The 72089-nt window shown below is 40.7% G+C and overlaps 1 protein-coding gene, 1 long non-coding RNA gene, 3 other non-coding genes and 1 pseudogene across 6 annotated transcripts; 3 read left to right on the top strand and 3 right to left on the bottom strand.

Annotated features, from left to right (window-relative positions):
* Positions 1-1840: 1840 nt before the first annotated feature.
* LOC112089965 lies at positions 1841-2885 on the bottom strand. 2 transcript variants are annotated; one of them, XR_002901329.1, is made up of 3 exons: positions 2785-2885; positions 2284-2408; positions 1841-2071 (listed from the first exon to the last, which is right to left on the bottom strand). It is a non-coding gene; the product is annotated as an uncharacterized LOC112089965 (long non-coding RNA). The 2 variants fall into 2 exon arrangements; XR_002901330.1 differs by having other exon boundaries at positions 2284-2402; positions 2785-2861.
* A 13506-nt stretch (positions 2886-16391) lies between these two features.
* On the top strand, positions 16392-18743 carry LOC112089856 (uncharacterized protein At3g60930, chloroplastic-like). The gene is made up of 4 exons (XM_024160610.1): positions 16392-17035; positions 17109-17284; positions 17376-18127; positions 18198-18743. Exons 1-4 carry the CDS (start codon positions 16392-16394, stop codon positions 18741-18743), a joined length of 2118 nt encoding a protein of 705 aa, XP_024016378.1.
* A 13082-nt stretch (positions 18744-31825) lies between these two features.
* LOC112090130 lies at positions 31826-31933 on the top strand. Its single transcript, XR_002901480.1, has one exon. It is a non-coding gene; the product is annotated as a small nucleolar RNA R71 (small nucleolar RNA).
* Positions 31934-50361: 18428 nt separating this feature from the next.
* Positions 50362-50462, bottom strand: LOC112090126 (annotated as a pseudogene).
* Positions 50463-56881: 6419 nt separating this feature from the next.
* On the bottom strand, positions 56882-56989 carry LOC112090119. Its single transcript, XR_002901471.1, has one exon. It is a non-coding gene; the product is annotated as a small nucleolar RNA R71 (small nucleolar RNA).
* A 13815-nt stretch (positions 56990-70804) lies between these two features.
* LOC112090093 lies at positions 70805-70911 on the top strand. Its single transcript, XR_002901451.1, has one exon. It is a non-coding gene; the product is annotated as a small nucleolar RNA R71 (small nucleolar RNA).
* Positions 70912-72089: the final 1178 nt, after the last annotated feature.

The raw sequence follows: 72089 nt of genomic DNA on the forward strand, positions 1-72089 counted from the left end.
AAAACAGTAAAGAAAAGAGATAAAGAAAGCTTCTCTATTGAAGAACTCGGACTTGAACAATCTTCTACGAAAATCTCATAAAAACAGCTAAAGGAAAAGGGTTTCTGTAAATTATGAATAATCTCTCCTAAAAACGACCTAAATGACATGTATTTATAGTCTCCAATACTCCATGGTCTCTAGGGTTCCGGAATTGAGGCTGAGAATGACTTTGGGCTTCAGATAAGTGGGCTCTAACTCGGAGCTTGAATGCCGCGGTCGGGAGTGTTGTGACCGTGGCAATTGGCTTGTTGGCCGCGGTCAGGAAGCTTCTGACCGCGGCAAATAGCTTGTTGGCCGCGGTCGCGTGAGTTGCTGGCTGACTCCGCGTGGCTCCGGGGCTAATGAAATATCTTGAGATCCAACCGTTGGAATGTCTCGAAACCAAGTGCATTTGAAAGCTGGTTGATTCTTCTATAAGTTGTCCAATTTTGAGGGTGATCAGACGGTGAGAAGGTCTTCATCTCTCCATGAGAGTTCTGACGGTCTGCATTTATCCAAAAGAGTCTTTTTGTTCTATTTTGTGCTTCTTTATCCCAAATTATCTGAAAAGTCTTTTAAAATCCGGAAACATAGAAATCCTTTGAAAACCTTTGAAAACGGAGTAAAAACACCTGTAAAAGATATTAAAATGATTCATAAAAATGGTCAAAATCCGGTGTTATCAACGTTACCCCAAGTAGAAGACGTGAATTTTGTTGGCTTCATCCACTCCTTTCATTATCGTTGATAGCTCCTCAAACTCATTCACATAATCCACTATTGAACCTGTCTGTTCCATACTAAACAAGCTCTTTGTTGGATTCTCTTCCAACTACAGACTGAATCTGGCAATTAACCTCTCTCTTTGAACTGATTCCAGCTCTGAAACTATTGAATCTCAATCTCTCTATTGTACTAATTCAACACTGATCCTTGTAAACTGATCGACATCAAATCCAATTTTTCTGCGTCGCTGTATTTCCCTAGTCGGAAAAATCTTTCTGCTAACACAATACATCTGTATATCGTTCACACACAGAAAATTCAATCTTCTTCAACATACCGTTCCTATTCTCTAGAACATTATGAATTTCCTGATAACCTACTGCGATTCATCCGGATTATCATATGATTCCAGAGATCGTACCTGGATTGGATTTTTGGAAAACGTCGCGACTTGTTTGCCACGAGATTTATCCGAGAATTCATTTGCCTCGATTTGTGCCAGCGTCAATGTAATTGTGCTGAGCGTTTTGTCTACCGATTCGATCTTCTTTTCAATCATTGTTACTTATGTCACTACTAGAATCAGACGTATACCCAGAAAAATAATTGTAGCTATTGCTCCAAATCCGTGGCTATATAGCAATTAGCCACAGATTGCCACGAAAGAAGTTTCTGGCTATAGCATCGTGGCTAATTGATATTCGTGGCTAACCGTAGCTACGCTGCCACATATAGACACGATGGCAATCCTGGCTAATTTGCCACAATTTAGCCACTGTTTTTTCCTGACTCTTATAGCCACAAAGAGCCACAACGATCACATGGCTATTAGCCAGACGTAGCAACGCAAGATTCATGGCTAAGAGTCATGTTTTGCCACATTACCACCATGGCTTTTGCTACCAATAGCCACAATCTTCCGTAGCTATATAGTTATTGTTTATATCTATTAATTTTTTGTATCTATTACTTCCATTATTAATTTATTTTATATTCTAAAACTGTAAAAAGAATAAAAGAAAAATAAAAGCAGAAAGTGAAATAGCAAAATAAAATATATAAAAATATTTTACAAACATAAACTAACATCAGGATTAACAAACACTTAGTCATGTAAACAGACTAGAAACAAATGAAAAACAAACACTTAGTCATGTAAAAAAACTAGAAACAAATGGAAAACAAACACTTAGTCAAGCTTGCCACCCGCATCTCCATATCTACATTTCGGGAGACAAGCATGGATTGTATTGTTTGGTTCCTTATCTTGAGCCTGAGTCATGCCGAGTCCATAGATACAACCTTTGTGTGGCTGGACATGCTGCTGCAAAGTAAGAATGAATTTGCCATGTTAAGATATATAATAACACTATTGTAAATTAGATATACAATATCACAATCATAATCATCATCAATTGCAAAAAATGTATTACTCCAATCTTATCCAAAGGCAAATAACTTGATCATATTATTAGTAAAGCTGCAATCCTAACAAACAAATATATCAAACACTCGTAATGAAATAAAATTTATTACCACTAAATAGGCTTCATTGAGCTGATGGCGAGAAGGAATGGTGGCTGAAGATGCAGTGTTGTTGGTCTAAACCCTGATCTTTTCCTCTTGCTTACAAGGTTATCAACCGGTTCCTTCACCTACTCCTTCCAATTATAATAAACAGAATCATGATGTGGTGCCTCTCAAAAATAATATTGCTGAACAAATGAAATTATACTATTTATTAGATTATACACTAGTAAAAAAAGAAAATTGACAAATTGATGATGTACTATTTTTGTAAAACTCACCACGAAATCACTCCACCATTTCTAAAACTATAAGGTTTCTTAAGTTTACAGTAAACTCTAATTATCTTTCCCTAAACTATCGTTTGCTGAAAAAGTAACCCATTACACAAAAGTTTGAGATAAGATCTGAAATTAGTTCACAATACATGTTATCCTAAATTATTTGATGAGAACAAACAACAAACAGCAAGCAAGGGTATCAAAGGAAATCGAAACGTAGGAGGATTACCGGCAAGGCGAGATGTCTCTGGAAGGATGGAGCGGCGGAGTAAGGCTTTGGCGTGGAGGAAATGAAATAAATGCGGGAATTGAAATTTTCGTGGATGTGTGTCTAAAATGAGGGTGGGAAATGAAAATAACTGGAACTCGACATTAAAAAAAAAAATCTGGAAAGTAAATTTTCCCAAAAGAAAGAAAAAAATCATATGATGATAATTTTATATAAAATGGTTTTATAACAGATACATAACATGAATCGTCCAATGGTAAAGGTGTGTTTGGAATATAACTTTGCAATATGTCATTACTTATACTTAATTTTATTCTATTTAATTTTCACTTATAGATGTCTAAATAGAATTGGTGGTTATAGGCATAATTATATTGGAATACAATTGTATTAAGTAAAACTTAAAATTTAAAAAAACAATCGAGTTAAAAAATATTAAGTAAATTACAGTTATAAGATAAAGAAAATGTAAATTTTTAGAATCACTGACTTTCACGATTTCGTGTCAATCTATTTAAAGAAAAGTGCAAAGTTTAATGATTGGTTAATCTGTTTAAAACATGATTATTATGATTTGTGTGTAAATTTCCATAACTAAAAGAGCTTACATTTCTAAAATGTAAGTCCAGAGCCGTGCTTAATGAACAAAAAAAATAAGGCATTTGCCTTAGACCCTCTTAATATTAAGCAAGTTTTAGGGCCCCTAATTTTTGTATTTTTATTTAGTATATTGGTTGGTGTCCCAAAAAAAAGAAAATTAGTATATTGGTTAATATATATTTTTGTGTTATTTTTTGTGGTTGAAAATTTATTATAAATTAATAAAAAGCATAAGTACTTTATAATATCTTATAAAATAATATTTAAATCTGATTTACAATTTATATTTTTTTTAGAAATAATTAGAGCAAAATGAAATTTTTTCTTGTTATTTGCCTTAGGCCCCTAATACTCTAAGTACGGCACTGTGTAAGACAAAGATCACATTACTTTGTCCAAATACATCAAGAGTTTTGTTAGACAGCTCGAGAAGATTTGGAAGACTTCAAGTTTGTGATTACTATTAAAGTATGAACTGAAAATTATATATAAAAGGGTTGCTATAAATATTAAGCGAAACTCTTTTCAGTGACTTTAGTTTTTATGTTTTTGCTATTATATATCGAGTTTGATGTTCCGAGAAAGAAAAAAAAAAGAGATTATTAATAAAATTCTATTTTGCTTACTATTATTGAATTTTATAAGATTATTACTTGTTTATGTGATTTAAACTACTGAATGCTTTTGGCCATTATTTTTCTAGAATCGAATAGATAAATGATCTCAGGTAGTGGTATTATATAATACAATACTGATCCATTCAAACCATAACAAAAAACAAAAAACAAAAAAAAATCAGTGATAACATTTGAATTAATATATTCAACTGATATCTGAATTAAACTTCTACTAGATTTTACCCTGTGCATCCGCACGGGAATTTTGTTTTAATCAAAATTTTTATTTTTTTTATAAATATAATTTTTTAATAAGTGGTATAGAAAGAATTTGTGTTTAGATATATATATTTTTCAGTATTATTATGACCATCATGATCATAAAAATATAATTTAAACCCGATTATTTTATTAATTAAAAAGTGACTGTTATTATAAAAATATATTTCTAACTCGCTCATTTTATTAATACGAAAAACCATGTTTATGATCCCATAATTCTAATCCACCGTTTATATTACTTTATAATATAATTATTTACTAATTTTGAAATAATTTTCTCTTAATATCATCCATGCTTTCATAACCTAACAAAAAAATTTAACTTGTCCCATCAAATTATTATATAATATTAATATTTATCTATTTTTAATATGTGAAATTTTAATCTGATAGAATATGATTAAAAAATATAATAAGATATTTTTTAATCATATGTGTTATTCTGAAAATTTTATTTAAATTTCAAATATTAAAAACCTCTATTTAAGGAAATCTATTTAAATTAATATCTATAGAATATAGATATAACCTATATTTAAGAAAATTTTTAGTTATCTAAATTAATATCTAATTTTCGGAATTAAATTTATATATATATAAAAAATATTTTTAAAAAAATTTTAGGAGTGTTTGGAAACAAACACTAAATGTGCTTCTGTTTTATATAATAGATTCTTGCATTTGATATATCATATAGCCACGGTTCTTTCCTAGCTTACTGTGGCTAAGTAGCAGGAATAGCCACTGTTTTTGGATCGCGACAATTAGCTACGAAAGAACGGTGGCTATATATGTGGCAAGATAGCCAGGACTATTTCCTGACATTTATGTGGCTATATAGCCATTGTTAGCCACTATCTCTTTGCCCTCGCTAAATAGCCATGAAATAGCCACTATAATGCCACGATTTTTATGTCTTTGTATATAGTGGCTTTTACGTGGCTATTACGTGGCTATTACGTGGCTAATATAGCTAGCCACGGAAATATATATGGCTCTACCGTGGCTATACGTGTGATTTCTAGTAGTGTGTCATCCGCTCGGCATTCGTCTTCGTTAACAAACCCCAACCACCGCGAATGACTCCGACCTCGTCAGAAAGCTCTGCCATCAAGCCTTGTAGCTCCTCCGTCACTCTAACAATTTCCATCATCTTCGTCGCCGTGAACTCACCGCACCAATTGTTAAGAGAAATGTATTGTTTTATTTCACTTAACAAGCGGAATATAAGATTGATCCAAGTCTAAGACTCTCAAATGTTGAATCGACCAAAGAACTCGATTAACAAGAACAAGCTCTTGTAATTGATCGTGAGCAAAAGCGGGGTTGTTGTTTTCGTTTTACTAAGCTTCACGTTTTAAATTTATAACCCCTAAATATCTGCAAGTGCACAGATATGCGCTGTAGTACTTAGGGTATCCATCTACAGAGACTTAGTTGTTTCAGTACGAATTCACGACAATGCTTAAATCAGACTAGAACTAAGTAGGTTTTGGTTTTGGTTTTGGGTTTTTGGTTGTCACTAAATCTAAACTATAAAACTAAACAAGTAAAAGCAATTAAAAACAAAAGCAGGTAAAGCAAATAAAAAGCGATTAACAAAGGAGAATGGAAGCAAGTAAATAGCGATTGAAAAGCAAACTAAATCGAAGGTTGTAAGCAATTAAAGACAAACGTTGGGCATCAAGGGTTTCACAGGGATTCATGGTCTAAGCTATGTCGATTTTAAATAAGTTATAAAGGTAATCAACTACGTATGTTCTAGAACTCGAGGCACGGAAGTATGAATAGCCTACTTTCGCAGCACTAAATAACTATCTCTCGCAACCCTGATCAGTAGGTTTCCATCCTGATCCTGGAAGGGAGAAAATGCAATAGCCGAACAAGACTCATCAACATTCACAACTCAACTACAGGTAGGTTTCCACTCCTATAGAAGTATTGCTTGTTTCACCCTAGTTCAGACAATCAATGAAAACTTTCGCAACATATCATATCAGATCGGCTTCTAAGTGGCCAGCAGAGAATCACGCAGTAAGATTAAAGGCAAACGAAGAACATCTAGAAGATTAATAATCCTAAATCTATCGATTCATAAGCAAAGACACATGAAATTCCCTTTGGAAAATCCCTTTAAACCCAACAGAGTAACTACTCAAACATATTGTAACAAAGCATCATAAACAAAATTGAAAGTGCAGGAAATTAAAGAAAAGAGGGAAGAAAAACGAAGAACAGAGTCGCAGATGGAGGCGCGATGATGCTCTCCTCGACGGCTTCTCCTTCAAAGGCGGTGGCTCCTAGGGCTTCTCACACAAACTCTCTCTCTTTCTATCTTATGTCGTCTCCCCCTCCTTTAGGAATGACTTAAAGGGGGTATTTATAGCTTCTGGGGTGGTTCTGGACACTTAGGGCTTCAAAAATAACTAAAGGAATTGATTTGGGCTTTAATTAAGTCGTCAGGGAAGTGAACGACCAAGTTCCGCGGTTGCGGTGGCTCTACCCGCGGGAAAACAGGTGTTGGCCGCGGTCCCGGCACATGGCTCTCTTCCGGAACTGCATTTTCTATCATTCTTGCATCGGGAGTATCTGAAGATCTAACCGTTGGATTGTCTCCAAACCAAGTGCATTAGAAAGCTGGTTGGATCCTCTATGTTTTCTCAAATTTTGGGGGTGATCAGACGGTGAGAAGATCTTCACCGCTTGTCATACCTCTGACGGTCTGCATTTATCCAAAATTGCTCATTTGTTCCAAATTGCATATATTTTGCCCAAGTTTCCTGTAAAGTCTTTTGAAATTCTAAAACATTGAAAACACTTTAAAAACCATTGAAAACAGAGTTAAAACACATGTATAAGACATAATTATGATCCATAAAAGTGGTCAAAATATGGTGTTATCAAACAAACTCAAGTCAGGAAAGAAATTTTAAAAATCGCAGGAACTAAACAATATCTCAGTGACCGTCCTTCTAAACCATAACTTATCGTGAAACATCTATTTGGATATGGTCTAGAAAATTCTCACTAAAATACAAGCAAACTAGTCCGTTAATCCGTTATACGAAAATCTACACACTTAGATCTAACTTCCAGTCAACTAGCTCTCTAAATTCATTAAGTATATTGTGAGTTCTCATCAAAAACATCATTCAGGGTAGACGGCGTTTGGCATTGAAGGCTATTTAAGTGTGGAGCTTAGGTGTTTAGGGGTTACCTGAAGAATATGGAGGATGCAAGATATTATGCAAAACCGCAAGAGAGAGAAGGACCTGTTGATGATCGCAGATTTTCAGTCACTTCTTCTTTGCCATTTGTTGTTGCATAATCTTCCTCCTTTGTTGTAAATAGATGTTCCCCAGACTTAGATCTTTTCCGGGAATCATAAAGATAATCTCCAAAACTCCATAAAATCGAACTCTAGCTTGCCTTGGGACTTAAAACTCGACCTCTCTAGACTCTCTAAGTTTTTAAATTTCCTCCTATTCATTTTTTTTTTGAAAGGAGAAAACAACCTTTTATAGAGAGAGAGTCTAAAGGACGAAATTGTACCAAGATTTTGAAGTTTTTTTCCAAGGCAGACTGAGTTTTCTCCTTTTGTTGAATCTTTCCAATGAAATCGCAGTTTTTCGTCTTCAGTGACTGAAAACCGCGTTGATCCTCTTTCTCTCCGACGTTTTTGCACATATCTGCATAGAGAATAATAAAAAACAAGAATGCATGTGGTTTGAAAGAGATTAGGTTCGGTGGGGAACTAGCTAAAGATGAACTAGCCATTCAGGATCAACAAAGAGTGGTAAAAGGGTAAAGGAGTCCTTAGTGTATGATTCGTTTCCCTGATCTAACGCTTCAATGAGAAAATTAAGTCAAAATTAAGTCCAGATAAAATGAGCTAGTATATCCTGTCAGAAAGAATCTCCATGAATAGAAGTTCTTTGGTGGGATTTCGTAATGCAAGTACTTAGCTACCGCCTAGTCTAGGCCTAAGTCACAAAAAGAGCAAAAAACGAGGAAATAGCGTAGAAGTACATTGGTCTAATTCATCATAGTAATGTTTATTGTATTCCTGGTTTGAAAATTTTTTTGAAAAACATTTTGAAAACGATTTTTGAAAAATTTTATGTAAAACATTTTGAAAAAATTTAAGAAAAATTTTATGTGTCCAAAACAAACTCAAAACAAATCAATTTCATTAGTAACGGATGAACATCCTCCCCAGACTTATTTCACACTGTCCTCAATGTGATAAATCTTGGAAAGAATGGTAAAGAAAATAGAAAAGTTGAAATGTTTAAGTGAACTTATCGTGCTGGAGAGTGCTGCTCGTCTTTTGTATTTGTTCTTCTTTATTGAAAACCTGAAATTAAATGAAACAGAAATAAAGCAATGGAAATAGAAACTAAAGGTCAAAGGGAAATAAATAAAATACCAAGTGGGTTGCCTCCCACTAAACGCTTGTTTCAAGTCATTAGCTTGACATTGTTGCTTGATTAGACTTAACCGGGGTCGTGACACTCCTTGATCTCATCATTGGCCGATGTTGGATCAATCAAAAACATCACTTCTCTCTTGTCTTCTCTTTCTTCAGCCAGATATGGCTTTACACGCTGTCCATTCACTGTAAATGAGTTTCCGGTTTTGTCCCATAGGACAATGGCTCCGTATGGCTTGACTTCCTTTATCGTGAAGGGTCCCGACCATCTTGAACGTAATTTCCCTGGAAAAAGCTTAAGACGGGAATTTAAAAGAAGAACTTTATCGTTAGGAGCAAAAGTTCTATGAATAATCTTCTTATCATGATATGCTTTAGTCTTCTCCTTGTAGATCTTCGAGTTTTCGTAGGCATTGTGTCGGAGTTCTTCTAACTCGTGAAGTTGAAGTAGTGTTCTTTCTCCAGCTGTTTTCAAGTTCATATTCATCTCCTTGATAGCCCATTGCGCCTTATACCCGAGTTCTACTGGAAGGTGACATGCTTTTCGATAAACTAGGTTGAATGGTGTTTCGCCTAATGGTGTCTTGAATGTTGTTCGATATGCCCATAATGCGTCGTCAAGCTTGGTAGACCAATCCTTGCGATGAACTGCAGTAGTTTTCTGCAAAATCGACTTGATTTCTCTGTTTGAGATTTCTACTTGACCGCTGGTTTGGGGATGGTATGGAGAAGCAACTTTATGTGTAACTCCATTCTTTCTAAGAAGATTCTCGAAAACTCTGTTGATGAAATGCGATCCTCCGTCGCTTATCACAATTCTAGGAACTCCAAAACGCGGGAATATAACAGATTTAAACAGCTTCATGACAACTTTCGCATTGTTTGTGGGACTAGCGACTGCTTCTACCCACTTAGAGACGTAGTCTACTGCTATTAAGATGTATTGGTTTCCAAAAGAAGTAGGAAATGGTCCCATAAAATCTATTCCCCAGACATCGAAAATTTCGACTTCGAGAATAAAATTTTGAGGCATCTCATTCCTTTTGCTTATGTTACCCTACCTTTGGCATTTATCGCATCGCGATATATAAGCTTGAGTATCTTTGAACAGAGTAGCCACCAGAAACCTGCTTGTAAGATCTTTGAAGCGGTTTTGAAAGTTGCAAAGTGTCCTGCGTAAGACGAGCTATGGCATCCGAATAAAATTCCTTCCATCTCTTCTTCAGCCACGCATCTTCGGAATAACCCATCAGCACATCTCTTATAGAGATAGGGTTCATCCCAAAAATAATGTCTAACGTCTTTCAGAAACTTTTTCTTCGTATACCCAAAGAATTGTGGTGGTTCTACATCAGCTGCTAGGTAATTTGCTATGTGCCTAAACCATGGGGTGTTAAAAGCATCTGATCTTCGCATGAGTGGACGTGCTGGTGCAGTATTGGCACTGGTGGGGATAGTATCTATTGCATAGATGTTTTCTTCAGGCAAACTGTCATTTAAAGGCAATCTTTCTTCATCTCGAATTCGTGAAAGATGGTCTGCAACTCCATTATCTGCTCCTTTCCGATCTCGAATTTTGATATCGAATTCTTGCAGTAGGAGGATCCATCTTATCAACCGAGGTTTAGCGTCTTTCTTAGACATTAAATACTTGATTGCAACATGATCAATATGAACTATAACCTTAGATCCTACGAGATAAGAACGGAATTTCTCAAATGCAAATACGACAGCTAGAAGTTCTTTCTCTGTTGTAGCATAATTGCATTGAGCTTCGTCTAGAGTTCTGCTTGCGTAGTAGATTATGTGCAGTTTCTTATCTTTTCGTTGGCCAAGCAGTGCTCCGACTGCATAGCCACTTGCATCGCACATGATTTCGAATGGGAGTTCCCAATCAGGTGCTTGCACGACTGGAGTGGAAACAAGGGCTTCCTTGATCTTATGAAACGCGGCTAAGCACTCATCATCGAACTCGAAGTTTGTTTCCTCGCAAAGCAAACGCGTAAGAGGTCTAGCTATTTGAGAAAAAATATTTTATGAAACGCCTGTAGAATCCTGCGTGTCCTAAGAGACTATGAATTCCTTTTACGTTTGTGGGAGGTGGTAGGCTGGTCATGACTTCAATTTTGGCTTTGTCAACTTCGATTCCTTTTTCCGAAATTATGTGCCCAAGCACGATTCCGTCTCATACCATGAAGTGACATTTTCCCCAATTTAATACTAAATGCTTATCTTCACATCTTTGCAGAACTTTACCAAGATTGGCTAAGCATTTTTCAAAAGAAGATCCATAGACAGAGAAATCGTCCATGAACACTTCCATGAAATCCTCAATAAAATCTGTGAAGATCGACATCATGCATCGCTGGAAGGTAGCAGGTGCATTACACAATCCAAAAGGCATACGTCAGTAAGCGAACGTGCCATATGGACAAGTGAATGTCGTTATTTCTTGATCCTCCGGGCGAATAGGAATTTGGAAAAATCTGGAGTATCCATCAAGGAAGCAATAGTAAGGGTGATTAGCACCTTTCTAGCATTTGATCTATGAAGGGAAGTGGAAAATGATCTTTCCTAGTTGCTGCGTTCAGTTTCCGGTAATCGATGCACATACGATGTCCAGTTACTGTTCTTGTAGCGATCATTTCATCTTTATCATTTTTAATGACAGTGACTCCTCCTTTCTTTAGAACAACATGAACTGGGCTAACCCAAGTGATATCTGAGATAGGAAAGATTATTCCAGCTTCTAAAAGCTTCATAATCTCCTTCTTGACAACATCCATGAGATTAGGGTTCAGTTTCCTTTGACTTTCGATTGAGTTTTTAGCATTATCCTCTAGATTTATCTTGTGCATACAAAGATCTGGAGAGATTCCAGGTATGTCATCAAGTGAATATCCTAAGGTTTTTCTATGCTTTCTCAGCTCAGTCAACAGCATTGTGGTTTCTTCCTCCGTCAAACCAGAGTTTATTTTGACAGGATAAGTAGAATTTGGTCCAAGGAAGGCGTACTTAAGTCCGACGGGAAGAGGTTTAAGCTCGACTTTAGCGGCTTTAATCTCGCTCCAAGGATCATTAATTACTGAAGCAGTGTCTTTAGGAGGTGTAGGAATGTTTGTTTGGTCCTTAAGATCTAGATAGTGTAGAGGTTTCCTATAAGTTTCGGATTTATCAAGCATACGTGCGCACTCACTTGAAATTTCTTCAAGGAAATTGCATTCATCTTTTGCGGGTGAAAGCGTGACACTTAAAGGGTCGTCTAAAAGCAGATCTTCATCAATAATTCCGTCTAACTCATCAACCCAACAAATTTTGCCATCCAGAGTCAGTTTATCGAAACTTTTTTGTTTAGCCCAACAAAAACATGATTGCGAACAAAAGCGGGGTTTGTTGTTTTTGTTTTACTAAGCTTCGGATTTTAAATTTATAACCCTTAAATGTCTGCAAGTGCACAGATGTGTGCTGTAGTACTTAGGGTATCGATCCACAGAGACTTAGTTGTTTCAGTACGAATTCACGGCTATACTTTCGCAGCACTAAACAACTATCTCTCACAACCCTGATCAGTAGGTTTCCACTCTGAGCCTGGAAGGGAGAAGATGCAATAGCAGAACAAGACTCATCAACATTCACAACTCAACTACAGGTAGGTTTCCACTCCTATAAAATCATTGCTCGTTTCACCCTAGTTCAGACAATCAATGAAAGCTTTCGCAACATATCATATCAGATCGGCTTCTAAGTGGCCAGCAAAGAATCATGCAGTAGAATCAAAGGCAAACGAAGAACATCTAGAAGATTTTAGATCCTGAATCTATCGATTCATAACCCGACTTCTCAGAGGTCTACAAAGAAACTACAAGGGCCGCATTTGGAGTATTTTACCAACAAGATGGATTTCTATTTAAGGAAAAGCGGCTATGCATCCCACAAGGGTCCATGAGGGAGTTGATCACTACAGAGGCTCATGGAGGCGGGTTAATGGGACACTTTGGCCGAGACAAGACATTGAGTGTGCTGATGGAGCACTTTTACTGGCCACACATGCGAAGAGACGTGGAGAAGCTATGCACCAAATGTATCATTTTCCTCTGAGCTAAGTCCAGGTTACACCCTAATGGTTTACATATGCCTTTGCCTATTCCTAATGCACCCTGGGTGGACATTTCTATGGACTTTGTTCTAGGCTTGCCTAAGATACACTACAAAGACTCCATTTTTGTAGTAGTAGACAGGTTCTCAAAGATGGCGCACTTTATACCATGTAACAAGACCAATGATGCAGCTCAAACAGCTGATCTCTTCTTTAAAGAGGTCGTGCGTCTTCATGGAGTGCCCAGGACCATTGTTTCGGACCGAGACACGAAATTCCTCAGCCATTTTTGGAAGACATTGTGGAAAAAGCTTGGAACCAAACTCTTATTCTCCACCACTTGTCATCCCCAAACGGATGGACAAACAGAGGTAGTAAACCGTACACCCTCAACCTTATTGAGAGCCACGGTTGGTAAGAATCTCAGGAATTGGTTATCTTGTCTACCTTTCATTGAATTTGCTTATAATCGTTCCAAACACTCCGCTACTAACCAATCTCCTTTTGAAGTTGTCTATGGGTTCAACCCTAACACGCCTTTAGACCTTATTACTTTGCCACCAGCCATCTATTCAAGCGCAGAAGGAGAAGCTAAGGCCGATTTTATGAAGAAGCTGCACCAAAAGGTTAAAGAGAAACTGGAGAAAAAGAACAAAAAGGACAAAGCAAGAATTGATAAAGGGCGCAAGGAGGTTACCTTTGAACCAGGGGAGTGGGTGTAGTTGCACATGAGGCAAGAAAGGTTCCCACAACAAAGAAAATCCAAGCTTGCACCAAGGGGAGATGGGCCATTCCGAGTCTTGGAGAAAATCAACGACAATGCATACAAACTAGAGCTGCCAGGTGAGTTTAATACCTCTCTTACTTTTAATGTTACTGACTTGTCTCCCTATGATGCAGATGAATCTGTTCTGAGGTCAGAACCTTCTCAAGAGGGAGGGGATGATGAGGGCATAGAACCACAAGCTCCACCTATCCCAGCCGTGACACAAGGACCAAGAACAAGATCCGGAACTAGAGTCTTGAGAGAGGAGTTTAATCAAGCTATTGAAGCCTTACCTAGCATCCACGAGCAAGAAGACTCTTTGTACCCAAGCTTTAAGGCCACGGTCCAAGAAAGAAGCCTGGAAGAGCCTAGTAAAGAAGAAGCCTATCTCATACAAGACGGCCCAACAACTGAATTACCACTTCTCCGACCCAACAAAGAAGTGTCCTTGTTCAGCATCAGCATCACGCCAACTTAAGACCATCCTAGCCGTCCAATGCACCAAGGTAAGAGAATGAATACGTTTACTTACTTGCCTAATATGGTTTTCTGTCTTTGGTTGTTTTACAGGCTCTATTCATAGTTTTAAGTCTTAGAATATTTATTTAGTTATTGCACGAGTCTGTTCCTTTAGAGTCCCAGAAAGTTGTATCCTTTTTATGTAATTTGCTTCAAGTCCCCAAGAAGGGCAAAGCTGCTTTGGACTCTCTTATAAAGTCCCTTATAAGCAGCCGTGTATCTTTCACCCTACTATCAATAAAATAACGCAGTTCTTCAAGCTTTTGTCTTGTCTTTGAATTCTCTGAATTCACTTAAGAGTTCGTGTTTGATCTTACTCTTGAGAGCTGGTGTTTGATCCATCTCTCGTTGGTCTTATCAAGGTTCAGTCCATAGAGCTTTGTGGCGACCCTCGTTCCACCGTGTGCATCACCATCGTTCCACCCCTTGACTCAATCAGAGAGAGTTACACAACCAGCTGATCGAGTTCCATCCTCTTTTCATATCAAAACCCATTCTTTATTCTTGTTGAGAGAGTTACACAACCAGCAACAAGGATCCATCCCCATCTATAGGCCCGTGCATATATCATCCTTGGCCAAGGATGGATCAATTAAAAACATCACTTCTCTCTCGTCTTCTCTTTCTTCAGCCATATATGGTTTTATACGCTGTCCATTCACTGTAAATGAATTGCCGGTTTTATCCCACAGGACGATGGCTCCGTATGGCTTGACTTCTGTGTGAGCCGAAACTCGCACAACCAAAAACTTGTAAAGAAAAACTAAGGGATCCGAAACTTCTAGGGTAATCGCAAGAACAGTAAGATCAAAAGAGGATTTTTATTGCTGTGAAAGTGTTTAGGTCTTTATTGCTTAGGGTTGCTCAAGTTACATAATGAATCGCAGAGATCTCCTATTTATACTAACTTCTTAAACCGCCTAGCCGAGAATCTCGGGAGAGATTTTAGGAATGTTTCCTTATCGCTTCGTGCGGCCACCGCCATAGTACTTCGCTTAGGGCTTCTGTGGGCTTTCGTCTTCCAAAGCCTTGGTTTGGCCCATCTTGGAAACCCGGCTCGGCCCAACACAAAGGGAAGCGATTCAACCCATGCTTCCTCTCGCGCTGCTAGGCCCACTCTCCGTTCTTCTCACAGCTCGGCCCATCTATCCTTCTCTACGGCTCGGCCCACTTGCTATTCGAGTTAAAATGCGACTTGGCCTAACTCACCGAGGTGCGGCTCGGCCCAGTCCTGTTGAAGTGCGGCTCAGCCCATACCTAACGATACAGCTCGGCCCAGTGGCTCCCTAACAAGGCTCGGCCCAGTCCATCTGTGATGCAGCTCAGCTCGACCCGTATCCCCTCTTGCGTAGCTCGGCACGATTACCCCTCTGCAGGGCTCGTCCCAATTACTCCTCGCCCTTATGGATTCGGCCCCTCGTTTGTCTTTTACTGCAGCTCAGTTTTCTCAGGTACTTAGTCATTTTTGAGATGGTTAAAATGTTTGGGGTGAAACCGACCCCACAGTTAGCCCCCCAGCTCGTCAGTTTCGGAAACGGGAGTGACGAGGTTTATCATTCTATGTCACAGACTTAACTATCGTGCCGAGGAAAAAGGGAGAGGAGATGCTCTTCGGAGATTTTTTACGCGTTGCTTTCACCGAGGTGTGCCACGAAGAGTAATAGCGAGGGGCTTGCTTGATGATGCTGAGCCGATTAGTCGGCGAGGTGAGGCGTTTTTTTTTTTTTTTTTTTTTTTTTTTTAGAAATGATGCCAAGCCGATTAAACGATGAGGCGTTTTGCAAATATGATGCCGAGCCGTTTTGTTAACGACGAGGCGTTTCAAGAGAAAGTTAATGCCGAGCCGTTTTGTTAACGACGAGGCGTTTCAAGAGAAAGTTAATGCCAAGCCGTTTTGTTAACGACGAGGCGTTTACTGTGGCGAGATATCGGCTGAAAGCTCAGATATCCCAACCGTTGGTCTTCCGAAAGAATTTTCCTGATTTATTGGCGCGTGTAACCGATGCAGTTGGAGCTAGCTAATACGCCGCGGATCCCACGCGCTGTTGGACGGTTTCCCGAGGTTCACATGGAACTCACGCGCTTCGGTTTTCCTATAAATAGGCGAGCTCCTTCGTTCCTTCTCATAATCTTCAGATCCACTCGTTTTCACTAAAGGTAGCTCTCCCTTCTCTCTTCTTTCTCTCTCTAGTTTATTTATTTTCCGGCTAGGGTTCCGAGGTCTCTGTCGCTCCAGATCTTTTTCCGATGGAAGTCCGCCGCGTAATATTGTAATTCCCGTACAAGCTGTAAATCATGTCGAACCGTTCCGATGATTCGCTGGATTCACTTTTTAATTACGAACCGAGCAGTGCAGACGCCGAGGCGAGGGGTGTATCAGGATCCTCCGAGGCGTCTGTCTCGCCGAGCCCTTCCCATCGTTCGTCTGAAAGCAACGAGGCGTCGAATCGTTCGAATCCGTTAGGCGCTCGCTCTCTAGATGACGAGCCGTCCATTTCGACGAGCCGCCCTCAGGGTCCTGCTCTAGACGAAGATGTTAATCATGCCGCAGTGAAACCCGAGGAGGAAGCTTTTCCCTTTGATCTGCTCGAGGCGAAGCGTGAACTAGAACGTCTCATGGCGTCCCGAGGCGCTTCTTCATCTGGGCGAGGGAAAAGAGTGAAAAGACAAAAACCTGACCCGCCCAACTCTACGCTCTCCTCCCCTGACTCACTTGAGGCGTTGAGATGTCGCTTTGGGATATCCGAGGCGGTAGAATTTGTCCTTCCAGATAAGAATGACCGAGCCGACAATCCTCCTGAGAATCACTTTACTCTGTACGAGGCGTTCTTTGAGCTTTGTTTTCTCTGGATCCCGATCCCCGGAGTTATCCTTGAGTACCTCTGGAAACATGGGATCTCAATCGGACAGATCATACCGAGGGCTGCGGCACATGATCGGCATTTTGGTTCGAAGCTTCGAATGCGGGCTCGATATTGAACTGAATCACCTGCTGAACTTGCTGGAAATCAGGAAAGCTCCGAAGGGAGATAGATTTTATATTTCCAACAAGTTCAACCGCCGGATTATAGGTGGCTTTCCAAGCAAGGATCAGTTTTGGACCGAGCGCTTTTTCTATGTCTTGGTGAACGAGGCGTCAATTGGCGAGGACTACGTTCATAAAACCAAAACCGCTTGGGGACCACTTGGTAGCCGATCCGAAGCTTTGCCTCGGCTCGGAACTATTTATTGTATATACTTTTCTTACCGAGCTGATTGTTTCCTATGTTGTTTTTGCAGTTCGGAGCATTCTTCCCCCGATTCCCGACGACCTCTTTGTTGTTCAAGATTCTCTTGCGGCTCGAAAAGTTAATTGGAATAAGCATTTTTCATTCTACAGAGTGGAAAGAGCACGAGCCATTCTTGCCAGAGTTCCTGTTAGCTCTTCTTCCTCAAATTCTTCGCTAGACACAAGGGAAAAAATGGTGATCATTACCCTTAGAGACAAGAAAAAGTGTGAAGAGGAGGAAGCTGCGAGACGAGCTGCCGAGGCGGCTCAGACAGAGGCCGAGGCTATCCCTCAGACCGATCCACCGAGCCGTGAAGGTGAAGGCACGACCCGAGCCGCGGAGGCAAACGTTGCCGAGGCGACCGAGAAAGAAGCAGCGCCCGAGGTGGAACCGGGCAAAATTATTCCCGAGGCGTCCAGAGATGACTCTGCGGCGTGGAGTAAAACTCCTTCAAACTCGGCTATCCTGGCTCTTCCGAAGTCATCGAGGCCCCCGACTTTGGTTGTACAGAAGCAAGACTCTGGCCAAAAACGTTCGGCCGCTGACAAGGGGAAGGGCGCGGCAATCCAAAAGGACGAGCCGACCAAGAAGAGGCGCAAGCAGACTCCTGGCGATCCCGCTGCACGCAAGCTGGTCGTCGACAACCCTGACGCCTCGGCAGTAATGTTCGCGCGTGTTAATAATGCGAACACGCGTCTCCCTCCTCCTGAGAAGCTGAGGAGACCGAGCTCGTACGGCGCGATGGCGCAGCGCGGTACCAAGGTATATTCTGTTTGCTCTCCTTATTTTATCGAATTCTCACTAAGTGTTTAATGCGCATCATTCTTCGCAGTTTGTAGCGGCCATCAACGAGCTGATGGCTGAATACGAGATGGACATGTCTAAGGTTGAACGCCGCTTGGACGAGGCTCGGAACGAGACCGCGGCGGCGAAGGGGAAGCTGGACGAGGCGATGACCAGGGTGTCGAGGCTGGAAGAGGAGAAGATAGTTCTCCGTGCCAATGTTGACAAAGTCTCTGCCTCGGTCATTCGCCTCGAGGAGGCTAGGAGAGCCAAAAGCGCCGAGGTGGCATTGCTCAAAAGGCGTATCGCGGCCAAAGATGCCTTGTTTAACGCCAAGGTCAAGCGTGCGAAGAAGGAAGCGAGGCGAGAGCTGACGGCTAAGTTTCAGGAGCGCCTCGCCAAGGTAGAGGAAGGCTTGGCCAAGTTCGAGAATGCCAAAAACGACAAGAACGAGCTGGGGCAAATCAAGGGCAACCTTGCGATGATTGCCGTCCTGAAAAAATCGGACGCCCCAATGCTCGATGATGAGGAGGCGCAGCTAAAGTGCTGGGAGAGAGCGAGTACGCCGAAGACGATTTTGGTAATGAGCGTATGAGCGCATTGCCTCCGAGATTCGAGGCCAGCTGGTTTTCTCGCCCGTATCGCCGGACTCGGTAGATACAAGCCTTGGTAACGAGCCGCTCGAAGAGACAGCGGCCAACTTGGGCGTCGTAGATCCGACCGGATCGAATGCGGGTACGCCGGCCCTCTCGAATCTCCTTGCCGAGCGTGAAACGCAGTCCGCGGCTTGATCCTCTCCACTTTCCCCTGTCTTTCGTCTCGTGCATTTTTGTACTTATGATTTTTGGGTGACTTTATCTGCTTCTCGAACTTTTTGTGTAACCGGTGCCTGGATGGCTTTATCCACCTGACTGTTTTTTCTTTTGGTTATATTCTTTTTTTCCTTAGCCGTTTCTCGGATTTGATGCGTTTATCCTTGACGATCCGTGAAAATGTTTACGAAAACTGTTTGTTTGGAAAGAAATTGTCATTGATTGGCTTATCGAGCTGTGTTGAGAATGATCTCGATTGCTTCCCTGGCCGAGCTCTTTGAAATCGATAGAAATACGGGCTAATGGGTGAGTTGTTAAGGATCCCGTTTGAGTTCTAAATCCCGAGCTGGGAGTTGATTTGTGGAGCGTCTTTGTTTTAGGTGACGCTGAAGAGTATTAAGCGATAATATCAAAGCAACTTCTGTTGGGAACGCCGAGCCATGTTTAACGACGAGGCGTTTTCTTCATGTGGTGCCGAGCCGTGTAAACGACGAGGCGTTTTGTTTTTATTAACCAAAGATGATTCGGGGTCTGTCCATTCTGTCACTGAGAGAGGTCCGCATTGAGCTGGGCTGTTATAGATTGTTTTGAGAAAAAAGCCAAAGTGTTTATCAGGTAAGTTATGTGTTTTCTCATTGACGAGGCGAAAGTTCAAGAGGATATAGTAGTCTCGTTAAATATGACTATAGACCGGTGTTTCCGAGAGGATGAGTGTGTTTTTCTGGGTTTTAAGAGTTTACTTCGGTTTTAGAGAAAGCGATGTCGTCTCGACTTATAATCTCGTTTACGATAGTAAACTGTAGCGACCGATACGTTTTTGGTCTGATTTATGTATAGCGCGCTTAATTTTTATCCATAGAGGATGTAACTTGCACCTTCGTCCTAGGAAAGGTGGTAAAAGTCCGTTTAGAGAACTTTGTATTTGTTGTCCCGTTGTGGCCAGCAACGAGACGAGGCGTTTGGAGACTTAGTTTGCCGATCTGAAAGTGAGGGCAAGTAAAAGGTCCGAGACGATCAAGTCATGATAACATGTCGAAGTGATATGATCACTCGCCGAAGTGATGAATGAAAGAATTAAAAATCCGAGGCGAATTATGAAATAAGTTGATGTTTTAAAAAGAAAGAGAAAACTAGCCGAAGTGATAATGAACGAACTATAATTCTAAGGTGAACGTGAAATAAGTAGATGATTTAAAATGAACTGAAAATGGGCCGAAGTGGCAATGTTCCTAAGTAGGTGAGGTAAAATTGCAGAGTTAAAAGATAGTATGTGTATACGTACCCACTCCCCCCCCCCCCTTTTAGGAGGGGGGACAGCTGAACCCGTCCGAGGACAGGCTGCCTACGTACCCTTTGCAGGGATCAAACCGTCCTGTAGTTCATGTTGACCGTGCTGTAGCTTTAGTGATAATACTTCTTTAGGTGCATTGCATTCCATGATCTTGGAATCGCTTCGTCAGCTAGCGTCGCGAGCTCGTAGACTCCTGGGCAAACTACTTTTGTAATCTTGTAAGGACCTTCCCAGTTTGCTCCGAGCTTTCCTGCATTCTTCTCGGCAGTGTTTTGGAAAACCTTTCGAAGGACGAGCTCTCCTTCTTTGAATCTTCGACTACGAACGTTTTTGTTGTAGTATCTCGCCGTTGCTTGTTGATAGTTCTGGATTTGGATTAAAGCCTGGTCGCGCCTTTTGTTGACTAGATTGAGCTCATCCAGCATCATTATTAAATGGTTCAAGCCCTCCTGTCTTGGTAGAAGTCTTCGTCGAATACCTGGGAAATCCACATCGGGGGGAATTACACATTCCGCTCCGTAGACTAAAGCGAATGGAGTTTCTCTGGTGGCTCGGCGCGGAGTCATTCGATGCGACCAAAGGACTCCTTCGAGTTCGTCTGCCCATCGTCCTTTTTTTTTGCGTCGAGACTCTTTTTCAGACCGTCTAGGATCGTCTTGTTGGCTGCTTCAGCTTGTCCATTCCCTTGAGGGTATCTTGGCGTAGATTTGCGTAGACGGATTTTCCACTTCTCGCAGAAGGCTTCAAATCGCATTGAGATGAACTGGGATTCGTTGTCGATGACTATCTCGTAGGGGACCCCGTGTTTGCAGATGATATTTTTCCAGACGAAGTGTTCGACTTGGACATCCTTTATGCTTGCGTAGGAATCGGCCTCGACCCATTTGGAAAAATAATCCGTGAGGACGAGCAGAAAACGCTTCTGCTTCGATCGATGTAGAGGTCCGACTATGTCCATCGACTATCTCATGAACGGGTAGGGTGACGAAATTGATGAGAACAGCTCGGTAGGTTGATGAATTGTTGGAGCGTGCCGTTGACACTTCTCGCACTTCGCCGTAAATTTCTCGCAGTCCTTGACCATTGTAGGCCAGAAGTAACCGTGCCGTTTTATCTTGATCGCGAGCGACCTTCCGCTAGAATGGTTTCCGCACGCGCCGCTGTGCACTTCGTGCATGATCTTTCTTGCCTCCGGTCCTTCGACGCATGTCATGAGAGGTCCTGAAAATCTCCATTTAAACACCTCGCCGTTGACGAGGACATACCGCGCAGCCTGAGCTTTTAATTTGCGGGCTTCCCACTCTTCGGTTGGTACTTCTCCATCGGCGATATATACTCGGATGGCTCCGAGCCATTCTTTGTCGCAGCCATACTCCGGCTCGGCTGGTAAGGAGTCTTCGTCCATAAGAATGGCTTCGTCGTCTCCCGGTTCTCGTTCGGGAGGATTTATCAGCCGAACTTCTTCTACCTCTTCGATGCTAGGACGTTCGATGAACTCGACTGGGATCGTCCATCGGAGATCCGGGTCTGAGGTCGAAGCAAGTGCTGCCAGGGCGTCGGCCGAGGTATTTTCTCCTCGGGGTATTCGTGTGAGCTCGAATTCATCGAACTTCTGCACCAACTCTCGGACTCGAAAAGCTCCCATTCGTCCATCCTTCACCTCGTACTCTCCGTTGAACTGACATGCTACGAGCTGTGAGTCGCAAAAGGTTCTTATCTTTCGAACTCTGATTCCCTGCGCTAGCCATATATCGGCGATCAGTGCTTCGTATTCTGCTTTGTTGTTCGAGGCGTGGAAGTTTAGGCGAAACGACTGCTCCAATATCTCTCCTGTGGGAGAGGTGAGGCGGATTCCTATTCCTGAACCATGTTTAGATGACGAGCCGTCGACGTGCAGCGTCCATACTTCGTCTGGGGTCGGCTGTGAGCACCTGTGACTTTGCAGACGAGCTGTTCCGATACTCGATGTCGTATTCGCTCAATTCTATGGCCCACTTGGCGAGCCGACCGGATTGGCTCGGGCTGTGTAGGATCGAGCACAGCGGAAGTGTAGCGAGCACAACAATCGAATGTGATTGAAAATACGGGTGCAGTTTGCGAGCCGACACTATGACGGCTAGGGCGACCTTTTCGATCTGGGGGTAGCGGGTCTCGGCGTCGGTCAGTGTCTGGCTGACGTAGAAAATGGGTTTTTGCTCGGACCGTTCTTCTCTAATAAGCACTCCATTCACAGCAGTAGCCGATACGGCGATGTAGAGGAAGAGCGGCTCTCCTTCGACTGGTTTCGCTAAGATCGGTGGGCTTGCCAGATAATTCTCCAATTCTTGGAAAGCTGCTTTGCATCGCTCGTCCCACTAGAATTTCTTGTTTCCTCGAAGGGTGTCGTAGAAAGGCAGGCACTTGTCGGTGGAACGGGAAATAAACCTGTTTAGCGCAGCGACCCTTCCAGTGAGCCTCTGCACTTCGCGCTTCGTCCTTGGAGAGGGCATCTCGATTAATGCCTTGATCTGCTTGGGGTTTGCTTCTATGCCTCGGTGAGTTACCAGATAGCCGAGGAACTCTCCCGAGGTGACTACAAATCTGCACTTCGCCGGGTTTAGTTTCATGTTGTGCTTGTTCAATTGCTCGAAGCATTCCCGTAGATGCGCGACGTGGTCTTCCTCTTTGAGTGATTTGACTAACATGTCGTCGATGTATACCTCCATGGTTTTTCCGAGCTGAGCCGCGAACATTTTATTGACGAGCCGTTGATATGTTGCCCCTGCGTTCTTGAGCCCGAACGACATTACATTGTAGCAGTATATCCCGCGATCAGTTATGAATGCCGTTTTTTCCCGATCATCAGGATGCATCAGGATCTGATTGTAGCCGGAGAACGCGTCCATAAATGTTAACAGCCTATTTCCCGCAGTGGCTTCAACAAGCCGGTCGATGTGCGGCAGAGGGAAACTGTCTTTTGGGCATGCCTTGTTGAGGTCGGTGAGATCTACACAGACCCGCCATTTGCCGTTCTTTTTCTTTACAACCACTGGATTCGCGAGCCAGTCTGGATACTTGGCCTCGGTGATTGATCCTACTTTGAGCAATCTCTCCACTTGTCGTTAACTGCTTTAGCTCGTTCGGGTCCGAGCTTCCTTCTTTTTTGCTTGATTGGTTTGAAGGTTGGGTCCACGTTCAGCTCGTGACAGGTCATGTCAATGCTTATGCCCGGCATGTCTTCCGCTGTCCAGGCAAAAGTGTTGATGTTCTCTTTGAGGAGAGAAAGGAGTTTGCTTCTCAGAGGCTCTTCTAGTTTTGCTCCAATTTCGACGCATCGTTCTGGACGCGTCTCGTCTATGCATACCGAGTCCACTGCATCACATACCGGCTTGGCGCGTGTTTCGCGGCTCTCCGCGATCTGTAATTGCTATAAGAATTTCGAGAGCTTGTTCGCAGGCTCTTGATCTGTCTTCATCTTTTTGCGATCTATGTCTGCTCGTGCATTAGTGACGGGGTTCCTCAGCTTGTGCTCTGCCAGGCAGAATATTCGTGACTCCTTCTGATTCCCCCAGATCGTTTTGACACCCGCTGGAGTCGGGAACTTGAGGCAGATATGATAGGTGGAGGGGACCGCCCTCAACCCGTTGATCCATGGAGTTCCCATAATCACATTGTAGATTGCTGGATGATTAGTGACGCCGAATTCAACGATCTTAGTGACTCCGCCAGCTAACACAGGGAGCCTGATCGTTCCCATAGTCATCGTCGTTTCTCCTGAAAATATCGTTTAGAGGTTTGGGGATCGCTATCACCTCGGAGAGGTCGATTCCCATTCTTCTGAGTGTCTCCCTGAAGATGACGTTCACCGAGCTTCCAGTATCGATGAGCACCTTCGCTACGTCATGATCCCTGATTGTTAACTCAATCACCAGCAGATCATTGTGGGGTCTATCGATTCCTGCCGTTTCCTCCTCGGCGAAGGAGATCACTGTATTCGGGATGTCGGTCGGTTCTGTCCAATTCTCCTTCGCTTCGGCTCGGCGCTGATAGGCTTTGATGGAGGACACGGTATCTTGGTAGTATTGAGATCCACCCATGATCATATCGATTCTTTGCCTCGACCCGGGTCGCTCTTCGGGTTCGCCTCTTCTGTCGCGCTTAGAGTTATCGCCTCGTCGGGGAGGATTTATGGGTTCTGCCGCGCCGCTCGGCTCGGCCCTTTCTTGTGGTTCATTAGGGATGTAGTCTTTAAGGTTGACCGCATTCTGGAGCTCTCCCGCTGCCATCTTAGCCGCGAGTTTTGCTCCTAACGTTCGGCATTGTGCCGTTGAATGTCCGTAGGTCTGGTGATACTCGCAGAAAGCCTTTTCGTCGTAGTTGGTGGGTTTTCTTACCCTAGTATTGTTGTGCGGCTCTCCTCTTCCGCGTCCAGTGCCTACTTGGTAGTTATGGGCGCCTCCGCTTCTAGGTTCGTCCGAGCTCTGTGTTGTTGTGTTGTTTGATGGGTTTTCTTTCTTCGAGGGGCGCGTCAAGATTTAGCTTCGGATTGCTGCTTTTGTCGCTTCATACTGCTCATCCAGATTCTTCATCTCCTCCTCGTTTACGACAAAGTCTGACAACCGATGCAAAACATCTTGAATCGTTTGTGGCGTGTTGAGTGCCATCTCCCGTCGGAATTCGGATTTGTACCACAAAGATCGTTTCAGAGCTTCGAGTGCAGCCTTGTCGCTTATCACTTCTATTTTAGATACAACTGCCTTGAATTTTGCCATGTAATCTCGAAGTGGCTCGTTCGGTCCTTGGGATAGCGTCCACAGGTAGGCGTCAGAAGTTCCTCTATCCATAAACATCGAGTATTGTTTAAGGAACAAGGCAGAGAGCTGTTGAAAACTGCCGATTGAGTTGCGCTCCTGCCTCGAAAACCATTCGAGCGCGGCTCCCTTAAGATGCTCCACGAAGAGCAGGCAATATCCGGCATCTACTTCCCGCTCGGTCAGTTTGGCAGCGTTTTTCGTGAAGGCTCGTCCCATCGCTATCCGAAACGCTGTGATGTGTGCTTTCGGATCGGTTGTTCCTTCGTAGAAAGGGATTCTCACCTTCCCGGGCTCGGGAATCCTAGCCTCCGTGATTCTTGCCGTGAATGGAGTTCTCTGAGTTTATTCAAGCATCCGGTCGATCTGGGGCGCAGCACTCGTCGCGTTGTGCACTTGAGACTTCATGGCGCGTATTTCAGCTACTGTCCGAGCAATTGAGACTCGCAGCTCTTTGAGTTCGACAGTTTACGCGTGAGTCCATCCCTTTGATTGGGGGATTCGCTCCCGCTCTTCTCTCCTCGGCTCGTCTTCGCGGTCCGCCTGCTCGATCCATTTGAGGTTTTCTTCTTCTTCAGTCGGGTTGTCGCCGCGAGCCGGATCGGAGACTTCGTTAGTCCAGATGCCGTTTAGTGCCGAGGTGAGCTCTTCTTGGCTTATTCGCCGAGCCGAGCCGTTTTGCTGCGGATTCATGGTTCCATCGTTCTGCTGGGCGTCCACATCGATCGCGTCATTCTCCCCCTTGAGTTCCGACGGAGTGGAGGCAGCTCGGTCATGTTGACTCGGGTTGCCGCGGGAGTCTGTTCGCCGAGGGGTCAAAACATTGGTGGAGCCAAGCGTTTCTTGCGCCGCTCCCTGAGGCCTCTGCAGGCGTTGAGAAGTCAAAACGTCTCAGGATTCCATCCATCGGGTCGGGAATTCCGGCTCTCCAGGTTGGGTGTTGTCGTTCAGCCGCTATCGCGTCGAGCCTCTCTGTAATCGCCTCATTTTTTTTGTCCTGCTCGTCGATTTTCTTCATCAACGCAGCCATCATGTTTCGCAGCTCCTCCTGGGTTTCGGTTACTGCCGTTGTTGTGCCTGATGCCGGAGCGTCCTTCTCCGCGCCGTTACCATTGTTGCTGTTGTTGTTGTTATCGTCGGGGGTGTTGCTCGCCATGTTCTTCGGATCTTAGAGTCTTTTTGATTTAGAGTAAGAAAGTTTCGATGTCTCCACAGACGGCGCCAAATTGTGTGAGCCGAAACTCGCACAACCAAAAACTTGTAAGGAAAAACTAAGAGATCCGAAACTTCTAGGGCAATCACAGGAACAGTAAGATCAAAAAAGGTTTTTAATTGCTGTGAAAGTGTTTAGGTCTTTATTGCTTAGGGTTGCTCAAGTTACATAATGAATCGCAGAGATCTCCTATTTATACTAACTTCTTAAACCGCCTAGCCGAGATTCTCGGGAGAGATTTTAGGAATGTTTCCTTATCGCTTCGTGCGGCCACCGCCATAGTACTTTGCTTAGGGCTTCTGTGGGCTTTCGTCTTCCAAAGCCTTGGTTCGGCCCATCTTGGAAACCCGGCTCGGCCCAACACAAAGGGAAGCGATTCGGCCCATGCTTCCTCTCGCGCTGCTAGGCCCGCTCTCCGTTCTTCTCACAGCTCGGTCCATCTATCCTTCTCTATGGCTCGGCCCACTTGCTATTCGAGTTAAAACGCGACTTGGCCTAACTCACCGAGGCGCGACTCGGCCCAGTCCTGTTGAAGTGCGGCTCGGCCCATACCTCACGATACAGCTCGGCCCAGTGGCTCCCTAACAAGGCTCGGCCCAGTACATCTGTGATGCAGCTCAGCTCGGCCCGTATCCTCTCTTGCGTAGCTCGGCACGAATACCCCTCTGCAGGGCTCGTCCCAATTACTCCTCTCCCTTAAGGATTCGGCCCCTTCGTTTGTCTTTTACTGCAGCTCGGTTTTTCTCAGGTACTTAGTCATTTTTGAGATGGTTAAAATGTTTGGGGTGAAACCGACCCCAACAACTTCCTTTATCGTGAAGGATCGTGACCATCTTGAACGTAATTTTCCTGGAAAAAGCTTAAGACGAGAATTGAAAAGAAGAACTTTATCGTTAGGAGCAAAAGTTCTATGAATAATCTTCTTATCATGATATGCTTTAGTCTTCTCCTTGTAGATCTTCGAGTTTTCGTAAGCATTGTGTCGGATTTCTTCTAACTCTTGAAGTTGAAGTAGTCTTCTTTCTCCATCTGTTTTCAAGTTCATATTCATCTCCTTGATAGCCCATTGCGCTTTATACTCGAGTTCCACTGGAAGGTGACATGCTTTTCCATAAACTAGGTTGAATGGTGTTGTTCCCAATGGTGTCTTCAATGCTGTTCGATATGCCCATAATGCATCATCAAGCTTGGTAGACCAATCCTTGCGATGAACTGCAGTTGTCTTCTGCAAAATCGACTTGATTTCTCTGTTTGAGATTTCTACTTGACCGCTGGTTTGGGGATGGTATGGAGAAGCAACTTTATGTGTAACTCCATTCTTTCTAAGAAGATTTTCAAAGACTTTGTTGATGAAATGTGAACCTCTGTCGCTTATCACAATTCTAGGAACTCCAAAACGCGGGAATATAATAGATTTAAACAGCTTCATGACCACTTTCGCATCATTGGTGGGGCTAGCGACTGCTTCAACCCACTTAGAGACGTAGTTTACTTCTACTAAGATATATTGGTTCCCAAAAGAAGTAGGAAAGGGTCCCATAAAATCTATTCCCCAGACATCGAAAATTTCGACTCGAGAATAAAATTTTGAGGCATCTCATTCCTTTTACTTATGTTGCCCATCCATTGGCATTTATCGCATCGCGATATATAAGCTTGAGTGTCTTTGAACAAAGTAGGCCACCAAAAACCTGCTTGCAAGATTTTTGAAGCAGTGTTGAAGGTTGCAAAATGTCTTTCGTAATGACGAGTTATGGCTTCCGAATAAAATTCCTTCCATCTCTTCTTCAGCCACGCATCTTTGGAATAACCCATCAGCACATCTCCTATAGAGATAGGGTTCATCCCAAAAATAATGTCTAACGTCTTTCAGAAACTTTTCCTTCCTATACCCAAAGAATTGTGGTGGTTCTACATCAGCTGCTAGGTAAGTTGCTATGTGCCTAAACCATGGGGTGTTGAAAGCATCTGATCTTCGCATTAGTGGACGTGGTGGTGCGGTATTAGCACTGGTGGGGGTAGTATCTATTGCATAGATGTTTTCTTCAGGCAAACTGTCATTTATAGGCAATCTTTCTTCAACTCGAATTCGTGAAAGATGGTCTGCAACTCCATTATCTGCTCCTTTCCGATCTCGAATTTTGATATCGAATTCTTGCAGTAGGAGGATCCATCTTATCAACCGAGGTTTAGCGTCTTTCTTAGACATTAAATACTTGATTGCAGCATGATCAGTATGAACTATGACCTTAGATCCTACGAGATAAGAACGGAATTTCTCAAATGCAAATACGACAGCTAGAAGTTCTTTCTCTGTTGTAGCATAATTGCATTGAGCTTCGTCTAGAGTTCTGCTTGCGTAGTAGATTACGTGCAGTTTCTTATCTTTTCGTTGGCCAAACACTGCTCCGACTGCATAGTCACTTGCATCGCACATGATTTCGAACGGGAGTTCCCAATCAGGTGCTTGCACGACTGGAGCGGAAACAAGAGCTTCTTTGATATTATGAAACGCGGCTAAGCACTCATCATCAAACTTGAAGTTTGTTTCCTTGCAAAGCAAATGCATAAGAGGTCTAGCTATTTGAGAAAAATCTTTTATAAAGCGCCTATAGAATCCTGCGTGTCCTAAGAAACTACGAATTCCTTTTACGTTTATGGGTGGTTGTAGGCTTGTCATGACTTCCATTTTAGCTTTGTCAATTTCAATTCCTTTTCCAGAAATTCTATGCCCAAGCACGATTCCGTCTCGTACCATGAAGTGACATTTTTCCCAATTTAATACTAAGTGTTTATCTTCACATCTTTGCAGAACTTTATCAAGGTTGCCTAGGCATTTTTCAAAAGAAGATCCTGTAGACAGAGAAATCGTCCATGAACACTTCCATGAAATCCTCAATAAAATCTGTGAAGATCGACATCATGCACCGTTGGAAGGTAGCAGGTGCATTACACAATCCAAAAGGCATACGTCGGTAAGCAAACGTGCCATATGGACAAGTGAATGTCCTTATTTCTTGATGATTAGGAATAGGAATTTGGAAAAATCCAGAGTACCCATCAAGGAAGCAATAGTAAGGGTGATTAGCTAACCTTTCTAGCATTTGATCTATGAATGGAAGTGGAAAATGATCTTTCCTAGTTGCTGCATTCAGTTTCCGGTAATCGATACACATACGATGTCCAGTTACTGTTCTTGTAGCGATCATTTCATCTTTATTATTTTTAATGACAGTGACTCCTCCTTTCTTCGGAACAACATGAATTGGGCTAACCCAAGTGCTATCTGAGATAGGAAAGATTATTCCAGCTTCTAAAAGCTTCATAATCTCCTTCTTGACAACATCCATGAGATTAGGGTTCAGTCTCCTTTGACTTTCGATTGAGTTTTTAGCATTATCCTCTAGATTTATCTTGTGCATACAAATATCTGGAGAGATTCCAGGTATGTCATCAAGTGAATATCCTAAGGCTTTTCTATGCTTTCTCAGCTCAGTCAACAGCATTGTGGTTTCTTCTTCCGTCAAACCAGAGTTTATTTTGACAGGATAAGTAGAATTTGGTCCAAGGAAAGCGTACTTAAGTCCGACAGAAAGAGGTTTAAGCTCGACTTTAGGGGCTTTAAGCTCGCTCCAAGGATCATTAATTGCTGCGGCAGTGTCTTAAGGAGGTGTAGGAATGTTTGTTTGGTCCTTAAGATCTAGATAGTTTAGAGGTTTTCTATAAGTTTCGGATTTATCAAGCATACGTGCGCACTCACTCGAAATTTCTTCAAGGAAATTGCGTTCATTTTGCGGGTGAAAGCGTGACACTTAAAGGGTTGTCTAGAAGCAGATGTTCATAGACTTCCTCAATAATTCCGTCTAACTCATCAACCCAACAAATTTTGCCATCTAAAGTCGGTTTATCGAAACTTTTGTTCATGTCAAATTGCATAATTAAACCGGCTAGATGAAGGTCAATTTTTTCTTCAGGAACATTGATTATGGCTCCGGCAGTAGATAGGAATGGTCGTCCAAGAATAAGTGGATCCTTAGGTTCTCTTTCTAGTTCTAGAACTACGAAGTCGGTGGGTATGGAACATTTTTCGATTTTGACAGGAACATCGATTAAGATACCTACAGGTTGTCTAACAGAACAATCAGCTAATACTAAGGAAATTTTAGTAGGCAAACGTTTTGCTACTGAAAGAGGCATCATGTTTATGCTAGAACCTAAATCACAGAGAGCACGCTCAAAAGCTACATCATTGATGGTGCATGAAAGTACGAAGCAGGATCGTTATTCTTTTCAGGGATTCGGCTTTGCAGGATAGAACTACATTCATGGGTTATCATCATAACGCCTTCTTCAAGAGTTAAAGAATTTGTTAGAATACCCTTCATGTATTTTCTTAAAGCAGGAATCATAGCACAAGCTTCTACGAAAGGTAATCTCACATTTAATTGATCGATTAGCTCTTTCAGCTTAGCTTTTTCTTTCTCTTTCTTAAGGGCTCTTAAGGCTCTAGGATATGGAGGTTTAGGTTTATAGACACGAGTTGGTGGAGGTAGAATCGGGTCTTCTCCGAGAACTTCCCGGGATGAATCTTCTCTTACTTCTTCTCTATCCTTCTCTCCTACCACTTCTTTTTCAACATCTTCATTCGTGATTCTTTCTTTTTCTTTTTCCTTTTCCTTACCCTTTTCCTCATCTTCGGGATCTTTAGGAAATTCAGGCTCTTTGTAAGCTAATCCACTCCTAAGTGTGATAGCTTTCACATGATCGGAGGGATCTGCTTCACTTAAGCTTTCGAAAGAGTTTTCACTTGGCTCCTCTTCAGAATTTTCTATGTTTTTAGAATTTTTTTTTATCATCAGGCTAAGGAGGGTAGAAAATTTTTCATTGAAATCTTCTTGCATCGTTTTTAGTTCAGATCTAAGATCACTAATCTCTTGAGACCTAGATTTTTCAAGCTCTAGAATCTTTTTGTTTAGGTTTTCAGCTTCAGAAGAGGGAAAACAAGAATATGGAATAGGATTAGATTGAATAGCCAAGATTGGTTCGGAAGTTGATTTCCAGGCAAGCTCGGAAGACGGTTTCCCACGGTCAGAACGCTCGCGACCGCGGTGGAATAGGTCTTGGCCGCGGTCAGCATCATCACGACCGTGGTGAAAGCTTGGTTTGCCGCGGTCCGGATGAATGGACCCGCGGTGATCAGAAACGAATGGAAAATCTTGAATTTGATAGACTTCTGCAGTGTTGATCATCTCTTGATCATAAGAATCCATTGGGTTGTCCCAACCGTCAAAGTTACATGTATTGTTTACCTTGTTTGGTTGTTGCAATCCAAGATGACTCATTATGTGATGGAGACACTTCATAACTTCCGAATTTTCTTCTTTCTTCTCAGGAAGTGCAGAATTACCAAAGGTTACTTGATTTTGGAAGCTGTTTGCGAAATTTTTAATGAAAACGTGAGCATCTTCTACAGATCTAGTTGAGAAGTCTCCATTACTTGCTGTGTCGAAAGAGTGTCGTAACTCTGAAGTTATACCGCGATAGAAGATACCCAGCAGGTATTCCTCGGTATATCCATGGTGTGGACAATCTCTTTGGTATTCCCTAAATCTTTCCCAAGTATCTAAAAGATCTTCTTCTTCTTTTTGTTTAAAAGTTCTTATCTTGTTTCTTAAGAGATTTGAACGATTTCTAGTGTAAAAACGATTTAGGAAAGCAGTTATACACGCTGCCCACGTTTTTAGTGAAGTAGGTTCTAAAGATTTTAGCCATTTGCTGGCATTGTCTCTCAAAGAGAATGGGAAAAGACTACACTTATGGTAATCCCCATTTGCTGTAATGGTTGCACATAATTCTTTGAACGTCTCGATATGGTCTATCGGGTTTTCGAATGAATAACCATAGAATTGATTTTGTTGAACTAAATGGATATAGGGTACCTTAATTTCGGTTTTGCCATCTTCTGGTAAGGCTGGTTGAATAGCTCTTCGATCTCCCAAGAATTTTTCGAGTGAATCGAAACTTCCAATCAGTTCATCATCATCTTCATGTTTTGTCGATCCGATTAGCTCATTGTCATCATAGATCGGCTCTTCAAACTCATCATTAGTCAGGTCATCATCTCTTGGATCACCATCCACACGATATGGTGGATCACCAAGAGTCCCGGGAACATGTTCCCGGACTCTCATCTCAGAGAAACCTGAAAAATTCAAAAGAAAAAGTAAAAGTAAACAAGTGAGAAGATGCAATAGCAGAACAAGACTCATCAACATTTACAACTCAACTACAGGTAGGTTTCCACTCCTATAGAAGAATTGCTCGTTTCACCCTAGTTCAGACAATCAATGAAAACTTTCGCAACATATCATATCAGATCGGCTTCTAAGTGACCAGCAGAGAATCACGCAGTAAGATTAAAGGCAAACGAAGAACATCTAGAAGATTAATAATCCTAAATCTATCGATTCATAAGCCAAGACACATGAAATTTCCTTTGAAAAATCCCTTTAAACCCAACTGGGTAACTACTCAAACATATTGTAACAAAGCAGGAAATTAAAGAAAAGAGGGAAGAAAAACGAAGAACAGAGTCGCAGATGGAGGCGCGATGATGCTCTCCTCGACGGCTTCTCCTTCAAAGGCGGCGGCTCCTAGGGCTTCTCACACAAACTCTCTCTCTTTCTATCTTATGTCGTCTATCCCTTCTTTAGGAATAACCTAAAGGGGGTATTTATAGCTTCTGGGGTGGTTCTGGACACCTAGGGCTTCAAAAATAACGAAAGAAATTGATTTGGGCTTTAATTAAGTCTTCAGGAAAGTGAACGACCAAGTTCCGCGGTCGCGGTGGCTCTACCCGCCGGAAAACAGGTGTTGGCCGCGGTCCCATCACATGGCTCTCTTCTGAAACTGCATTTTCTGTCATTCTTGCGTCGGGAGTATCTGAAGATCTAACCGTTGCATTGTCTCCAAACCAAGTGCATTAGAAAGATGGTAGGATCCACTATGTTGTCTCAAAATTTGGGGGTGATCAGATGGTGAAAAGATCTTCATCGCTTGTCATACTTTTGACGGTCTGCATTTATCCAAAATTGCTCATTTGTTCCAAATTTCATATCTTTTGCCCAAGTTTCCTGTAAAGTCTTTTGAAACTCTAAAACATTGAAAAAACTTTAAAAACCATTGAAAACAAAGTTAAACACCTGCATAAGATATAATTATGATCCATAAAAGTGGTTAAAATACGGTGTTCGCCAAATTGCAGAGACTAGAATCTCTAACAAACTCCAGAACGAAATACAAATTCAATAAAACGAAAAACAGAATTACAATCCTATATTTATACTAATAAACTTTTCTGCGACGACCGTTCACTAACTGATCCACGTGAGCTTCAGCTTCTTCACGACTATTCCAGCTCAGCAACGACTCCTTCATCTTTCTCCTGACTTGATCTCTTCTTCTTATGTGTGTAATACCTTAGTTGACTTGGTCTATCAGTGTGCCATGTGTTTTCCTTTTCTTAACCAAATGGTTCAACTACTAAAGTTTTGTTTTCTCTGCAATTTATATTGTTTTCTTAATGAAGCTTTAGTCATGTGTTCCCATTACTTCTATTTGTGGTAAAAGATCTTATACTTCATGGCTCTGTTTTCTTCTTGAGTTATCATGCTCCAATGTAATAGAACAACGAGCATAATTTTCTTAATCTCAAAGTAGTCTTTTGTATAATTTTGTTTTTCAATTCATCACAAGTACCATTACTATTGTATTAATGAGATGACCTCTTTTTTTCCAATTTGTGTGCAGAGTGCTTAAAAAACCTCAGTTTGCTATCATGTTGCCCGATTATTTTCTCTAACCAAAAGTCTTCGAGTGCCTGCAATGGCTGTAAATACACTATCTTGGGTGATTGATATGAGGCAATCAATTCTGTGTGATTGTCATACGAAATTGTAAGTTATGTCCTCTCCATCCTTTATTGACAAGTGTAGTCTTTGTCTAGTTATGTAGAGTGAATTTCGATATGTACTTGACTCATGTATAATTCTATTTTTTCTCTTGTCTTGTCAGAAATGAAACATTAACCAATATGTTACGCTTAATTTTCTCGCGCGTGAACTAGCAATCTATTCCCTGTATTTGGAGCGTCTCAAGGAAGTACTGAAGCTGCAACGAAGTGGGTGAAACTTGGATAATCTTCTTAAGCGTGCTTAGGGAGAAAGAATAAAGGTTCGATACTTTGATTGTGACTAGTATACTTAGGTTTTATGTACATTAGTTAGGAAGTTTGTCGTTATCCTTATGATGTTAGATTTATTTTTGTTTACGATGTTTGTATAAGATGTTATGTAAGACTTTCGGTAATGTAATATTACTTTTATTTATGTTAATGATTTATGAAATATAATTATTATTTTTAAATTCTTTTTTTATTATTTTAAAATTCAATAAAATATATTCTATAAAACTGGATTTAAATATATATATATATATACATTCAATTTGAAAAAAAATAAATAAAAAAGAATTATATACATTCAATTAACGCTATAATAGAAAATCTTATAATAGCAAGTTAAAAACGCTATAGTACGGATAGTACCTACCATAGGGCCAGCCCACAGGTAAAGTCCATAAAGCAATGGATCCAGAGCGGTTCAAAAGACATTAATTATTGGAACAGCCAAAAAAGTCCAAATTTTTTTTTTTATAAGTGTGTAAATAGACTTATCCCACATCAACCAATTACAGAAAATGGAAAGGAAAAATTGTCTATAAATAAGAGTCATTATCCCTATCAAATATTTTTTTTAAAAAAAATCAATTCTAGCTTATAAAAATCAATTTTGGGCTTTCAAAATATCGATTCTAGCTCATAAAAATCGATTTTGGGCTTCAAAAATCGATTTGGCATATAAAAATTGATTATGGGCTTCAAAATATTTATTTTATATTATTTTAACTATATATTTAAAAAATATGATGCAATTTTTTTTTCGATTAAGGCATCATTTGTATGGTACGCTTGAGGCATCAATTCACTTTAGGCCGGCCCTGGCTGCGGATGACATAGAATTTATGAAAACGCTATGTATTACGTATGATAGCAGTTTTTTCGCGCTAACAATGTACATATTTTTTGTAGTGCCTTTCCAATCTGTTGGGGTTCAGGGTTACGGCGGTGATGATCACGCGCTACTTCAAACTGGTGCAAATTCTGGATCAACCGCTGGGACTCATGGAGAGGCCACCAATGCGCTCCCCTGTGGGTTCTCTGTCCTTGCTCTGGGGAGCGGACCCCTATGACGACTCCTTCATGCTCGCTGTCACCCTCGACGTTCCCGGATCTTCCGCTCGTTGGCGCTTCCCTGGTAACCTTCCCTGTCCTTTGATCTTTCCTTTCCATTTTTGATTAATTGTTTGGCTTTGATGTAGTTTTATGATCAGGTTTCCAGGGTGCGGGGCACAGCCCCTTTCTTGCCTTCCTTCAACAACTACCTCGTTACCTACGAGAGCCGTTCTTCTAATTTCATCCTTTGGTGGTGGGGATGTCGTCCCTAGTTGCCCCTTTCGGTCAGAAACTTCTTCCTCCTTGATCCCCACAGAGATTGGAAAATGCGTGCAGGGTCTTTGACAAGTACGTCGATGGAAGGCACCGCTCTCCGGCCCCTCGTAATCTCTTTCCGTCGTCTTCCTCCTCATCTGATGACTCGGAATGAGGGGTTTGGAGTGGGCGACTCCTCGGAGCTTCATTTTCTTCTCCTTGCGCTTCGATGAAGAAGTTTTTTTATTTACTTCTTAGTCCGCCCTTTAATTTGGCCAAATGTAACATCCTTTTTGCAAAACATTATCGGCATTTGACTGTACCACTTCTTTGGGGTCTTCCCGAGCTGATCTTAATGAATATAAAGCTTTTGATCTTTGCTTAGCTATTGATAACCCCGTATTTTGACCACTTTTATAGATCGTTTTGAAATACTTTTCTTATGTTTTTCATTGCTTTTAAGTGTTTTTATTATGTTTTTGTAGTATTTGTAGTTTTAAGACTCTTTTCAGGAAACTTAGGAAAAAGCTTAGCAAAATGGATAGAAGATCAGACTTTCAGCTCAGAGTCAAACTGTCAGAAGTTCACCCTCAAATGAAGACTTTATCACGGTCTGATCCAGCTCAAATTTGAAGATCTTAAAGATGAAAGAATTGGCTTTCTAGCACACTTTACATCGAGATAATCTAACGGTTCATTCAAAAGTTACTCGAAGAGCAAGATGTCCCGTCAACCAGCCGGCAAGCAATCCTTATTGCGACCAGCACCTAGTTTACACCGGTCACGTCCCTCCTGACCGTGGAGATTGGCCTTTTTGGCCCAGAAGCCCATTTCCAAGCCCAAATCGATTCCTTCATTTGTAAAAACCCTAAGTGACGTCCAGAAATGACTTGAGCACTATAAATACATGTTTTAGGAACCCTAAGTCGTATGCTCTTTTATGCTTATGAATTCTATTTAAGTTTTAAGTACTTTTCTTTCTTTAGAGTTTTTTTAAGTTTAGGAAGATAGAGACCTATCTCTTGAACCCTTTGTTTCTTTTTCATATCTTTTTCAATACAGCTTTTTAATACAATGTTTTTGCTTTCTTTAATTATGTCTGAGTAGTTTTATTGTTGGGTTTAAGGGATTTTCGATGGGGGCTATATATGTTTGATGATGATTGCATTAGCTATTAAAGCCGAATCCTAGAACTTTTTCTTCTAAACTTATTTTTAATGCATGAGAGTAGTGTCATGAACTATAATCTGATTTAGGTTCATAGTGTTGCGAAAGTTTTCATTAAGGGCCAGATCTAGTTTAAGAAGAGTAATTCTTCCATAGGAGTGGAAACTTACCTATGGGCGAGTTGTGAATGTTGACGAGTCTTAAGCAAGATCATATCTTTTCCCTTCCAGGGCAAGAGTGGAAACCTAGTAGTCAAGGTTGCGAAGAGATAGTTGGTTATGCCCACGACAGTGGCGTAGTCATACGTTCGTGACTCGAGTTCTAAAAGTTTTAGCTAGGATCTTTTAAATTACTTTTTAAAAATATTTTGAATCGTTCATCCCCAGAGATAAGTTCCCTAAAAGCCTAGCGTCTCGCCTCTATAAGTTTTCGTTGATTTTCATAAAAGCTTGTAGTCATTAGGTTATTTTTCATCCCCAGCCGATTTTCATTCGAGTTTTATGTTAAGTTTTCCTTAGTTTTCCAGCGATTTTCTCAAGTACTTTTCCTTTTCCCGTTTAGTTTAGAAATTATGTTTGCGTGACAGCCCAAAACCCCTTTAAAATTGGACCAGTTCTAGACTTCCTTACTTCATATTTCTTTCAAATGCTTTTGCAGAAAAAGATCCTCCTTCCCTGTGGATTCGATCCCTAAGTACTACAATCGATCAGTTGGGCACTTGCGGCTTATTGATTCTTATTCGGGTAAAACTTGACACCCCGCACACACCACATCAAGTTTTTGGCGCCATTGCAAGGGAAGGCACGCGTTTTTTTTTCCGCAGAAACCTAAGAAAGGTTGGTAAATCAACTTTAGAACACTTTTTATAGTTATTATTGTTTTTGGTTCTGTTTGTTTTAGTTTTCGAAGCAATGAATCCTATGAACCGAAATCTCTACTATGAGGAAGGTTTCTACAGCACTCCTCAAGCTAACAGACGCATAGAAGAGTAGTCTATGTGCGATCTTCTCAATTCTGTTCGGAACCCTAATCCAAACCATCAGTCGTACGGACGCTGCAAGACACCTATAAACCGAGACGATCCCTACGCACCTCCTACGGTCAGCCCTATACCATATGTTCATCTCCTACCTCACCAAATCCTTCAGCAGGATGAGAACTTGCAGATCAGTAACCGTTTGGAGCAGCTTGAAGCTACAGTCAAGCAGTTTATTGATGCTCAAGCCGTCTCTACTACTGCCCTTCCTGATAGAATCGATGGCATATCAACTCTCTTCATAAAAAAGTTTGAAAACCTCTCTGATCAGGTCAAGTTGATAGAAGAATAAGCAAAAAAGGATGCAGCCACCATTGCTGAGAGATTCGACGCCATGGAAGAGGAGCAAGCCAAGCACACTTTTGAGCTTCGCAGTACTAAGAACAAGATCAGAGACTAGACTTCAAGCTCGATGATGTAGACAACGCCCTTAATGAAGCCAAAAACGAGTCTTATGATTTCACAGTTGAAGTTTCAGAAAAGGTATACAAAGTCATGGACAAAACCGAAGAGCTTGGCTCAACCCTAGACAAAGTTGTCTATGCACTTGATGAGGTTGAAGAGAAATTTGAAGAAATTATGCAAGGACAAGGAGCACAAGGTTCAGCACTTTACACCGAAGATCTTGATCCAGGAAAGAAATACACTGAGCCAGAAGACCCAGGAGATCACTCAGAAGGCAAAGGAGCAAGCAAATCGAGCAACTCACCTTAGAGACACTTCCCCGCGGCCGCATCCCCCGTGACCATGTCCACAAAGCATCCCACCACGGTCGTGCTTGGTCTACCCGCAGCCCACAGTCGTTTCCCCGCTTTCACATCTCCACAGTCACGACCAACCGTCAGATCATCCCAAAGCAGCCTTGTTCGGCTCATACAAGCAACTGCTCGTCTGATACTCCTCCTTGTGTAGCTAGACCCCCCTTTCAGAAACTGATCGACTCTATCAACACTCAGGAATCTAAAGATGAAGATAAGCCATTACCCTGCAATATGGCTTTCTCTTGTGAAGATGAGTATGAAGAACAATACTCTGAAGATGAAGGATGTGGCCTGTTTATCGAAGATGCAAACGCAGGATACTCATCAGGAAGCAACTCACCTGGCCTTGAAGTGATAACTAGCAGCATATCTTGAGAGAAGCTCATCGAATTCAACAACTTTGTCAAAACAATTCATACCCATCTGAGTTTCGATGATGTCTGGAAGCTTTGATGGCTTCAGGTTTTCTTTAGATACAACAAGGAGTCCAAAGAAAACATCCACACTTATTTCATGAGAGCTAGACACCTAACATCACCTGATGCTTCTTTCTACTCAATCCATCTCCAAAAACCTGAAGAATGCAGCTACTACACCAACAAAATCAGCAAAGAAAATCTAGATGAGTTCAATGATGTCGTTCGAAGCTTACCTGAATGAATCACTTTTGCCACAGCATGCAAAAACTATATGATCGGCCACTGCTTCTGTGAGCGCAAGGAATCCATTCCTGAGATAGAAGACTTGTTCATTCATGCCAAACAAGGGAAGGCTGTTCGAACTCTGCATAAAATTGAAGACAAAAGTCAATTTCTTATCTCTTGTTCCATTAGAGATGAAAGATTTAACCATGTTCTTTGTGATTCTGGAGCTTGTCTCAACATGATGTCCAAGGCAACTGCTTTGAGGCTTTGTATTAAGCATATGCACAAGACTAGGACAAAGATAAGTCTAGCTGACGAATCGAGTGCCACACCAAAAAAAGTAGCTTATGACATTCCTTTGAGGATAGGAGATTGCCTAGTTCCAGTCGATTTCTACATTGTCGAGACCAAAGATGATTCACATCCTATCATTCATGGATGGTATTTCTTAGCAATTGCCGGAGCCATCATGGATTCCCAAACCAAAGGATCTCATTTGCTAATGTCGACAAAGACAGCTTCTTCAAAGCAGGAAAACGTCATGCAACAGAGGTGTTTGAAGCAGAACTTTGGAGTGACGAAGAACCTGGTAGGCAAAATAAGGAGATTTCAAAAAAGACGTATCTTAGGACAAGGTCTTCTTCATGGGATTGAGTCATTTCCTACACCAAGTCGAGCTAAACGACTTAAACCAGAAACGCTTAATGGGAGGCAGCCCATTTATGTATTGTTTTCTTTAAGATTTTCTTACTTTTTCTATTGATCTTTTTGTTTTTATTAGACCATCTCCAATGGTTACCTCTATTTTTTCATAAATTATAGTAATACTAACCTTTGACTACTAAATTTTTTAAATTAATCCCACTTATGTTACTTTTTATGAAAATTTCAACATATTATAATAATACTCAAAGTAAAAATTCATAAATTAAAAAAACATTAAATTATAAAAAGAAACATAATACTTTAATCATCCCCACTGATGTGTTTTTAAAATTTACTATAACCAAAATTATCATATTTATATTCATAAAAAATATATTTTTTTGCATAAATAGAAAGATTTAAAAGTTAAAGGACTACTTTATAAATAAAAAAGTTCACCTCTATTATAGAGGGAAAAAATAGAGTCCCTCTATATTTGGAGGAAAAAATAGCAATCTCTATTTTAGAGGTGAAAATAGAGGTGGGTTGGAGCATAATCTCTATTTTCACCTCTAAAATAGAGGTGGGTTGGAGATGCCCCTAGCTTCAGGTGTTTCTTAAAGAAAAACAAAAAGCAAAAAAAATCAAAACCCCAAAAAAACCAAAAAGAAGGATTGGTTCCAGACTGCTCGGCCCAGTAGGAACCAAGGAGAAGCAGGAATAGACCGCATTTAAGCTCCCGCAGTCACATCAGTTCGGCCCGGGACCAAACACACATCAACCACGACCTCGAGTTTGTAACCGTGGCCAAAAACAAGTTTACTGCGGTCGCGTTGATGTGTCTACTGCGTGAGGGAACAAGTTTTACCCTTAATAAAAACAAATGAAAGCCGCAAGTGCACAACTAATCAATTGTAGTACTTAAAGATCGAATCCCAGAGATTTGTGTACCTGGTATTCTTCTACGGTTTCTAACTTTATGTCTTGACTAGAGTGGTTTTAGAGGTTGGTTGTTTGTCACGGATTAAATGAAACTAAGAAAGCAAATAAATCTATCCTAAAGAGCAAGTAGAAAATCGAATGAAAGGCAAATGAAGCAAGTAGAATATCGAACTAAAGCAAATAAAATGCGGATCTAAATTTGCAAGTAAAAATCGATTGGTTTGTAAACTATGGCTAAAAACGCTGAGCTTTTGGGAACTCTACAGGGATCATAATCGGTTTAACACTAGGGATTATAGATTGGGATTGATATATCGAAATATAGGGTTCTAGAGCTAGAGTACGGCGGTATGACTACATCACTGTCGTAATCATAACCAACTGTTTCTCGCAACCCTGACAAGTAGGTTTCCACTCTGGCCTTGGAAGGGAGAGAACGCAAGAGCTGCACAGGACTCGTCAGTACTCATGATTTCGCCGCAGGAAGGTTTCCACTCCTACGGAAAAATCGTCTGTTTCATTCTAGGTCGGATACTTAATGAAAACTTTCGCAACACTAACTATGTAGATCAGATACAATGTGATCAATCAAGCATACATGCAATAAGAACGAGAATAAACAGAGAACAAAGTTAAAATCCCAGATCTATAAACCTAGATGTCTTAATTGATTATGAGAGCCCCTTTCGGGAACCCTAAGCCCAACTCGGGATCTACTCAGACATGGCTGAGGTCGACATCATCATTGGTTTTAATAAAAGCAATCAAAAACAGTAAAGAAAAGATATGAAAGAAAGCTTCTCTATTGAAGAACTTAGAGTCGAATAATCTTCTCTAAAAATTGCATAAAAAGGCTAAAGGAAAAAGGGTTTTTGTAAAAGTATCAAGGCGGTGTCTAAAAACAACCTAAATGACAAGTATTTATAGTCTTCAATACTCCATGATCTCTAAGGTTCCGGAATTGAGGCGGAGAAATGACTTTGGACTTCAGAAATACGGGCTTTTAATCGGAGTTGGCGCGGTCGGGAGTAACGTGGACGCGGGAAATGGAGGCTTGGCCGCGGTCGTGCAGCTCGTGACCGCGGTGGATGTGTTGATGGCCGCGGTCGCGTGACTTGCTGGCCGTCTTCGACTGTCTCCAATCTTGAGATCCAACCTTTGGAATGTCTCCAAACCAAGTGCATTTGAAAGCTGGTTGATTCTTCTATAAGTTATCCAATATTGGGGATGATCAGAAGGTGAGAAGATCTTCGTCTCTCCATGAGAGTTCTGACGGTCTGCATTTATCCAAAGAGTCTTTTTGTTCCAATTTGTGCCTCTTTATCCCAAATTACCTGAAAAATCTTTTAAAATCCGAAAACATAGAAATACTTTGAAAACTTTTGAAAATGGAGTAAAAACACCTGTAAAAGACATTAAAGTGATCCACAAAGATGGTCAAAATCCGGTGTTATCAACTCCCCCGGAAATCTATTGCACTAAGATCTAACTTCCTGATAACACCTGATTTTGACCATATTTATGGATCACTTTCAGTATCTTATGCAGGTGTTTTCAATCACTTTTGAAGGTTTTATAAGTGTTTTCCATGTTTAGGAGTTTTAAAAGACTTTTCAGGTTACTTAGGCAAAAGCAATGCAAATTGGAGAAAAATCCACTTTTGGCCAATTTCGGACTGTCAGAAGTTTTACATCCGATGAAGACCTTCTAACTCTCTGATCAAGCTCACATTAGGATACAAGATAGAGAACACAACCATATTTCCAATACAAGTGGAATCAAAGCAAGCTAACGGTTGGATCATAAGTTATTTCTAATTTACTAAATACATGTTCTGCAGTCTCGCGAATGAAGCAAGAGGAAGAATGAAGTTTGGGCATCATAGACCAACCACCGCGGTCCAGGAGCTCGTGAACGCGGTGAAAATCATCCTGGACACGCCTGAGAGCCTTCATCCACGGTGGACCAGCATTTACCAGACTTGGAGAAGCCCAATTCTGCGACAAGCCCATAAACGACCCAATGGCCTTTTTTCAAGCCCAACTCATTCTCTCTGCAGAAGAAGCCCTAAGGACGACCAGAGACACTTGGAGACCTATAAATATGTATTTTAGAAGACCTAATTTCGTGTGTGCTCCTTTCCCCTTGATAGGGAGGCACCAAACTTTTGTTTCTTAGGTTTAGATTAGGGAGATAGAGATTTTTCTCTTGAACCTTTGTTCTTTCTTTTCATCTATCTATTCAGTTTATGCAATCTCTTTTTCTTTACTGCTTTTCTTTTTCAGCCATGTCTGAGTATTCACCTTGCTGGGTGAAGAGGGCCATCGAAAATGGACCCCATGACCGATAACATCTAGGTTTTTTAAGTTAAAATATTTCAATTTTAAATGATTCTTCCATTCATCCAAATCTCAAAGCGGTAACGCTGGAGTAGCTAACCAGTGTCCGATCCTAGGTTAAATCTGAGCCACGAGAGTGTGGTATCTAGGTTGTCTGAACTGGATCTTATGGACGTCACCGTAGTAGCAGACAAAAGCTACCTACGAAGGATACGTAAGCCGAGATGGATTCCAAGCTACAATGCATGATCTTGTTCTAGCATGAGAGCGAGAGTTAATTGCCATGAATGAGTGATTAGATGATTATGGTGACGAGAGTTAGCCAATCTTACAAGTGTCTATCCTAGTTTCAGAATCATAGAAAATCCTTACCTAAATATCTTGTGTCATAGATCATGAACCCTAGAGATGAACCCTAATGCCTAACACGTTTTTCATCTTTGTTTTGATCTATTTTATTTCCTGTTTAGCTTAGTAAAAAAACCCCCATTGGTCTTTGAGTTTGATTACTAATCCAGTTTGAAGTTTCTGCAGGAAAAGAAAACTCTCCCTGTGGATCAACACCCTAAGTACTACAACGCACGGCTGTGCACTTGCAGACTCTAGGGTTTATAAATTTAAAACTATTTTTCGACAGCAACCCTAGCTCGCATCACTTCCAGTCAACTAGCTCTTATTATTCATTAAAAATTCCGGTGGTTCTCATCCAAGAAAGTATAAGCAATGCAATCTAGGCTAGGGGTAAGGCTTAAAGTGTTTATCGGTTACCTGAAGATCTGGAGGATGCAAGATATTATGCAAAACCGCAAGAAAGAGTGAAGCTGTTGATATCCACAGTTTTCAGTCACTTTTGTCTTGCCATAGATTTTTGGTCTTCTTTCTCAGGTTCTCTCCTAACTCCCCTAGGTAAACTTTTTGTAAATCTTTCAAACCATAGCTCTTCAAACGAATAGTGGTTGCTTTTTGCTCCAAAAATTTCGACATTCTAAGACTCATTAGGCTTTTTGTTTCCCTCTCTTTCATTAATTTTTTTTTTTAGAAAGAGGGAACACCTTTAAATATAGAATCCTAGAGAGCACGAAATTACCAATTCCATTCAGTATTGTAAAGCTTAATAAGGTTTCTGATACTCTTCCTTCCCAATTCCATTCAGTCTTTCTCATGAGTGACTGAAAACTGCATCGTTTCTATTCTCTCTGATATTTTTGCACATATCTGCTGATATAAACTAAAGAGAAAATGCATGAGGATTGAAAACAAGGGTTTTGGGTTTAAGGTATGGTACCAGATAAAGATGAACTGGCCATCTAGGACGACAAAGAGCGGTAAAAATGAGGGTAAAAGACGTCCTATATGTATATATCAGTCCTGCCTAAAATCAATGATGAGAAAATTAGATTTCAATATTAAGGTCTAATAAAATGAGCTAGTATATCCTGTCAGAAAGAATCTCCATGAATAGAAGTATCCTGGTGGGAGTTTGTAGTGCAAGTACTCTAGCTACCGCCTAGTCTAGTGCTAACCACAAATGAGCTATCATGCGTAGTGTAGAAGTGTACAGATCTAAATCATCACAGTTTTGTGTCAAACATTCCTGAAAAATACTTAAGATCGAATAGATTACATATTAAAATTTAAAAACTACCTGAAATTTTGAAAGCAAAGCAAGAAATGATTAGTATGGATACACATCCTCTCCCAGACTTAAATCACACTGTCCCCAGTATGAAAATGTGGTGAGAAGATAGTGAATAAAAGCGAAAAATAAGATAAAAGAAAAGAAAATGATGATAGAACCGTGATGGTTGTTAAATGACAATGAAGTGCTGATCAATCACTCATCCTCTAATGTGTCTGCTTCAAAATGGTGCTGCTCCTGTAGGAAGGTGGCAACGCGCGCAAAGCGTTGTCCTTGTCTCTCAACTCTGCGCTCCAGATCAGAATGGGTGTGTGACGATATCGATGATGAAGTGTGGCCGGTCGAACCAGATGGCTGAAAGTGAGCACATGCTGCAGCTGCATCGCGCTTTGCCTTGGCCACCATGTATTGCCTGATGGTGAATGGTAGACGAGGCACAGAGGGTAAAAACTCATCAGGCTCTGGAGTCCATTGCGGACGTCCTCCGTTACACAATCTCGGGACTGATGCTGAAGGTAAACAGACTCGGTGCTCTTCGGTGCCATACTTATAACCGAACATGTCTAGATCGAAAGTGGCACGAGAGATAGTGTGATCGCGAGAGAGATAGAGTAGGTCATACCAGACGTCGGGAAGTGGATCATCAGATGAGAAGTCGAATCCTACAGCTTGTAGTATCGCTGTAATAGCGCTCCCATAAGCTGGAGTAGCGCCTTCGCAACCATGTAAATCATGCTTCACCTTCACCATGTTCTGTGCTATGATCCAGGCAAAGCAGGCAAGTTGTGGGTCGTCCATTAATGGTATTTGAAGTGTAATGAGCTCGGTCTTCAAAACACATCCCATGTTGGCTATAGAGAAAATCTTGTGTGCTAAGAGTTTGTGCACAACTCTCACGGCAGGATGAGTAAGAAGGGCTGACTTGGATCTCCCGCTATCATAGACGCGATGACCCATCTCTCTCTATAAGTCAAAATCAGGTTCTTCTTCGAGGTGAATGCCATCAGTGTATGGAAGCTTAAGAGCTTCACAAAGTGCAGAAATAGTGAGTGAGTAGGTCTGTCCGCGGATAGAGAACGACAAAATGTCGTCAGATGCTCTGGGGTTCCTCCTCTTTGTGTGGTGGAGGGTGACAGTTGCTAAAAACTCCCGGACTAACTCGCGGACTAGCTCAGCATAAGTTGCTAAGAACTCCCTAAGACTCGCGGACTAGCTTTTTGTGCTCCATAAGGCATACCTTTGACATAGAGTCTTAGGTAGCACGAAATAAGACCCATGTGCTTCTAGACTTTACATGCTAATTCTTTTGTGGTTAGTACTAGACTAGGCGGTAGCTAGAGTACTTGCACGACGAACTCCCACCAGAGGATTTCTATTCATGGAGATTTTTTCTGACAGAATATACTAGCTCATTTCACTTGAACATACTCTTGACATCTAATTTTCTCATCATTGGTTTTAGGCAGGCATCATGATATACATCTTGGACATCTTTACATCATTGTTACCACTCTTTGTTGTCCTAGATGGCCAGTTCATCTTTAGCTGGTACCACACCCTTTACCCAAACCTTTATGTTCAAACCTCATGCATTCCCTCTTCAGTTTGTATCAACAGATATGTGCAAAAACGCCGGAGAGGGAGGAACAACATGGTTTTCAGTCACTCAAGAGAAGGACTGAAGAAATTTGGGAAAGTGGAGCATCAAGAATATAACAAACCTTAATGGTGCCTCAAAAAGCTTGAACTCAGAGGTAAATTTCGTGCTCCCTAAGACTCTATGTCAAAAAGCGGTTTCTCCTTCGAAAAAAAATAAATTCAAGAAACAAAAAAAAAAGAAAGAATGAAAGAAAAGGAAATTAAAAGCCTAAAGAGTTTAGGATAGTCGAAATTATTTGGATAAGGTTACAAGTATTCATTTGTGAGTATTGGTTTTAAAACCTGGATAAAAATCTAAGTCTGGGGGGAGTCATGAAGAGAACCTGAAGAAAGGAGAACAAGAATCTTAAGGCAAGAAGAATGTGACTGGACACTGTGGATATCAACAGCTCCACCCTCTCTTGCTGTTTTGCATAATGTCTTTTCTCTCCAGAAAAAGGTAACTCTAAACACTAAGAACCTCATCCTTAAAAGAGCTATTTTGAATACCTAGCCTTGATAAAGTTTCTGAACTTAGACAGGTACACCTGAAGAAAAGCAGAGAGGGTGGTTGTCTGCGTGAACCGTTTTCTCCTCTCGCGAAAGACGATAAGCAGTTTTCTCATCGAAGAGACTCTTCGACTGGTTTTTTGTCCGGCCGACGTCGGCTCCGGCGTCGGCTGTACTTTTCCTTTATTTATTTTAGTTCTTCAATTTCTATTTCTAAGGCTAGATGGGAGATTCTATACATTGTCACCAAACAGCATCTTCACAAGATGTTTTCCTCTGCGACTAGATTTCGTTTTGTGTATTTCCCTTCATTTGGTGGTTTTAATTTTCAATTCCATTTTCTATGCCTTAATTTATTCTGATTTTCCTTTGTTATTCTTCGTCTTATGTTGTTCTGCTTCTTATAAAACCATATCGATGATTTCGAAGTTTCAATTTCAAAATCTCGTTTTCCTTCTCACCTTTAGGGAGAGTTTCTGTCCAACCATAATTCGACAACACTTCAAGAATATTTGTGTTGGTTTCATTCTATTTGGGACTTTTCCGAGTGGCTTCCGTCATTTCGTCGTTGAAACGTTTTGGTTTCCTCATCAAAGAATCTGTGACTCAGTTTTGAATTTTTCTAAATTGATAAGGAGATTTCAAGCACAAAACTGGGATCCAAGGATAAATATTTTTGGGATTGATGATTTTTTGATGAGAAATAAACAGGTATGGTCAAAGAGAGGAAAGAAGATGCTTCATGGCTTTGATTACCACTGAAGTCTGAAATACGGAAGAATGCAGAAACCAAAACAGAAATATGCATTGTTCGATGAGGGGACAAAGTCAAAGCTAAACCCTGTTAAAAGGATTTGGATACGGAAGCTTTGGTATCCAATTGTAGAAACAAAACTTCATACAACGGAAGCATTGGGTTTTATCATGCTGTGTGTAAGTAACAGGTTTAGCCAAAAGTTGCTAACCAAACACACAATTCGCATCAAAAGAAAGAATACGGAAAAGAAAAATAACAGATTTAATTATCCGTTAGCGAATAAGACTTTATTCGTAAAGCATCGTCAAATTCACTTTTATGTTATATCATTCTTAACATATAGCGCATATATCTGCATATGTAATGATTTGTTTTCCGGAAGTTTTGTATATTGACTTTGTAACCGTTTTTAGATATTAATAAAATAGTTTGCCGAAATAAAGGAATACCTAGCCTTGATTGCTTTACTAAAGTCCTTTTGATGAGAACCACTGGAATTTATAAATGAATGTTAAGAGCTAGTTTACTGGAGGATAGCTTTAAATGTTTAGACTTTTGCATGACGGATCAACGAACTAGTTATGCTTGTATTTTGGTGGGAATTTTTTAGACTATACTTGATCTATCTGAGCATAATGATTTACTTTGGTTTAGAAGCATGGTCTCTAATATTTTGTTAGTTCCTGCGATTTTCAAACCTCTTTTCTGGAGTTAGATCTTTTGTTTTGTTTGAGGACAGGGAGAGTTGATAACACCTGATTTTGACCATTTTTATGGATCATTTTCAGTATCTTATTCAGGTGTTTTCAATCAGTTTTGAAGGTTTTATAAGTGTTTTCTATGTTTTGGAGTTTTAAAAGTCTTTTCAGGTTACTTAGGCAAAAACAACGCAAATTGGAGAAAAATCCACTTTTGGCCAATTTCGGACCATCAGAAGTTTCACATCCGATGAAAACCTTCTCACCGTCTGATCAAGCTCAATTTTAGACATACGAGATAGAACACAACCAGCTTTACAATGCAAGTGGAATCAAAGCAATCTAACGGTTAGATCATAAGTTATTTCCAATTTACTGAAGACATGTCTCGCGAAAGAAGCAAGAGGAAGAATGAAGTTTGGAGATCATAGACCAACCACCGCGGTCCAGGAGCTCGTGACCGCGGTGAAAAACATCCTGGACACGCCTCAGAGCCTCCAGCCATGGTGGACCCATATTTACCAGCCTTGGAGAGCCCAATTCTGCGATAAGCCCATAAACAGCCTAACAGCCTTTTTTCAAGTCCAACTCATTCTCTCTACAAAAGAAGCCCTAAGGACAATAAATATGTATTTTAGAAGACATAATTTCGTGTGTGCTCCTTTCCCTTTGATAGGGAGGCACCCAATTTTTGTTTCTTAGGTTTAGATTAGGGAGGTAGAGATTCTTCTCTTGAACCTTTGCTGTTTCTTTTCATCTATCTATTCAGTTTATCCAATCTCTTTTACTTTACTGCTTTTCTATTTCAATGAAATTCTGATGTGCACTTGCGGCTTTCATTTATTTTTATTAAGGGTAAAACTTGTTCCCTCATGCAGTAGACACATCAAGTTTTTGGCGCCGTTGCCGGAGATTTGTTTTGCTGCCTTTGCTATTTTTCTTGTTCTAATTTCTGTTCTAGACATTTGATCTCTAGTTCCTTCTTAAGTTGCTGAATTATCTTTCCATTCTTTTGTTTTTTTCTGAATTTCATGAATACCAGGCGCAGACCTTTAGAAAACATTCCAATTCTAGACGAGATAGACAGACACGAAAGAGAACTTCGAAGACTTAGGCGAACGCAAGGAATGGCCGACGACGACCAGCCTGGAGATCTTGTTAACCAAACTTTAAACATGGACCAAAATGGGTCCGAAAGAGAACAATCACAGAGAAGGTGATCATGCTCGACAAGATGGAGAAGAGAATGAAATTCCTCCAAGAAATCCTCAAAACCGAGAGAGAGAAGAATGCGAAGACCTTGATGCACCTATCAATGCAGCCGATGGTAACAACCAGGAGATGCAGCCGAATGGGCGCATTAGCCGCCCTGTTCAGCAAGCAAATCAACACCGAAGACAAGCCAGGAACCATCGCATAGCTGATTTTGATGCACCTACTCAGAATTTTCAGAATCGATCTGCGATTCAAGTACCATTCCCGAACCGGAATGAGTTTGAAGTCAAGCCTCAAATAATCTCTTTGGTGAAACAAAACCAGCTCCATGGAGTTCCTTCCGAACATCCAATGGATCAAATTGAACTCTTTGAAGAAATCTGCAGCGTGATGAGGACAAACCAAGTTCCAGAAGACTATTTAAAGTGTATAAGTTGTTCCTTTTTTCATTAGCAGATAAAGCTCACCGTTGGTTGAAATCTTTGCCTGCATGATCGATCAATAACTGGGAAGAATGTAAAACCTCTTTTCTGAACCACTTCTACACTAAGTCAAGGTCGAACTTGTTGAGAACCAAGATCTCAAGTTTTCAGCAAGGACTGACTGAACCGTTTTATGAAGCCTGGGAGCGTTTTAAGGAGTATGAACGTGACTTCCCTCGCCATGGATTTCCCGGATCAAGCCTGCTGAGCACATTTTACAGAGGTTTGCAACCAAAATACAAACTTTCACTTCATACAGCTAGCAATGGAGATTTTTGACAAAAAACGATAGCATAAGGAAGAGCCTTCATCGAAAATTTAGCTCAAGCTAGCAGCAATGATTGTCCGGAATACGATAGATCAACAAAGCAGACTGGAACAGACAACAAGGAGATAACTTAGTTGAAGAACATGATGAGCCAGCTTTTGAAAAGCAACAATCGCCCAATCCATGCTTGTGAGACCAACAATGGCGTAGAAGACGAAGGACCTTGTGATACCGATCATACTAATCCAGCCTTTCAAGAAGATGAAGTAAACTATGTGATGGGCTTCCGGGCCTAAGGGTGTCTTTTAACAAGCCCGTTGGTCCTCCAAAAGTTTTAAATTTATAAAACCCTAGTGTTTGCAAGTGCACAGATGTACGTTGTAGGATTAAGGGTGGCGATCCACAGGGAGGATGTCTAATCTGCAAGAAACAACAATCTGGGAAGTAAGCAAAGTCATAAACCAATAAAAGTTTTGGGGTTTTTGGTTAAGATCCTAAACAAAACCTAATCTAATATTCACAAGAGATAAAATGCAATGCAGGATGAATTGTTAAAAGAATATCTCAAGCATATCGACTCAAACTAAAGACTCTTAAACTCATAGGTGGCGTCTTAGACTTCTCCGGTTTACTCTAATCGATGTATGATGGCATTTCCAATTAGTTTCCAGGTGATTTATCTTCATCTGTTTCTGGGAATTTGCATGGAACTAGAATAAACATATGTATGATTAACCAATTCTCGTCACCTTAATCAAATAATCTCTTAGATCTAGCAATTAACTCTCGCTCTCATGCTAAACTTAAGATCATGCATTAGACATTGAATTCGTCTGCTCACATAGCGACTCCTATAGCGACTATGTTCTTCTGAAGCTAGGTACGGATGATCTGATACAGCACTCTCGTGGCTCTGATCAATCCTAGGCTCAGAGAATAGGTCATGAATCTACTCTCATGCTTTATGAACAACTTAGAAGAGATGAGATCCATAATATGGTCTAGAACAATAGAAATCCTAATGATATATATGCTTGTCGATATCTTCAAACAACTTGACTCTCTGGGACTAATCTACATGATGCAATGAATGATAAAAGACATAGAAGAATGCAAAAGAATGAAAAAAGAAAGTTAATAAGATAAAAAGGAGAAAGAAAAATGGATCTGGAGAAGAATCCCCATCTCCATCGCCTAACCCTAGAAAAACAGAGTTTGGTGGCTCAAAATCTCATTACAGGAGCACACACCCGTTTAGGACTGCTAAACAATGTATTTATAGGTCCTAAGGTCTTCCAGGTCTCATTTAGGACTTCTCTGAAGAGAAATGGCAAAGTGGGCTTTGATGTTGGGCCTTGTGCCTCGTCCTAAGGTCCACCGGGGGTGAGAGTTTTCCAGGCAGGTAAAACATGTGTTTCCCGCGGGTGAGAGTCTTCCGGGACTGGTGAACTGGGTCATCTTGTTCTCCATGTATCGTTTGATTGCACCGTTGGATCTTTGTGATGTAAAGTGCTATGGAAAGCTGGTTGTCTCTTCTTAATTGTCTCCAAATTTGAGCAGGATCAAACGGTGAGAAGGCTTCCATTTGTTACCAAACTTCTGACGGTCTAACTCTGAGCTGAAAAAGTGGATTTCATCCATTTTGCTATCATTTTCCATAAGTTTCCTGAAAAGAGCCTTGAAACTACAAATACATGGAAATCATAAGAAAAGTTCCTAAAGGCATTTGAAATCAATAGTGAAAAGTGGTCAAAATCGGGTGTTATCACTATGTTGGAGCACAAACACCATATCCGAATCGCTTCAACAATGGTTTTCAACAACTTCCGGAACGCAAACTACAAAAATCTCTCTTATCGCAATCCAAATGTGGAGAATCCTCAAGACCAGCACTATCCGCCGCAGTAGAGACCATTCCAAAACAAGTTCTAAGGTGGAAATTTCGGAGGGACCGTAGTCTTTCAGCCGTGACAGCCATACAACTATCAAGGTACGCGATTTAACAATCAGTTTGGAAAACATCAAGGAGTCACAACAAACCAGATAGCTTCGCAAATCAGTAGACTTGAACAGTCTATCCAACAGCTTGTTATGACAAATGAGAAAACAGCTAAAGACATGAACGTGAAAGTTGACTGCATGTACAATGATCTTAATGGGAAGTTTGAAACTTTATCTTCGCACGTCAAGAAGCTAGACGTCCAAGTTGCCCAAACAGCCGACTCTAAGAAGAGACTAAATGGAGCTCTTCCCGGAAGAGTTGAAGACAACCCCAAGAGATTTTGCAACGCCATAACCACGCTGCCCGAAGAAGGAGCCAAAACCGATGAAGAGGATAAAAAAACCCCAATCTTTATACCACTTTACAAGGATGTCGATTCTAAGCAACCACCATTCAAGGTACCTCAACGTTCTCCATTTCAAAGGCTTACAAAAACCGACGACCCGGAAAGTTTTGTTTTCCAATGTTTCATTTCAGGAATCAAGTTCACAGACTATTTATGCGATTCCAGAGCCAATGTCAACATCATGTCAAAGACATTTGTTGAAAAATTGGGCATAAAAACCTTAAGGACATCGATAGTTAATGTAATCTTTTGAGATTCGTCTCAAAAAGATACTGAAGGGGCGATTCATGATCGGCAAGTTCTAGTTGGGAACAAAATTGTTCCGGCAGATTTCCAAGTTCTAGAAATGGATCAAGACAAGGAGAGACCACTAATATTCGGGCGACCGTTTCGAGCTACTGTAGGAGCAGTAATCGATCACGTAAACCGGCATGCTGTCTTCCTCAACGTAGATCGCAGGAAGTTTTACCCTACTGTCCCAGACGATGTTCCAAGTAAAGGTAGACAGCCAAAAGAGAATGACAAGGAGAAGCCGAGAGCTTTTGCGAAAATCAAGATCATCATCCCACCAGATGCAACAGAAACTAGTGAGAACCAGATCCAGGAACTGATAGAGAACATGAAAGGGTTTTTAACCAATGTTAAAGTACGAAAGAAGAGTAAAGGAAAGAAGCCGCTTCCTCAAGAGGAAGAAGCAAAACCTCCAGCAACTGGAAATGATAAAGGCACCGTGAATGTGACCGCGGCCGAGCCTACATTTACCGCGGTCGCGCGTCTCCAGACTGTGGCCGTTGGTCGTTGAGACGGAACCTCCGATTTCTGTTGCTTTTCAGATATTTCCAGTGATTCCCGACGATTCCTGGAACATTCCCGGAAGAGCCCATTCAAATTTTCCGTAAGTTTTGAATTCCCTGTTGCGTACCAGACAAGTAAGGTAAGTTTCCTTAAGCTTTTTAATTCCCGAAAATTTCTCTTCTCTTCAACAAAAATATTTTTTAAAGAAAGAAGATGCACTTTTTGGATCAAAACACCTTTTTCTCTTCTCTGCCAAAAGACTTGGAGATTTAGAAGATAGAACATTTTTTTCAATTTTTAAGCTTTTAAGAAATTCTTAGACCCATCCTCACTCTTTTTCAAAGCTGATTTCAAATCTGTCATTGAATCTCTCTTGCCAGCAAGGTATGAAGCTCAAACTCACCATTTTTAATTGATTTTGGAATTTAGGGTTTTCTTAAAAAGCCCAAATCTTGGTTTATTAGTGGTGGAAATAGTTTAAGAACAATAGATTATCCTTCCAGGATGTCTGAAAATCGATTTTAACATCTAGTTTTAGAGGAATTGAGAATTTTGAAATCGAATTTGGAACAGTAAAATTGATGAATTTGATCAAGTCTTGTGTGATTAGTGACTAGTATTAGGTAATCTATAATTTGACATGGAAATTGCTCAATTAAACTAATGTTTAGGAAATTTCTGTGTCAAGAACATCAAAAATCCGAATCTGGTCATGAACTACTCGATTTTTTGATTTAGTATCAATTATGCTTGCTTGTTGTTTTAACCAATCTCTTGATACTATGATTAGTATCACTGCTCGTTAATATGTTAAACTCAGCATCCATATTCACTCTATTTCCATGAATTATCTTGTCTTGTAGGAAAATGGAACAAACCGAGTCTCGAAGAAGCCGTCACATTGGTGACAGCTCTGAGGCAATACTCGATGATAGTACTCTTGGAGAGTACATGCTGAGCCGAGCCAGACGAAGAACAAGAGGTCGAGTGATGAGGATACTCCAACACTCAAGAGAAGCCCATGCGATTCCCGAGCCACCATGATAACACCGTATTTTGACCACTTTTATGGATCATAATTATATCTTATGCAGGTGTTTTAACTCTGTTTTCAATGTTTTTAAAGTTTTTTCAATGTTTTAGAGTTCAAAAGACTTTTCAGGAAACTTGGGCAAAAGATATGCAATTTGGAACAAATGAGCAATTTTGAATAAATGCAGACCATCAGAAGTATGACAAGCGATGAAGACCTTCGCACCGTCTGATTACCCCCAAAATTTGAGACCACATAGAGGATCCAACCAGCTTTCTAATGCACTTGGTTTGGAGACAATCCAACGGTTAGATCTTTAGATACTCCCGATGCAAGAATGAAAGAAAATGCAGTTCCGGAAGAGCGCATTAGCCGGGACCGCGGCCAACACCTATTTTCCCGCGGGTAGAGCCACCGCGACCGCGGAACTTGGTCGTTCACTTTCCAGACAACTTAATTAAAGCCCAGATCAATTCCTTTCGTTATTTTTGAAGCCCTAAGTGTCCAAGACCACTCCAGAAGCTATAAATATCCTCTTTAGGTCATTCTAAAGAAGGGAGACGAATAAAAACACAAACTTAGAGAGAGAGAGAGAGAGATTTCGTGTGGAACCCTAGAGAGGAGGCCGCCGTTTTAAGGAGAAGGAGCCGCCGCTGGAGAGCATCATCGCGCCTCCGTAGTCGCCTCTGTTCTTCGTTCTTCTTCCCTCTTTTCTTTAATTTCTTTCAACTTTCAATACTCTGTGATAATTGTTTACAATATGTTTGAGTAGTTACCCAGTTGGGTTTAAAGGGATTGTTCATAGGGAATTTCATGTGTCTTTGCTTATGAATTGATAGATTTAGGATTTATAATCTTCTAGATGTTCTTCATTTGCCTTTAATCTTACTGCGTGATTCTTTGTTGGCCACTTAGAAGCCGATCTGATATGATATGTTGCGAAAGTTTTCATTGATTGTCTGAACTAGGGTGAAACGAGCGATTATTCTATAGGGTTGGAAACCTACCTGTAGTTGAGTTGTTAATGTTGATGAGTCTTGTTCTGCTATTGCATCTTCTCCCTTCCAGGTTCAGAGTGGAAACCTACTGATCAGGGTTGCGAGAGATAATTGTTTAGTGCTGCGAAAGTAGGCTATTTATACTTCCATGCCTCGAGTTCTAGAACATACGTAGTTGATTACCTTTATCACTTGTTTAAAATCGACATAGCCTAGTCCATGAATCCCTGCGAATTACCCTTGAGCCCCAACGTTTGTTTTTCATTGCTTACAACCTTCAATTCTATTTGCTTTTCAATCGCTTATTACTTGCTTCCATTCGATTTAGTGACAACCAAAACACACAAAACCAAAACCCAAACCTGTTTAGTTCTAATCTGATTTAAGCATTGCAGTGAATTCGTACTGAAACAACTAAGTCTCTGTGGATCGATACCCTAAGTACTACAGCGCACATCTGTGAACTTGCAGACATTTAGGGGTTATAAATTTAAAACCTGAAGCTTAGTAAAACGAAAACAAAACACCCCGCGTTTACAATCGCAATCATGTTTTTGGCGCTGTTGCCGGGGACTTTGATTTGTTTCGTTGCGAATCCCAGTTTAAACCCATTAGAACGCTTGTTTACTTTTACTTTTTCTTCTGAATTTTTCAGGTTTCTCTGCGATGAGAGACCGGGAACTCTTGGTGATCCACCAATTCGTGTGGATGGTGATCCAAGGGACGATGACCTGACTGATGATGAGTTTGAAGAACCGATCTATGATGACAATGAGCTAATCGGATCGACAAAACATGAAGATGATGATGAACTGATTGGAAGTTTTGATTCACTCGAGAAATTCTTGGGAGATCGAAGAGCTATTTAACCAGCCTTACCTGAGGATGGCAAAACCGAAATTAAGGTACCATATATCCATTTAGTTCAACAAAACCAATTCCGTGGTTACAATTCCGAACACCCGATTGACCATATCGAGACGTTTGAAGAATTATGTGCAACCATTACAGAAAATGGGGATTACCAGAAGTGTAGTCTTTTCCTATTCTCTCTTAGAGATAATGCCAGCAAATGGCTAAAATCTCTGCCACCTGCTTCACTAAAAACATGGGCAGCGTGTAGAACTGATTTCCTAAATCGTTTTTATAGTAGAAATCGTTCAAATCTCTTAAGAAACAAGATAAGAACTTTTAAACAAAAAGAAGATGAAGATCTTTTAGATACTTGGGAAAGATTTAGGGAATACCAAAGAAATTGTCCACACCATGGATATACCGAGGAATACCTGCTGGGTATCTTCTATCGCGGTATAACTCCAGAGTTACGACACTCTTTCGACACAGAAAGTAATGGAGACTTCTCAACTAGATCTGTAGAAGATGCTCACGTTTTCATCAAAAATTTCGCAAACAGCATCCGTAATCAAGTAACCTTTGGTAATTCTGCACTTCCTGAGAAGAAAGAAGAGATTTCGGAAGTTATGAAGTGTCTCCATCACATAATGAGTCATCTTGGATTGCAACAACCAAATAAGGTACACAATACGTATAACTTTGACGGCTGGGACAACCCAATGGATTCTTATGATCAAGGGATGGCTAACACTGCAAAAGTCTATCAAATTCAAGATTTTCCATTCGTTTCTGATCACCGCGGGTCCATTCATCCGGACCGCGGCAAACCAAGCTTTCACCGCGGTCGTGATGATGCTGACCGCGGCCAAGACCTGTTTCACCGCGGTCGCGAGCCTTCTGACCGCGGAATACTGTCTTCCGAACTTGCCTGGACACCAACTTCCGAACCAATCTTGGCTATTCAATCTAATCTTGTTCCATATCCTAGTTTCCCTCTTCTGAAGCTGAAAACCTAAACAAAAGAATTCTAGAGCTTGAAAAATCTAGGTCTCAAGAGATTAGTGATCTTAGATCTGAACTAAAAACAATGCAAGAGGATTTCAATGAAAAATTCTACCTTCCTTAGCCTGATGATCAAAACTAGTTCTAAAAACTTAGAAAATTCTGAAAAGGAGCCAAGTGAAAATGCTTTCGAAAACTCAAGCGAAGCAGATCCCTCCGATCATGTGAAAGCTATCACACTTAGGAGTGGATTAGCTTACAAAGAGCCTGAATTTCCTAAAGATCCCGAAGATGAGGAAAAGGGTAAGGAAAAGGCGAAAGAAAGAGAAAGAATCACGATTGGAGACATTGAAAGAGAAGTGGTAGGAGAAAAGGATGGAGAAGAAGTAAGAGAAGATTCATCCTGGGAAATCCTTGGAGAAGACCCGATTCCACCTCCACCAACTCGTGTCTATAAACCTAAACCTCCATATCCTAGAGCCTTAAGAGCCCATAAGAAAGAGAAAGAAAAAGCTAAGCTGAAGGAGTTAATCGATCAATTAAATGTGAGATTACCTTTCGTAGAAGCTTGTGCTATGATTCCCGCTTTAAGAAAATACATGAAGGGTATTCTAACAAATTCTTTAACTCTTGAAGAAGGTGTTATGATGATAACCCATGAATGTAGTTCTATCCTGCAAAGCCGAATCCCTGAAAAGAAAAATGATCCTGGAAGCTTTGTACTTTCATGCACCATCAATGATGTAGCTTTTGAGCGTGCCCTCTGTGATTTAGGATCAAGCATAAACATGATGCCTCTTTCAGTAGCAAAACGTTTAGGACACTACACTTTCCAGCCCACTAAAATTTCCTTAGTATTAGCTGATCGTTCCGTTAGACAACCTGTAGGTATCTTAATTGATGTTCATGTCAAAATCGAAAAATGTTCCATACCCACCGATTTCGTAGTTCTAGAACTAGAAAGAGAACCTAAGGATCCACTTATTCTTGGACGACCATTCCTATCTACAGTCGGAGCCATAATCAATGTTCCTGAAGGAAAAATCAACCTTCATCTAGCCGGTCTAGTTATGCAGTTTGACATGAACAAAAGTTTCGATAAACCGACTCTGGATGGCAAAATTTGTTGGGTTGATGAGTAAGACAGAATTATTGAGGAAGTCTATGAAGATCTGCTTCTAGACGACTCTTTAAGTGTCACGCTTTTACCCGCAAAAGACAAACACAATTTCCTTGAAGAAATTTCGAGTGAGTGCGCGCGTATGCTTGATAAATCCGAAACTTATAGGAAACCTCTAAACTATCTAGATCTTAAGGACCAAAAAAACATTCCAACACCTCCTAAAGACACTGCCGCAGCAATTAATGATCCTTGGAGCAAGCTTAAAGCTCCTAAAGTCGAGCTTAAACCTCTTTCCGTCGGACTTAAGTACGCTTTCCTTGGACCAAATTCTATTTATCCTGTCAAAATAAACTCTGGTTTGACGGTATAAGAAACCACAATGCTGTTGACTGAGCTGAGAAAGCATAGAAAAACCTTAGGATATTCGCTTGATGACATACCTGGAATCTCTCCAGATCTTTGTATGCACAAGATAAGTCTAGAGGATAATGCTAAAAACTCAATTGAAAGTCAAAGGAGACTGAACCCTAATCTCATGGATGTTTTCAAGAAGGAGATTATGGAATAATCTTTCCTATCTCAGATAGCACTTGGGTTAGCCCAGTTCATGTTGTTCCAAAGAAAGGAGGAGTCACTGTCATTAAAAATGATAAAGATGAAATGATCGCTACAAGAACAGTAACTGGACATCGTATGTTCATCAATTACCGGAAACTGAATGCAGCAACTAGGAAAGATCATTTTCCACTTCCCTTCATAGATCAAATGCTAGAAAGGTTAGCTAATCACCCATATTATTGCTTCCTTGATGGATACTCCGGATTTTTCCAAATTCCTATTTGCCTGGAGGATCAAGAAAAAACGACATTCACTTGTCCATATGGCACGTTCGCTTACAGACGTATGCCTTTTGGACTGTGTAATGCACATGCTACCTTTCAGCAGTGCATGATGTCGATCTTCACAGACTTTATTGAAGATTTCATGGAAGTATTCATGGATGATTTCTCTGTCTATGGATCTTCTTTTGAAAAATGCTTGGCCAACCTTGGTAAAGTTCTGCAAAGATGTGAAGATAAGCACTTATTATTAAATTGGGAAAAATGTCACTTCATGGTATGAGACGGAATCGTGCTTGGGCACAGAATTTTGGGAAAAGGAATTGAAGTTGACAAAGCTAAAATCGAAGTCATGACAAGCCTACAACCTCCCACAAACGTAAAAGGAATTCGTAGTTTCTTAGGACACGCAGGACTCTATAGGCGTTTCATAAAAGATTTTTCTCAAATAGCTAGACCTCTTATGCGTTTGCTTTGCAAAGAAACGAACTTCGAGTTCGATGATGAGTGCTTAGCCGCTTTTCATAAGATCAAAGAAGCTCTTGTCTCCGCTCTAGTCGTGCAAGCACCTGATTGGGAACTTCCATTCGAAATCATGTGCGATGCAAGTGACTATGCAGTCGGAGCAGTGCTTGGCAAACGAAAAAGATAAGAAACTGCACGTAATCTACTACGCAAGCAGAACTCTAGACGAAGCTCAATGCAATTATGCTACAACTGAAAAAGAACTTCTAGCTGTCGTATTTGCATTTGAGAAATTCCGTTCTTATCTCGTAGGATCTAAGGTTATAGTCATACTGATCATGCTGCAATCAAATATTTAATGTCTAAGAAAGATGCTAAACCTCGGTTGATAAGATGGATCCTCCTACTGCAAGAATTCGACATCGAAATTCGAAATTCGAAATCGGAAAGGAGCAGATAATGGAGTTGCAAACCATCTTTCACGAATTCGAGTTGAGGAAAGATTGCCCTTAAATGATAGTTTTCCAAAGGAAAATATCTATGCTATAGATACTACCCCCACCAATTCCAATCCTGCACCACCACGTCAACTCATGCGACGAGCAGGTGCTTTCAACACATCATGGTTTAGGCACATAGCAAATTACCTAGCAGCTGATGTAGAACCACCACAATTCTTAGGTTATAGGAAGAAAAGGTTTCTGAAAGACATAAGACATTATTTTCGGGATGAACCCTATCTCTATAAGAGATGTGCTGATGGGTTATTCCGAAGATGCGTGGCTGAAGAAGAGATGGAAGGAATTTTATTCGGATGTCATAGCTCGTCTTACGCAGGACATTTCGCAACCTTCAAAACTGCTTCAAAAATCTTACAAGCAGAATTTTGGTGGCTTACTTTGTTCAAAGATACTCAAGCTTATGTATCGCGATGTGATAAATGCCAAAGGATGGGCAACATAAGCAAAAGGAATGAGATGCCTCAAAATTTTATTCTCGAAGTCGAACTTTTCGATGTCTGGGGAATAGATTTTATGGGACCCTTTCCTACTTCTTTTGGAAACCAATACATCTAGTAGCAGTAGACTACGTCTCTAAGTGGGTTGAATCAGTCACTAGCCCCACCGACGATGCAAAGGTCGTCATGAAGCTATTTAAATCTGTGATATTCCCGCGTTTTGGAGTTCCTAGAATTGTGATAAGCGACGGAGGATCGCACTTCATCAACAGAGTTTTCGAGAATCTTCTTAGAAAGAATGGAGTTACACATAAAATTGCTTCTCCATACCATCCCCAAACTAGCGGTCAAGTAGAAATCTCAAACAGAGAAATCAAGTCGATTTTGCAGAAAACTACTGCAGTTCATCGCAAGGATTGGTCTACCAAGCTTGACGACGCATTATGGGCATATCGAACAACATTCAAGACACTATTAGGAACAACACCATTCAACCTAGTTTATGGAAAAGCATGTCAACTTCTAGTAGAACTCGAATATAAGGCGCAATGGGCTATCAAGGAGATGAACATGAATCTGAAAACAGCTGGAGAAAGAAGACTACTTCAACTTCACGAGTTAGAAGAAATCCGACACAATGCTTACGAAAACTCGAAGATCTATAAGGAGAAGACTAAAGCATATCATGATAAGAAGATTATTCATAGAACTTTTGCTCCTAACGATAAGGTTCTTCTTTTCAATTCTCGTCTTAAGCTTTTTCCAAAAAATACGTTTCATGATGGTCAGGACCCTTCACGATATAGGAAGTCAAACCATACGGAGCCATCATCCTATGAGACAAAACCGGCAATTCATTTACAGTGAATGGACAGCGTGTAAAGCCAATGACGAAAGTGAAGACGAAAGAGAAGTGATGTTTTTGATTGATCCATCATCGGCCAATGATGAGATCAAGGAGTGTCACGACCCCGGTTAAGTCTAATCGAGCAACAATGTCAAGCTAACGACTTCAAACAAGCGCTTAGTGGGAGGCAACCCACTTGGTATTTTATCTATTTCCCTTTGACCTTTATTTTCTATTTCCATTACTTTGTTTCTGTTTCATTTAATTTCAGGTTTTCAATAAGGAAGAACGAACACAAAAGAAGAGCAGCCCTCTCCAGCACGATAAGTTCAATTAAACATTTCAACTTTTCTATATTCTCTACCATTCTTTCCAAGATTTATCACACTGAGGACAGTGTGAAATAAGTCTAGGGGAGGATGTTCATCCGTTACTAATGAAATTTGATTTGTTTTGAGTTTGTTTTGGACACATAAAATTTTTCAAATCATTTTCAAAATGTTTTTCAAAAAGTTTTCAAACCAGGAACACAAAAAACATTACTATGATGAATTAGAGCAGTGTGCTTCTACGCTATTTCCTCGTTTTTTGCTCTTTTTGTGATTTAGGCCTAGACTAGGCGGTAGCTAGAATACTTCCATTACGAACTCCCACCAGAGGACTTCTATTCATAGAGATTCTTTCTGACAGGATATACTAGCTCATTTTATCTGGACTTAATTTTGACTTAATTTTCTCATTAAAGCATTAGATTAGGGAAACGAATCATACATTCAGGACTCCTTTATCCTTTTACCACTCTTTGTTGATCTTGAATGGCTAGTTCATCTTTAGCTAGTTCCCCACCACACCTAACCTCTTTCAAACCACATGCACTCTTGTTTTTCATTGTCCTATATGCAGATATGTGCAAAAACGTCAGAGAGAAAGAGGATCAATGCGGTTTTCAGTCACTGAAGACGAAGACCTGCGATTTTATTGGAATGATTCAACAAAAGGATAAAACTCAGTTTGCCTTGGCAAAACTTCAAAATTTTGGTACATTTTCGTCCCTTAGTGATGTAAGAACCGGTGGTGACTCTCACATTGAGGATACGGATGTGAACTAAGACAGGCGGTCGCCCTCTCCTTAGCTCGGCTAATGATCGATGATGGAATGATCTGACACGCAGGCGGTCGCCCTCTCGTGTGGGATCTAAACGGGGTGTGATGGTGGCGTGAGTTCACAACACAGAGGGATGGTGAGTCTCTGATACGGTGAAGGCTCAAATCTTGCTTGAATCGCACAAACAAACTAAGAACAAAGAGAAATCGCTTCTCGGGTAAACTTTGAAGAAAGTTCGATATTTTATTGATATGGGGAAAAAGTCTGCGGACTACAATGCTGCAAAGGAATTTATAAAATGGTTCGTCAGCTTGAACCTTCTAGGGTTCGACTCAGGACTCAAAACGATAGGACTAAGTAAATAAAACTCAAAGAAAACAAACCTAGTCTAAGAAACAAATTAAGCTCATCGTTTCATTTATTACAGAAATGGAAAGTTTGAAATAATAAGACTTAAACTACATGAGTTGAGTCGTTTAACTCTGACACTTAGTCGCTGGCGATGTTGATTCCTCCTGCAAGCACAATAAAATAATTGAAACACTTACCTTGGGGTGGCGCAGCTCGTTTGGTGTCGTGTGCGGCCTCGGTGTTTATTGAAGTGTCCTGCCTTGGCCTGCTGTGGCTTGGGTTGCTTGAGGCGTCTTCTAGTGCCGGATAATCTTGATCTTCATGTTCCTTAAGCTCTATGACCGTTTCTTCTTGTATGGCTAGTCGCTCGGCCTCGGTTAGCTCGTTATCGCGTCCACTTGGTATGTTGTGAAGCAATTCCAATTCTGTACGTTCGCCTGCTAGAATTCCACGTGCATTTGTCTTATAATATGCACTTGGTCGAGAGAAATTACCTTTGTTGGTCAGTTCTAGGTTGTCTGGTGGCTTGGCCTGCGTTGCATGGCATTTCTTGGCTAAAACGAGTGTGGCATCGACAATTTCTTGTTCGGCTCATTTGAATTCAATTCTGTCTCGAGCGTTGGCTTCAGGGGATGATTTTGGTCGAGGAATGTTAGCTCCAGTACGGTCGATTTTGTCGTCATGGTGGTCTTGCCGTTGAAGCTTCATTTTCTCGGCTAAAAGTTCTCGTGTATCGGCCAAAAGTTCTCGCGCATCGGCTATTTTTGGGTTATCTCCGAATTCTTCAAGTTTTAAGCCTGTAAAAGAAATTCTGCTCGGACTGTTAGCTTTTAAATCAAAAGTTGGTCGAGAGATGTCACATTGGTCTTGTGAGAATCGATGGTCTGGTGTCTCTTCTCCTTGAGTCATGTTCTCGGGCCCGATTTGGTCGCAAAGGTCGTTTAAGCCGTGTATGACTTGTAGGTCTGGTAACAGGGGATCGTTTGGGTCCAGTGAGTTTATAAAGACGTGTAGTGCCTTCTTGTATCTATTCGTCATCTGTTTGATCTTGGACCGAGTCATGGCCCTGTCTTGGACCTCCGGCATGTGTCTCTCGATGCTTGATGGGTCGGTAGGGTCGATGTCCACATCACTTAGACTCTCTCTCTCTATAAAAGGTTATTTCCCTTTTCATAAAAAAAAGGAAAAAAATAACAAGAGAAAGGAAATTTAAAACCTTAGAGAGTCTAGGAGGATCGAATTTTAACCTTGAGGCAAGCTTGATTCGATTATTTGAAGTTTTGGAGATTATCTTTATGATTCCCGGAAAAGATCTAAGTCTGGGGGAACAGCTATTTACAACATATATTTAGGAAGATTATGCAACAACATTTGGCAAAGGAGAAGTGACTGAAAATCTGCGGTCATCAACAGGTCCTTCTCTCTCTTGCGGTTTTTGATGTGCTCAGGTTTTAACCCTATTTTTCTGCAAGCGCACAGATGTACGTTGTAGTACTTAGGGGTCGATCCACTGAAGACCAAGTAACTGCAATACGAGTTTACTTGAGATGAGAACTGAGCTAAGATGAAAATATGGGTGTTTGTTTTGGGGTTGTAAACAGTGACGAAAATAGAAAATAATAAACATAAAAACTAGTAAACAATAAGATCAAATCAATACGAGAAGGTGTTGGGCGTTAAAGAATTCACCGGGAATCATAGACTAACTAACAAGAGAATCAAACATATATTTTTCTATAGATGTGTTCCTGAAATCAAACAGAGACTAACCTACTCACGTAGTATTAATCACAAATCAATTCACTCAGATTTACTAAACTCCCATTCAGTTCTCTAAGTGTCTAAACAAATTAGTTTGATAATTTCACAAAACGCTTTAGATCGACTCACGCCGTCTAAGGGAATTTGTTCATCTAAATAGGGTTAATCGATTCGACAACACTTTAGGTAAGTAAATCAACCTAATCGCAGTAGCTAGATGATCGATCCAAGCCACATAAACGAAACGCAGATTTAGACGAAGAACTCTAAAGATAAACCCTAATCTAACAAACCAGAAATCAATCCATGAATTCCTTTGAAAAATCCCTTAAAACCCAACAAGGGAATTACTCAATCATAGTGTATAAAAACATCACAGAAGTATTGTAGTTGCTGGAAATTAAATAAGAGAAAGGTAAAGAACGAAGAACGAGGATGAAGATGGAGATCGATGATGGCTCCTTTGGCGACTCCTTCTTCTCCTGAAGATGGCAACTCCGAGGTATGCGGCTCTTCTCTGCTCTCTCCACGACTTGGTCATTAGAATGACCTAAAACGAGTATATATAGCCTTCTAATTTGTTAGAAACGTCTAGGGTTTGAAGAATGAGTATTGGGCTGGACTTGGGCTTTAATTAGGTCATTTTCGGACGTCAACGTGTTTTGGCCGCGGTCGCGGTGGTCCTGACCCTGGGGAATCATGGTCTGGCCGTGGTCGCGGCCTATGCTCTCCTTCGAGACTGCATTATTTGTCTTTAGTGCATCGAGAATATCTGAGGATATAACCGTTGGATTGTCTCCAAACCAATTGCATTAGAAAGCTGGTTGTCTCTTCAATGTTGTCTCAAATTTTGTGGATGATCAGACGGTAAAAAGGTCTCCATCGAGTACCATACTTCTAATGGTCTGCATTTATCCAAAATTGCTCATTTGTTCCAAATTGCACATCTTTAGTCAAAGTTTCCTGAAAAGTCTTTTAAAACTCTAAAATATAGAAATCACATAAAAACCATTGAAAACAGAGTTAAAACACCTGCATAAGATATTAAAACGATCCATAAAAATGGTCAAAATCCGGTGTTATCAACTCCCCCAGACTTAAACCTTTGTTTGTCCTCAAACAAAACATAGATCAAGCCATGAAAGAATCTTTAAAAACCCACAGGAACTAAACAATATCTCAGTGACCGTCCTTCTAAACATAACCTATCGTATAACATCTATCTGGATCTAGTCTAGAAAATTCTCACCAAAATACAAAAATAACTAGTCCGTTGATCCGTCATGCGAAAATCTACACACTTAGATCTAACTTCCAGTAAACTAGCTCTTTACATTCATTAAGTGCACAGTGAATTCTCATTAAAAACATCATTCAGGGTAGACGGCGTTTGGTAATTAAGGACTATTTAAGTGGTGGAGTTTAAGTGTTTCGGGTTACCTGAAGAACTGGAGGATGCAAAACCGCAAGAGAGAGAAGGACCTGTTGATGACCGCAGAATTTCAGTTACTTCTCCTTTGCCAAATGCTGTGGCATAATCTTCCTCCATTGTTGTAAACAGTTACTCCCCCAGACTTAGATCTTTTTTTAGGAATTAGATGGATGATCTCCAAAACTCCAAATAATCGAATCAAGCTTGCCTCAAGTATAAAATTCGATCCTTTTAGACTCTCTAAGGTTTTTATTTCCTTTCCTTTCTTAATTTTTTCTTTTATTCTCTTTTTCGATTTTTTTTTTTTTTGGAAAGAGGAAACACCTTTTATAGATAGAGAGAGTCTAAAGGACGAAAATTTACCAAGATTTTGAAGTTTTTCAAAGGCAAACTGAGTTTCTCCTATTGTTGAATCATTCCAATGAAATTGCAGGTCTCTGTCTTTAGTGACTGAAAACTGCGTTGATCCTCTTTCTCTCCGACGTTTTTGCACATATCTGTATATAGGACAATGATAAACAATAGTGCATGTGGTTTGAAAGAGGCTGAGTTACGGTGGGGAACTAGCTAAAGGTGAACTAGCCATTCAGGATCAACAAAGAGTGGTAAAGGGGTAAAGGAATCCTGAATGTATGATTCGTTTCCCTGATCTAAAGCTTTAATGAGAAAGTTAAGTCAATATTAAGTCCAAATAAAATGAGCTAGTATATCCTGTCAGAAATAATCTCCATGAATAGAAGTCCTCTGGTAGGAGTTTGTAGTGTAAGTACTCTAGCTACCGCCTAATCTAGGCCTAAATCACAGAAATAGCAAAAAACGAGGAAATAGCGTAAAAGCACACTGGTATAAATCATCATAGTATTGTTTATTTATGTTCCTGGTTTGTAAACGTTTTGGGAAAAATTTTGAAAATTTTTTTGAAAAACATTTTGAAAAACTTTTTGAAAAACATTTTGAAAAACTTTTTGAAAAATTTTATATGTCGAAAACAAACTCAAAACAAATCAAATTGTGTTAGTAACGGATGAACATCCTCCCCCAGACTTATTTCACACTGTCCTCAGTCTGATAAAATCTAAGAAAGGATGGATAAGGAAATAGAAATTTGAAGTGTTTAGATGTACTTACCTTGCCGGAAGAATGAGTCGCGGTTGGAAGGATGGCAGTGCAGGCCGGAGTGATTGCCGTTTTCCGGTTTATGATTTCTGCTCTTCTTTTATTCGCTCTTCTTTGTAAAAACCTGAAATTAAATGAAACAAAAAAAAGCAACAAAATAGAAAATAAAGATCAAAGGGAAATAAGTAAAATACCAAGTGGGTTGCCTCCCACTAAGCGCTTGTTTTAAGTCGTTAGCTTGACTTGGTCGTCTTTTAGGCATTAGGCGCATCTGCTAATGAGATCGGATCTTCCTTTTCTTCTTGAATGTCTTCAAGATATGGCTTAAGACGTTGTCCATTGAAAGTGAAATTGCCTCCTTGGCGGTTCCATAGAACCACAGCACCATATGGTAAAACTTCTTTGATCTTGAAAGGTCCAGACCATCGTGATTTAACCTTTCCGGGAAACAATTTTAGACGTGAGTTATAAAGTAGAACCTGGTCATTAGGTGAGAAAGTCTTATGAACTATTTTCCTGTCATAAAACTCCTTCATCTTCTCCTTATAGATCTTAGAATTCTCATAGGCGTTATGAAAAATCTCGTCTAACTCATTTGGCTGAATCAAACGTTTTGCACCTGCTGTCTGGATGTCGTAATTCAGCTTTCTTATTGCCCATTATGCCCTGAGCTCTAACTCCCATGGAAGATGACAAGCCTTACCATAAACGAGATGAAAAGGTGTAGTGCCCAATGGGGTTTTGAACGCAGTTCTATATGCCCAAAGACCATCATCAAGCTTTGCTGATCAATCTTTTCTTGTTGGTCCAATTGTCTTTTCCAAAATTTCTTTGAGTTCTCTGTTTGATACCTCCACTTGGCCACTTGTCTGTGGGTGATAAGGTGTAGCTACCTTATGTTTCACTCCATTTTTCTTCAAGAGATTCTCAAATACTTTGTTGATGAAGTGAGAACCACTATCACTGATGACGAGTCGCGGAACACCAAATCTTGGAAATATGATCGACTTGAACATCTTCATTACTACTTTTGTGTCATTTGTGGGCTGGCTATAGCTTCTACCCACTTAGACACGTAGTCAACAGCAAAAACGATGTACTTGTTTCCAAAAGACGAAGGAAAAGGATCCATAAATTCGATTCTCCAAACATCAAAAACTTCGACTTCTTGAATCAAGTTTTGTGGCATCTTATTTCGTTTGCTGATGTTTCCTTGTCTTTGGCAAGCATCACACTTAGATACAAATTTATGGGCGTCCTTGAACATGGTAGGCCACCAATAACCAGCTTGTAAAACCTTCGCTATAGTTTTATCAGTAGCAAAGTGTCCAGCATAGTTAGATCCGTGACAATGAAAAAAGATTTCTGGAACTTCTTCTTCAGAGATGCACCTGCGAAACAAGTTATCTGCACACTACTTATAAAGATATAGTTCATCCCAAAAGTACCTTCTTATATCACGCAAGAACTTCTTTTTGTTGTAGCCGAAGAATCGTGGCGGTTCGACCTCTGCTGCTAGGTAATTCGCAATATGCATAAACCAAGGAAGCTCGGAAGGTTTTGCTTTCGGAGGCGGGGCTGGACGTGTCGTGGGGTGATTACTTTAGCATTACCATCTTTCTCCACGTCTCGAATAGGGTCTTGAGAGGTCGATGTCGAGCTTGCACCAGGTGAGGTAGCTTTGTCCTTAGATTTCTTTGATTTGCGCTTAGACTTCCTTGCTTTGTATTTTAATTTTCTCGACTCAAAAACTCTCTTAGGCTCGACTAAAGGGGCTTGTATAGAAACGTGTTGGCACCTTCCCTTGTTATCTCCAGGGTCTAGAATCAACTTCTCTTCCTTGTAGATGGTTATACAGTAAGAGCTTCCACCACTACAGACTGCAGGATAGAGGATTCTCTTTTTGACTTTAGAAAAACAAACTCTTCGGTTGGGATAATCAACAACTGCCCCCACTGTTGCAAGGAATGAACTTCCAAATATTAACGCCCTGGGAGAGTCATTTTCCATCTCAAGAATGTGAAAATCAACAGGAACAAGACACCCTCCTACTTGCACCATCAAATCCGTTACGAAACCATACGGAATCGTGCTTGAATTATCTCCAAACTCAACAGAACCGTGAGGAGGTTTGATGTCACGCATCCCCAGCTCGGTTGCAATTGCTTTAGACATCACATTCACATTTGCTCCTGTGTCACATAGAGAGTCAAGAAATTCCATACCTTCAATTATGCAGGAGAAGACAACTTCACCGAATCATTTATCTTATGAAGCTTCCTTTGGTGTGGAACTTTTCCTATTGCATCATACTCTTTAGGACATGCTGGAGATTCAACTTCAGTGTCCTCATTGCCAGGAATAGGCGTGACTTCTCTCTCACCATCAGTGTTTATGACATTGCAACGCCACATTGGATTGTCTACGGTTTTTCCCGGAAGGTGACCATCTTTTCTCTTCACACTTTCTCCAATTTGACCGATTTGTTTCTCGAGCATCTTGAAATGAGTTGAGAGGTTAGTGAACTTCTGAAATGACTCCTCATTGTTCTTGTTGAGGTGATCATTCATGATGTCTAACTTGTACCCAAGATCATTCATGTTGTCTAACTTAAGCTCAAGGTTGCGGATGTCTTGGGTGATTTCTTCATGTACCTCAGCGATTTGTCGCTCCATAGCTTTGGTGCTTTTTGAACTATATATGATTTGCGATAGCTGCACGTCCATGCTATCAACATGAGTGGAAAAAGCTTCAAATTGACCATTAAGGTCAGTGTATAAGCAGTCTACTCTTATATCCACATCGTCTGCTAATCCTTGCAGCTTCATAAGAAGTGGTTGCACCATAAGCTCGAGCTTGTTGTCTCTAGAGGTTGGAGATGATTTTGGAGCAGATTGGAGATTCATATGGGTGTGATCTTGTGCTCCAAGTTGATGATTAATCTCAGCTGCATTAACTGCTTCGCAGACATTAACAGAACGCTGCTGATTTTGGAGAAACAATTTCACCATGGCTTTAAGTTCTTCAATCTCCTTATGATCATGGGAAGTAGAACGTGATGTTCTTCCTTGATCAGGACAATTGTTTCTGCTGCTTGCAGCAAGATTATTAATCAAGATGTAAGCTTCTTCCACAGTCCTTGTCATGAAGTTTCCATTGCTTGCTACATTTAGAGGAGCCTTAGATGTCCATTCAAGACCTTTGTAGAAGGAATTCAAGATGCATGTCTCTGTAAAACCATGATGTGGACATTCCCTAATGTAGCCTTTATAACGATCCCAAGCTTCATGAAAAGGTTCGCCTCCTTTTTGTTGGAACCTAAAGAAGTTTGATCTAGAGGTGATAACTAAGAGTTTTGAGGCTCTTAGATGGGTTATCAATCCCCTTGTCAAAGTAGTATAAGGGGTGTCAATCCATATGTGTGGTAGTTAGGCACTAGTTTATAAGATAAGTTCTTAAGTCAAGCTAATCAAAGACAGGTTTGGTGACAAGTAACAAGTGAAAATATAAACAAGAAACAAACAAGTAATGATTAGTGAACTAAACAATTAAGCCAAACAAGATGATGGTGATTAAGCAAATGGTAAAAGCTAAACCTCTAGATGTGATCATTGATTAGGGTGCTGTAGATATCAATTCATGATGCTAAGAACAATAATGCAATGCAAGTTACTCTTTAGTCTAGACTTCAAAAGCAGATTAATTCATTCCCATGACAATAATCTCTTTGTAAATCACTTAATCAAGATTAATTCACCTTAAGCAAGATCAAGCAATCAACAAGCATAAAGTATCAAGTCTAATAATGACCAAACGGTTTCTATTTCAAAGAGACCGAATCTTACACAGAAAGCAGCAACAAGCAATCACATGATCTCAAAACCAATTAACTTAGAACTCAAATCTAGACTAATCCTCTCATGAAGGCATTAATCTCTACACTAATCCACTTTCAAACCAAATCATCATTTGTGAAATATGAATCAGTGAGCATTAAGAAACAGTTCTAATATGTCATTCATGCATTTAACAAATCATTCCCATGATGAAAAAGGCATAAACTCTTAGCTTAGCTCATTCAGACATTTCATCAAACACCTTGTGGGTGGAGAAATGACTAAGGTTTAGATCAGAGTGATGTGCAAAGATCTAGCATTAAGAGCAGCTAACTAAGGAAAGGAGATGAGAATCTAGAACCTAAACATCATAAACCGATCATCTAAGCACCCTAATCTACACACCTAGAAGCTTAAAAGATAACTACTCACTAATCATGATTAACACACCATTTCTTTTGCAAGAGGTGGTGGTTAATCATGATTAGAAGCAGAGATGAGATGATTAGATGATAAGAAACAGCTTTAAGATGATTAAATCTGCTAGTTATCTCTTGATCAAACTCGTTTTTACACTAAGAAGTAGAGAGAAAACAAAGAGAAATCAGATTAGAGGATAAGATAAAGCATAACTAGGGTTTTAGTCTCTAAAAACTATTTATATAAAAGGGTGTGGGCCGGGT

The sequence above is a fragment of the Eutrema salsugineum genome, unplaced genomic scaffold (assembly GCF_000478725.1).
Source record: "Eutrema salsugineum unplaced genomic scaffold, Eutsalg1_0 scaffold_11, whole genome shotgun sequence".
NCBI lineage: Eukaryota > Viridiplantae > Streptophyta > Magnoliopsida > Brassicales > Brassicaceae > Eutrema > Eutrema salsugineum.

Coding starts and splice junctions, on each gene's coding strand:
- LOC112089856 (XM_024160610.1), top strand. CDS start 16,392: ATGTCGAACCGTTCCGATGATTCGCTGGATTCACTTTTTAATTACGAA. Junction 17,285..17,375: donor AACCGCTTGGGGACCACTTG/GTAGCCGATCCG, acceptor TTGTTTTTGCAG/TTCGGAGCATTCTTCCCCCG. Junction 18,128..18,197: donor TGGCGCAGCGCGGTACCAAG/GTATATTCTGTT, acceptor CATTCTTCGCAG/TTTGTAGCGGCCATCAACGA.